Source organism: Lampetra fluviatilis, chromosome 48 (assembly GCF_964198595.1).
Source record: "Lampetra fluviatilis chromosome 48, kcLamFluv1.1, whole genome shotgun sequence".
Lineage (NCBI taxonomy): Eukaryota > Metazoa > Chordata > Hyperoartia > Petromyzontiformes > Petromyzontidae > Lampetra > Lampetra fluviatilis.
The window spans coordinates 2,268,904-2,340,992 of record NC_136322.1 but is presented as its reverse complement, the minus strand read 5'-3'; the positions used below and the strand labels follow the sequence as shown (position 1 = coordinate 2,340,992).

Genomic DNA, 72,089 nt, shown 5'->3' with positions numbered 1-72,089 from the left:
CCTCGCGGACGGTTAAATACGGCGTCGAGATCGGTATCTTCTGGGTGTAGTTAAAGATTAATTCGTTGTTGGTGTCCCGAGCTCCGTTGATATGCTGTAGGTTGCCGTGTTAACGACTCGTGTTGTTACATCGTTTTGTTGCGAAATCGCCATTGTTATTGTGTATACTGTATGGAGTTTCGCTCGTGATTGTCACTTGTAACTGTAAGAAACTTTGATCATCATTGTTGCCAAGGTACAGACCGTATGGAGCTTTGCTTGGAATTGTTAACAGTGTAGGGACTATCTTAATTTTAGAACTTTCGTGACTGCAGGAATTATTATTTGGTTCTTTCGGTTAAGTCACGTCTAAAGACAAAATAACAAACTAAATTAAATAATAGAATACGACGTTTCGATTGCAACACAAGCAATCATCATCAGGTATAATGAAATAGCGACATAATATCTAACCAGAAAACTATAGACAGACATATTAGCAGACAGATATCACAAGATACATACATAGCGAGAGCAACACAGGTGACAGAGAGGGGTGATCGTCTCTGTGGGGTGGCCTTAAATAGACAGAGGGGGGGCGGAGGCAGAGAGAGGGAGGGGGGTTAGAAAAAATTAGCATATCAATGAGTGGTCCAAAAGAAAACGTGGTGCTGCGAGTACGATGGCACAGCAAGCAAGCCTGAAAATCAGGAGAAAGACACACTAAAATTAAATAACCTAGTAAAATATCGAAATGTAATGTAATACAACACAGAGGGTCGGTCAACACACAATTAACGCATAGCCTGGTTGATTACGTATTTCAAAGATTGCTAAGTTAGAATTTAAGTGTGAACATTCTAAAGAGGACACAGGCAGATAAAACAAGTCGCCAGAGAGAGAGAAAAAAGATAAGCTTAAAACTTCCCCGTAGAAGTGGTTCAATCTTAATTTTAGAACTTTCGTGACTGCAGGAATTATTATTTGGTTCTTTCGGTTAAGTCACGTCTAAAGACAAAATAACAAACTAAATTAAATAATAGAATACGACGTTTCGATTGCAACACAAGCAATCATCATCAGGTATAATGAAATAGCGACATAATATCTAACCAGAAAACTATAGACAGACATATTAGCAGACAGATATCACAAGATACATACATAGCGAGAGCAACACAGGTGACAGAGAGGGGTGATCGTCTCTGTGGGGTGGCCTTAAATAGACAGAGGGGGGGCGGAGGCAGAGAGAGGGAGGGGGGTTAGAAAAAATTAGCATATCAATGAGTGGTCCAAAAGAAAACGTGGTGCTGCGAGTACGATGGCACAGCAAGCAAGCCTGAAAATCAGGAGAAAGACACACTAAAATTAAATAACCTAGTAAAATATCGAAATGTAATGTAATACAACACAGAGGGTCGGTCAACACACAATTAACGCATAGCCTGGTTGATTACGTATTTCAAAGATTGCTAAGTTAGAATTTAAGTGTGAACATTCTAAAGAGGACACAGGCAGATAAAACAAGTCGCCAGAGAGAGAGAAAAAAGATAAGCTTAAAAACTTCCCCGTAGAAGTGGTTCAATCTTAATTTTAGAACTTTCGTGACTGCAGGAATTATTATTTGGTTCTTTCGGTTAAGTCACGTCTAAAGACAAAATAACAAACTAAATTAAATAATAGAATACGACGTTTCGATTGCAACACAAGCAATCATCATCAGGTATAATGAAATAGCGACATAATATCTAACCAGAAAACTATAGACAGACATATTAGCAGACAGATATCACAAGATACATACATAGCGAGAGCAACACAGGTGACAGAGAGGGGTGATCGTCTCTGTGGGGTGGCCTTAAATAGACAGAGGGGGGGCGGAGGCAGAGAGAGGGAGGGGGGTTAGAAAAAATTAGCATATCAATGAGTGGTCCAAAAGAAAACGTGGTGCTGCGAGTACGATGGCACAGCAAGCAAGCCTGAAAATCAGGAGAAAGACACACTAAAATTAAATAACCTAGTAAAATATCGAAATGTAATGTAATACAACACAGAGACGTGACTTAACCGAAAGAACCAAATAATAATTCCTGCAGTCACGAAAGTTCTAAAATTAAGATTGAACCACTTCTACGGGGAAGTTTTAAGCTTATCTTTTTTCTCTCTCTCTGGCGACTTGTTTTATCTGCCTGTGTCCTCTTTAGAATGTTCACACTTAAATTCTAACTTAGCAATCTTTGAAATACGTAATCAACCAGGCTATGCGTTAATTGTGTGTTGACCGACCCTCTGTGTTGTATTACATTACATTTCGATATTTTACTAGGTTATTTAATTTTAGTGTGTCTTTCTCCTGATTTTCAGGCTTGCTTGCTGTGCCATCGTACTCGCAGCACCACGTTTTCTTTTGGACCACTCATTGATATGCTAATTTTTTCTAACCCCCCTCCCTCTCTCTGCCTCCGCCCCCCCTCTGTCTATTTAAGGCCACCCCACAGAGACGATCACCCCTCTCTGTCACCTGTGTTGCTCTCGCTATGTATGTATCTTGTGATATCTGTCTGCTAATATGTCTGTCTATAGTTTTCTGGTTAGATATTATGTCGCTATTTCATTATACCTGATGATGATTGCTTGTGTTGCAATCGAAACGTCGTATTCTATTATTTAATTTAGTTTGTTATTTTGTCTTTAGACGTGACTTAACCGAAAGAACCAAATAATAATTCCTGCAGTCACGAAAGTTCTAAAATTAAGATTGAACCACTTCTACGGGGAAGTTTTAAGCTTATCTTTTTTCTCTCTCTCTGGCGACTTGTTTTATCTGCCTGTGTCCTCTTTAGAATGTTCACACTTAAATTCTAACTTAGCAATCTTTGAAATACGTAATCAACCAGGCTATGCGTTAATTGTGTGTTGACCGACCCTCTGTGTTGTATTACATTACATTTCGATATTTTACTAGGTTATTTAATTTTAGTGTGTCTTTCTCCTGATTTTCAGGCTTGCTTGCTGTGCCATCGTACTCGCAGCACCACGTTTTCTTTTGGACCACTCATTGATATGCTAATTTTTTCTAACCCCCCTCCCTCTCTCTGCCTCCGCCCCCCCTCTGTCTATTTAAGGCCACCCCACAGAGACGATCACCCCTCTCTGTCACCTGTGTTGCTCTCGCTATGTATGTATCTTGTGATATCTGTCTGCTAATATGTCTGTCTATAGTTTTCTGGTTAGATATTATGTCGCTATTTCATTATACCTGATGATGATTGCTTGTGTTGCAATCGAAACGTCGTATTCTATTATTTAATTTAGTTTGTTATTTTGTCTTTAGACGTGACTTAACCGAAAGAACCAAATAATAATTCCTGCAGTCACGAAAGTTCTAAAATTAAGATTGAACCACTTCTACGGGGAAGTTTTAAGCTTATCTTTTTTCTCTCTCTCTGGCGACTTGTTTTATCTGCCTGTGTCCTCTTTAGAATGTTCACACTTAAATTCTAACTTAGCAATCTTTGAAATACGTAATCAACCAGGCTATGCGTTAATTGTGTGTTGACCGACCCTCTGTGTTGTATTACATTACATTTCGATATTTTACTAGGTTATTTAATTTTAGTGTGTCTTTCTCCTGATTTTCAGGCTTGCTTGCTGTGCCATCGTACTCGCAGCACCACGTTTTCTTTTGGACCACTCATTGATATGCTAATTTTTTCTAACCCCCCTCCCTCTCTCTGCCTCCGCCCCCCCTCTGTCTATTTAAGGCCACCCCACAGAGACGATCACCCCTCTCTGTCACCTGTGTTGCTCTCGCTATGTATGTATCTTGTGATATCTGTCTGCTAATATGTCTGTCTATAGTTTTCTGGTTAGATATTATGTCGCTATTTCATTATACCTGATGATGATTGCTTGTGTTGCAATCGAAACGTCGTATTCTATTATTTAATTTAGTTTGTTATTTTGTCTTTAGACGTGACTTAACCGAAAGAACCAAATAATAAGTGTAGGGACTGTTGGGTACTTGCTTGTGATTATTTACTATGTACGGATTGTCTGGAGTATTGATTGTGTGTGTTGCCATGTGGGGACTGGATGGAGCATTGCGCCAAACGATTTACTGTACGAACTTCGTATACTGCATATACTGTATTAATCAATTCGGCGATTCTTGGGGTTTGTGTATAGTTTTTTTGCTCTCAAAATTCGAATGCCCTGAGTCCCATGGTTGATGTTGAAGGGGATTTTGAAATGACAGGTTCGGTTTGTTTCAAACTCACTGGTTGGTTCCTGTCCGTTGTTGCACAGATGATGTCTTTTGTGCGGGAATGCTCCTTGTGTTCTACATGGATCGGGGGTGCGTTTCCGTTAATTGCCGTCAAATTGCATTGCTCTCTCCACTCGGTTGGTACAGCTGCATGCTGCAATGCGAGTCTCGGAGATGATGTGTACGGATACGGGATGTGAGGTGTATTGTTGTGACCATTGAATATTCAGGATCGTCACAAATTGTGCGTACCTGTTCGGCATTGGATCAGTTCTGTGGGGGATCATAATTCAAATTGTATGTGTTGTGATGGTGTTAAATTGCGATGGTGACATGCTGCCAGGGATTTGGAATTGTGCTGCTGGCTGTCACCTATCTTGGGGCGCAGGTCCTGACCAGGATGGCCCAGTGAGTGTTGCGTGTCTAACATGAACGTTGTGGTCCCGTCATGCTATGGCTGACGGCTTGACCTGACAGCCCGGAGATTGAAACACTCCGTGGTATGTCTAGCCTAGTGGGCTGTGCGCTCACAGGGCTCGGAGAGTGTGGTCCCGTCTTGCTGTGGCTGACGGCTTGACCTGACAGCCCGGAGATTGAAACACTCCGTGGCATGTCTAGCCTAGTGGGCTGTGCGCTCACATGGCTCGGAGAGTGTGGTCCCGTCATGCAATGGCTGACGGCTTGACCTGACAGCCCGGAGATCGAGACACTCTGTGGCTTGTCTAGCCTTGTGGGCTGTGCGCTCACATGGCTCGGGGAGTGTGGTCCCGTCATGCTATGGCTGACAACTTGACCTGACGGCTCGGAGGTTGAGACCCTCCGAGGCGCGTTGAAACAGTGGGCTGGAGATTCGTAAGGTTCAGGTGGAGTTGTCCTGTTACGTTGAGACTGTATCCCTCAGTTGTTAGGGTGCATGTTGTGCAGTGGGTGAATGATGGGTCGTCTCAGCTCGGTCGGTACAGCTATTTGCTGCGATGCGAGTCTTGGAGAGAGACTGGGTCGTCTCAGCTCGGTCGGTACAGCTATATGCTGCGATGCAAGTCTTGGAGAGAGACTGGGTCGTCTCAGCTCGGTCGGTACAGCTATATGCTGCGATGCGAGTCTTGGAGAGAGACTGGGTTAAAATCCCACCGATATGGCCGATGTGTGCTACTGGTTGTGACGCCGCGTCGGAAAGGCGGTGGGGTGGTAACATGGAAATTCCCCCCCTGATATGGCCGACGCGTGCTACTGGTTGTGACGCCACGTCGGAAAGGCGGGGGGGGGTGCTAACGGGTGACTCATTGCATGCGTGATTCTAACGGGGGGGGGGGGGGGGGGGCTGTGCTGGAGCGTAAGTGGGTTAGCCAGTTTTCATGTATATTTGTTGTTAATTCCCCGTTTTCTATGCGCTTCCCTCTTACCCTCGTCGATTCTGTATATATTACGTGATTGTATTTCTTATCGGTCGCCGGTCATTTATTGATGTTGCTGGTTCGGAGGCACACCTTTTCGATGTTTCACAGTTGTGTTACAGCCGGGGACGGCTGTGTGTTTATACAGGGGGGGGGGGGTGATGTAGTGACAGAACGGTCACTACTGTGTTGGCCTGTACGAAGGCTGGGGGCCCCAAGGGGGTGCCTGGCGGGTCACGTGGTGGAGGGATCCGGACCTTCCCAGAGGTGGGGGAAGTGAGGCGAGTCCTGGGAAGGGAGGCGTGGCCTGAAGAGAGCCAGCCACGCCGGGGCGGAGCCAGCCACGCCAAACCAGATATAAGCGTGGTGTGAACGCAGAGCAAGGCTGTTGTACTGTACTCCAAAGTGAAGACATCACGAGTCGTCAAGTCCCGAGTCGTCGTCCTGGGCCAGGCAGGCCGTTGCCTGCCTGGTCCAGTCTGTGTCGTGTTCCAGAGTGTTAGTGAGTTGAGGAAGGTGGTCACCACCTCATGTACAGCGTTATGTTATTTACCGTTTAATAAATAGTGTTGCCTCCAAGCTGCGTGTGTGTGCACCTAATTCGAACCTACTACATTTGGTGTAGAAGTGGTCATCGAACTTTTGCTGATTAATTTGAAGAAGCTGTACCCTTCGCTGCCATGGTGTAAAAGCTGGCAGCGAAGTGCAAGACCCAACCGGAGGTGCGGATGGACGGTGTGGGTTGCACCTGGCCTCTCCCTGCGACGACCCCGGAGTCCGGGGCCCCTGTGGTGTGCCCCGGGGGATGGGCGACTGCAGCCTGCATGGGAGGAGGCTGCGGGACCGGGCTGGTCGCCATCGACGGCGAGTTGGAGCGACGTCGCTCGTCAACTCGACCAGCTGCTGGTGGCAAGAGAGTGGCCGGGTGTTGGTGAGTGATGGCGAAATTGCAAGATGACGCAGCTGTGGCGTTCGCGCCGTTTCGGCGGTGCCGGCGTTCCTGCATTTCACTGCGGCGGTGTTCCCGCCAGTTTCACAGCGCCGGCGTTCCCGCCATTTGCACCATGCCGCCGGTTCCCGCCACTTCAACGTGCCGGCGTTTCCCGCCATTTTTTTTCACGTGCCAGCATTCCCGCGGCGGCGGCGTTCCCGCCATTTCAACGTGTGGGCGTTCCCGCCTTTTGCGCCTTGTGTGCTGCGCCGGCCTGGCGGCGCGCCGCTGCAGCCCTGTGATTACGGGCCTCCCTCCCCACATTGAAGTAAGAAGAGCGGGGGAGGGCATCGGTGGTGAGAGCGAGAGGGGCCCGTGATTGAAGAGAGGGTTTCGACGTTGGAGACACTGCTGGGAGGGACTTTTTCAGTTTGACTCTCCGGTTTTGTGTTCCTCGCGGACGGTTAAATACGGCGTCGAGATCGGTATCTTCTGGGTGTAGTTAATGATTAATTCGTTGTTGGTGTCCCGAGCTCCGTTGATATGCTGTAGGTTGCCGTGTTAACGACTCGTGTTGTTACATCGTTTTGTTGCGAAATCGCCATTGTTATTGTGTATACTGTATGGAGTTTCGCTCGTGATTGTCACTTGTAACTGTAAGAAACTTTGATCGTCATTGTTGCCAAGGTACAGACCGTATGGAGCTTTGCTTGGAATTGTTAACAGTGTAGGGACTGTTGGGTACTTGCTTGTGATTATTTACTATGTACGGATTGTCTGGAGTATTGATTGTGTGTGTTGCCATGTGGGGACTGGATGGAGCATTGCGCCAAACGATTTACTGTACGAACTTCGTATACTGCATATACTGTATTAATCAATTCGGCGATTCTTGGGGTTTGTGTATAGTTTTTTTGCTCTCAAAATTCGAATGCCCTGAGTCCCATGGTTGATGTTGAAGGGGATTTTGAAATGACAGGTTCGGTTTGTTTCAAACTCACTGGTTGGTTCCTGTCCGTTGTTGCACAGATGATGTCTTTTGTGCGGGAATGCTCCTTGTGTTCTACATGGATCGGGGGTGCGTTTCCGTTAATTGCCGTCAAATTGCATTGCTCTCTCCACTCGGTTGGTACAGCTGCATGCTGCAATGCGAGTCTCGGAGATGATGTGTACGGATACGGGATGTGAGGTGTATTGTTGTGACCATTGAATATTCAGGATCGTCACAAATTGTGTGTACCTGTTCGGCATTGGATCAGTTCTGTGGGGGATCATAATTCAAATTGTATGTGTTGTGATGGTGTTAAATTGCGATGGTGACATGCTGCCAGGGATTTGGAATTGTGCTGCTGGCTGTCACCTATCTTGGGGCGCAGGTCCTGACCAGGATGGCCCAGTGAGTGTTGCGTGTCTAACATGAACGTTGTGGTCCCGTCATGCTATGGCTGACGGCTTGACCTGACAGCCCGGAGATTGAAACACTCCGTGGTATGTCTAGCCTAGTGGGCTGTGCGCTCACAGGGCTCGGAGAGTGTGGTCCCGTCATGCTGTGGCTGACGGCTTGACCTGACAGCCCGGAGATTGAAACACTCCGTGGCATGTCTAGCCTAGTGGGCTGTGCGCTCACATGGCTCGGAGAGTGTGGTCCCGTCATGCAATGGCTGACGGCTTGACCTGACAGCCCGGAGATCGAGACACTCTGTGGCTTGTCTAGCCTTGTGGGCTGTGCGCTCACATGGCTCGGGGAGTGTGGTCCCGTCATGCTATGGCTGACAACTTGACCTGACGGCTCGGAGGTTGAGACCCTCCGAGGCGCGTTGAAACAGTGGGCTGGAGATTCGTAAGGTTCAGGTGGAGTTGTCCTGTTACGTTGAGACTGTATCCCTCAGTTGTTAGGGTGCATGTTGTGCAGTGGGTGAACGATGGGTCGTCTCAGCTCGGTCGGTACAGCTATTTGCTGCGATGCGAGTCTTGGAGAGAGACTGGGTCGTCTCAGCTCGGTCGGTACAGCTATATGCTGCGATGCGAGTCTTGGAGAGAGACTGGGTCATCTCAGCTCGGTCGGTACAGCTATATGCTGCGATGCGAGTCTTGGAGAGAGACTGGGTTAAAATCCCACCGATATGGCCGACGTGTGCTACTGGTTGTGACGCCGCGTCGGAAAGGCGGTGGGGTGGTAACATGGAAATTCCCCCCCCCGATATAGCCGACGTGTGCTACTGGTTGTGACGCCGCGTCGGAAAGGCGGTGGGGTGGTAACATGGAAATTCCCCCCCTGATATGGCCGACGCGTGCTACTGGTTGTGACGCCACGTCGGAAAGGCGGGGGGGGTGCTAACGGGTGACTCATTGCATGCGTGATTCTAACGGGGGGGGGGGGGGGGGGGCTGTGCTGGAGCGTAAGTGGGTTAGCCAGTTTTCATGTATATTTGTTGTTAATTCCCCGTTTTCTATGCGGTTCCCTCTTACCCTCGTCGATTCTGTATATATTACGTGATTGTATTTCTTATCGGTCGCCGGTCATTTATTGATGTTGCTGGTTCGGAGGCACACCTTTTCGATGTTTCACAGTTGTGTTACAGCCGGGGACGGCTGTGTGTTTATACAGGGGGGGGGGGGTGATGTAGTGACAGAACGGTCACTACTGTGTTGGCCTGTACGAAGGCTGGGGGCCCCAAGGGGGTGCCTGGCGGGTCACGTGGTGGAGGGATCCGGACCTTCCCAGAGGTGGGGGAAGTGAGGCGTGTCCTGGGAAGGGAGGCGTGGCCTGAAGAGAGCCAGCCACGCCGGGGCGGAGCCAGCCACGCCAAACCAGATATAAGCGTGGTGTGAACGCAGAGCAAGGCTGTTGTACTGTACTCCAAAGTGAAGACATCACGAGTCGTCAAGTCCCGAGTCGTCGTCCTGGGCCAGGCAGGCCGTTGCCTGCCTGGTCCAGTCTGTGTCGTGTTCCAGAGTGTTAGTGAGTTGAGGAAGGTGGTCACCACCTCATGTACAGCGTTATGTTATTTACCGTTTAATAAATAGTGTTGCCTCCAAGCTGCGTGTGTGTGCACCTAATTCGAACCTACTACACATGTGTGAAAATATGTCCACAGCAAACGCAAAGTCACTAAGCCAGTTCTTGTCGCTTAGCTCAGGGAATTCGTCAGATTTCCCCATCAACTCCAAAAATGCGATGATATCTTCTTTCAGCTCCCACACTCGTTGTAACACTTTCCCCAAACTTAACCAGCGGACACGAGAGTGGTACAGCAAGTCCTGATGATCCGCATCAGTTTCATCCAGGAAGGTAATAAACTGACGGTGCTCAAGTCCCCTTGCTCGTGTGGTGGTCAAGAATGACACAGGTCACACAACCTAGGGGAGGGGTACGTACCGGTTTGGACCGGTTCGTACCGGCAGGGACGAGAGGCGGTTGGAACCGCTCTGAGGGGAGGGGGCTGGCGAGAGCCAGGGCCCGAGACACCCCCACCCCTCAGGGAGCGGATATATAAGACAGCTCCCGGAAGAGCGGGAGTCAGTCTATCTCATCTGGAGTTGAAGGAGGTGCCGCCGGAGATCCGGGACCCCAAGCCTCGAGGATGCCGCCCCGCCGGGACTGAGTGGCTGAGGGGGCCGTTAAGCGCCCCTGGGCGGAGTAGCTATAGACTAGGGAAGGAGAGTAGTAGGGAATAGAGTGGAGGCCATACCTCCCTAGGTTGTGTGGTTGGGCTGTTCCCCCAGTGAGTGAGGAGGACTAGTGGTTATTGGAAATAAAGCGTGTGGCCTCTAAAAGAAGTATCGTCTCATTCAAGATACTACACTCGTATAAAGTTCACAAGTTTTACGACTGGATTAAGCTGCAATACAAACTTACACAGGGATTCCTGTTGGATGATGCAGTGAAGGAAAATAAGATCCTGGACAGGGTTTTCCTCTTTCACTTTATCCTGGATTTTTTTCAGCAGCCCAACATTTTTTCCAGTTAATTTGTCGATCCATCCGTTGTGACTTTGACAAGTTTATGCTGTCATTCTTTCGATGACAGCATATACCTGGTTATACAAGTCCTCTGCCCACGTTTTTCCTTTCAGGGACTCTATGGTCAAAACCTCCTCTGTTATCGCAAAAATGTCAATGCCTTGGATAAAAATGAGGAGCTGAGCAGTGTATTTTACGTCCGTACTTTCATCCAGTGCTAGTGAATATAATTCAAAGGAATCCGACTTTTTGTTTAATTGACTGGCTATATTTTTTTTATCAATCAGTTCCACACGGCGAGTCACAGTCCTGCGTGATAAGCTGACTTTTTCAAATTTGCTTTTGATCTCCGGACACAAGATGTCTGCTGTCTGTACAATGCATTCTTTTACAAACTTGCCTTCGGAAAAAGTGGTAATGAGTGGTAATGTTGGTGAGAAGAAGGTTTTAAAGAAAATTTAAATTGAAGTGAAGAAGGAAATTATTGAAAAGTTTGTATAATTATTCATTTTCTAAACTTTAATTATGTGTTCTGTGCTTAAAACTCTTAAAAAACGGTGGGGTCTAGAACTCGGAGTTAAGTGTTGTTTGTTTTGTTGAATTACACAAAGCGTAACAATTATGTATATAACTTTTGTTATATAAAATTCCTAGTAAGATATTAATTTTGTGAGTGTAGTCATACCCCTCCCCCTCATTCAAGCCGTAATTTAGAGAGCGAAAGCGCCGAGTATGTAAATCGCTAACATAAGAACCCGTTAATCTCTTCTCACATCATTCATACGATGATGCGGTGAAGTAAACGTTGATACGACATTACGGTGAATGCTTCCAAAAACAATACTGTACCCAAATATTACTGTTAACTTACTTTCAATAGAAACATGAATTGCTCATACGAATATTCTCTCTCTCAGAATCGACCGACTGATGTAGCAGACGAAACAATCATCTTGTTGTTCGATTCTAAACCTTGATGCGGCAATGTTAGTTTTCTCTGTTATTCAAGGTTTTCTCAATGTTATTCAATGTTGTTACATTTAGTTTACTATTACACTGGATTCTATGGCGTAATTAACTATTTTTGTGCTTAATCATCTTTAAAAAACAATATTTATATACAGTTCGTCGGAGTCTGGAACGGATTAATTGTATTTACATACAATCCAATGGGGAAAATTAGGTTCGAGTCACGACCAAATCGGGTTGGACAAGTTCGGCGGGCCGGATTAAAAAGCCCAACGGGCCGTATACGGCCCGCGGGCCGTGGTTTGCCCATGTCTGGTGTAGTGTATATTGGTGTAGTGTTGTGTATAGTAGTGCAATATATAGTAATGTAATGCTTCCATATAACCCAATGTGTTCACTTATCAACCATTCCCCTGTTAATGATGGGCTGTTGTAGGTATAGTAGATATAAATACATTAATTGATTAACCATGTTTCTTTTAACATGTGTTTATAATGTTGTTAGTTTCTTTATGTATTCATGTCCATTGTTTAAATAGTATAAAGTACGTTTTTTGAGGGGAAAGGGGGAAACTTTCGATGCTATAAGAACGAATTAAACATTGAACGCGTATCTCCTTTACTCGCTTAACGACCAAATCACTTAACGAGCAAATCACTTAACGACCGGTTTCGTCGGTGAACAGCACAAAGTCAATGCACTGTTAGGACATTTATAGCTGGGGCTGAGCAGCTACAACATGGGACCTTTTTGGCAGTATCAAAGTATGAAAATATAAGAATAGTTTTTACCCTGCCCTGATAGGTTCAGTATTGCAGGCAAGAGGGGTACTTAGGCCACTCCCGGCCATCGCAGTATCTGACGTGGTGTTGGTGGTTCGTGCCTTGCATTCGCCATGCATTTTCAAGGAGGGCAGCGTTCACTGTCGATGAACCTCACAGAGCTCCACATTTCTGTGACATGTGGGCATTTGACATCTGCAGTACCGCCGAGTACAAAGGCCACGGGTCTGAGGCTGCACGCTGCTTCTGAGTTTAGCTCAGGGGTTTGAGGCTGTAAGCTGCTCTGGCATGAGGCCAGGAAGAGTTACGAGAGTTAATCCTTTCTTACTTGCTTAGGCTGACTTTCGGGGTTGACGCGAGCAGGCCGATCATTTTGGTGTGGTGTTTGAGTTGCATTAAATAGCCGCCCCCCAAAAAAATGTCCGTCGTATGAGTCGGTGGTTCTTTATCTTCCGACAGACGGTGCCGAGGAGCGGCCGCACGCCGAGAGCTTGGCTGGAGCTGGACGGCTTTCACGAGTGGGTTTCGGAAAAGAGGCCCTGAGGGACTCTGACCCAGAACCTCACAGGAACCCCCCCGATGTACCATTCACCCGATCCAGATTTACGTATGGTGTTCCGAGGTTTATTTTCTATCCGGGTGATTAAAAAGCGCATTAGCTTCCCCGTCACCGTCCCATCCATACGTAGAAAAGCGACCCTTTGGGGGCACACTCAATGCTTAAACTTGGGGGAGGGAACCAATACGTAGCCCCAGCCGGCAAGAAGCAGCCACAGAGAAAGTCGGAGACCTCCTTGACCAAGGATGGGAGAGGTGCTGCCGTTTGATCGGTTACAGAGCAACATTGAAAATCCTTACACATCCCAATTTCTGCAGATACTTACAGACAATAATTTACATTGATTTGTAAGGCGCCTTCACGAATGTCTCAAGGAAAGTCCAAGAGAGAGAGAGACGGAGAAGCTCAACAGAACAAACTGACTTAAGAAGATGGTGTTTTGAGAAGAGACTTAAAAGTGTTCACACTGTCGGATGAAAGCATTTCCAGCAGTCCAGAATTCCACCACCGTGGCGCAAACGCAGCGAGTGACCGCTCACCACCTAGGAACGCAGATCAGGGGACGCCACAACAAAAGCACCCGACAGAAAAACCTGGATGGACCCCCCCCCCCCCCCCCCCATAATAGACTGGTTGGAAGAGCTACAGCTTAAATAAAGATGAGCTGAGGGTTACCACATGCTGGGCGGGAAATGCGTCGGGAAGAGATCAGCAAACCAGGAAGCTCATGCGACTTTTTAGAATCCTTTATATTAAGTTCGCGTGCTTGCTTGCTTGCGTGCTTGCTTGCTTGCTTAGGACCGTGCAAATCTTTCGGTCGTTTTTTAACCCACTTCCCGTGACCCAAACGAGCTGACATTTTCCACACAGACTCGTTGTGCCCGACAATTATTGTTCGTGAAAAAAAATTCCCAAAATTTTACACTTTTTAGGCAAAAAATAATTATTTTACATATATTCAAATAGAACGTATTCATGGCTTTGGCTGAACGTCAGAGTGTAAGAGCCCAGAGCGTAACCCCTCCACAGGCCGTGGCGGAGTAGCGCAGTTGGTAGCGCCCTCGCTTCCCATGCCAAAGGTCGCGGGATCGATCCCCGCGTCCTCCACAGGCGAATATATTTTTAAATCCTTTATATTAAGTTCGCATGCTTGCTTGCTTGCGTGCTTGCTTGCTTGCGTGCTTGCTTACGACCGTGCAAATATTTCGGTCGTTTTTTAACCCACTTCCCGTGATCCAATCGAGCTGACATTTTCCGCACAGACACGTTGTGACAGACAATTAATGTTCGTGAAAAAAAATTCCCAAAATTTTACACTTTTTAGGCAAAAAAAAAATATTTTACATATATTAAAATAGAACTCATTCTTGGCTTTGGCTGAACGTCACAGTATGAGAGCCCAGAGCGTAACCCCTCCACAGGCCGTGGCGGAGTAGCGCAGTTGGTAGCGCCCTCGCTTCCCATGCCAAAGGTCGAAGGATCGATCCCCGCATCCTCCACAGGCGAATATATTTTTTAAATCCTTTATATTAAGTTCGCATGCTTGCTTGCTTGCGTGCTTGCTTGCTTGCGTGCTTGCTTACGACCGTGCAAATATTTCGGTCGTTTTTTAACCCACTTACCGTGATCCAATCGAGCTGACATTTTCCGCACAGACACGTTGTGACAGACAATTAATGTTCGTGAAAAAAAATTCCCAAAATTTTACACTTTTTAGGCAAAAAAAAAATATTTTACATATATTAAAATAGAACTCATTCTTGGCTTTGGCTGAACGTCACAGTATGAGAGCCCAGAGCGTAACCCCTCCACAGGCCGTGGCGGAGTAGCGCAGTTGGTAGCGCCCTCGCTTCCCATGCCAAAGGTCGCAGGATCGATCCCCGCATCCTCCACAGGCGAATATATTTTTTAAATCCTTTATATTAAGTTCGCTGCCACGCATATAAAGGATTTATAGTGAAAAACTTTGTTTTTACGGGTTTACTTGTTACTCGTATCAAGGTATGAATAATAAGAAGAGGTGTTTACCCTTTCTGGCGGTAATAAAACAGGAGGTGTTTTAAGATATTCAAACACCAAATAGTATTACATTAACCACACACACTTGTGGTGAACATGCAAACAAAACATGTTATGATGATATATGCATTGTCTTTGAAACTGATTGGGCTACACATCCTAACACCTGTTTTATTGCCAAATGGTAAAACCTATTCTTATTTTTCACACTTTGATACTGGCAAAAGGTGTCCATTGATATTGCTGCTGCTCACCCCGACCTATAAATGCTCTGATAAGTGCGTTTTCTTTGTACTGTTAACTTTTTGGTGTTGTTCTCTGGTCTGACACTGATGAGACTAGGCCACAAAGAAGGCTGTCCCTGGTATAGGCCAATTAGTTTCAAAGATAATGCATATATTATATACTGTGTAACCAAAACACTTTTTTTTGTTCCTGAGTAGTAAGTGTTATTTCCGAAATGCTTTTGACTCAAAAGTACAGACAATGGCTGTTATTCCCCATAAAACTTTGCTTTTGTGACCAGGACAGTGATATTTTTGATGTACATATTTTCAATGAGAAAACACGTGCATTTGTACTATGAGACCTCCTTTACCAGTGGCAAAATATAGTAATAGGTTTTTACCCTTTCAACTGGTACAAAAACTGACACCTTTATACAAGGCATCATGTTTGCAATAACCACAACACAAGCAGTCAAAATGCAAACAAAAAGAAACAACTCTGATGATTTGTACCAGTTGAAAGGGTAAAAACCTATTACTATATTTTGCCACTTGTAAAGGAGGTCTCAGTGTAAATGCATACCCCGAGCTCTCAATACTCTGATAGTGCGCTGACTTTGAGTTGTACGCCTATTGGCGTCATCTGATCCAACACCAATGGAGACTAGGATGTAAGAAAAGCTGTCTCGGGTGTGGACCAATCTACTTCAAGGACAGTGCATATCATTATCATCATCAGAGTTGTTTATTTTTGTTTGCATTTTGACTGGTTGTGTTGTGGTTATTGCAAACATGATGCCTTGTATAAAGGTGTCAGTTTTTGTACCAGTTGAAAGGGTAAAAACCTATTGCTATGTGCATTTGTGTCTTTCATTAACATAAAGTCCTGATCACAAAAACAAAGTTTGTGGGGAATAATAGCCATGTTCTATACTTTTTAGGCATAAGCAATAAAAAAATACCACTTAGTACCCAGGAAAAAAAATGTGTTACGTAATTATCAGAGCATATTTTTTGCATGTTCACCACAATGTGTGTGATTGATGCAGTAACTTGATTCCTTGCAAACAGTATCTGTTTCTTATTTTTAAAATCAGGAAACTCCAGAGCTGAAACCTTCCCACTAAGAGATTACACCGCAGAAACGTTTCCCAGTACGGCAAGCTCTGAGGTCTGGGCCTAAAGTCAACACTGCTAAGACTCATGCAGAGTTTAAATCCACGCATGGACACCTTAAACAACAAACAGAAGGGCAAAATTAATTGGGGAATCCTCCCGATTGTCTGTCATCTATCCCTGGGCACAAGGCAAACTATCGACAGGCGTTTTGCTCATGCCCGGACGTCGAAAAAGTAATAATAAAAGATTCCGGGCTTCTTTAGTGACATCAGGTAATGGAGAAGCCTTTGAGAGAGGAACGGTAGGAGGTAAAGGAGAGAGCCTACTTAATGCACAACATCCCAGAAACGGAATATTGTCCACTGCCGGGAAATACAATGGGCAGTGCTTCCTGCTGATAGGGGTCTGAACATGCCAATAAAACAAACACTGATCGTCATGACCAATCCGAACCACTTTATTGCAGAGTGCTGATTCCGAACGATTCCCCAGGCTGTGGGTCTGGGAAACCGCGATTACACAACAACACCAATCACTGTGAAGAATACGATTAAGGTAAAATTATCGATCGTCATCATGATCGCCATCATCGTCATCGTCATCATTGTCATCAATCACGGCCAAACGACACCAGCCCACTGATCACGACGTTTAATGGAGAGCGTCGTGGGGGGTGATTTAACACCTCGACGGTATCACCGATCGGAGATATACGGAAGAGAGTCAGGCGTGGCGTTGGGGGGGAGTGTGTATTTGCCCATGTTACGTGGCCATTGTTGGATCCGTGAATCGAGGTTTCATTTGTATCGATTCAGCTCAAAGTTGATCGGGCAGCCATCATGAATGTGTCGATTTATTTATTTAAAGGGGCACCACGGTGGCTAGAAAATGTTAACTACTTCGTCTGGTATGCAGGAGGTCGGGGGTTCGATCCCGACCACTGATGCCAGCTGTATATTTGGGAATGTGCGTGTCTCTCTCTCTCTCCCCATGGTCACGTGGATCTCTTCTCCGGGTCCTCGTGTTTTCCCCTCCACATTTAGAACACGCATTGAGATTATTTAGATTATATTTTTCCCGACATAAATGTCCAAATGGTAAGCTCACTTTGTTCAGCAGCTATTATATGTGGCCAGTTCACATCTGAAAAAATAAGTTATTACATCATTGGCCGTTGCCTGGTAGGATGGTTTAGTTGTATTTGTATGTGTTTTGGTGATTAGTTTAACTTTCTTGTACTTTGCACGACTACCGTGTTTGTGTGTTGTACTGGACATGTGTGACATAACAGCTTTATAGCTCATCGAATTCCGCCTCCTGCAGTCTAAATGCAATGTTCTGATTCTACACTGGCAATTGATTGAATGGCGAGCGATTACTCGGGATTACGACTAACTCGGGATCGAGTAAGTCGTGCGACACGCATCCTCCGCTTTCATTTGCTTGCCGGCTTTACGTCCGGCAAGATCGGTGAATCCGTCACACTCCGCTTTTTAACTGGGTTGGGTGTAATTTGGGGGTGGGGACGACCGCGACAGCGACGACGATGACAACTCGGCCTCAGGGCCACGTGCACACATGAATGTCGGCGCTGTACACCAGGCCGTCGGGGCACGCCTTGTCAGACGTCGCTCCATTGGCGCAGTGGTAGAAGCGATGGGAGTCGCTTGCGTGGGGGTAGAGGCCGTCGCTCTGCCCTGCGCAGAACGAATCGCCAGCTGCCGCCAGAGTCCCCGACGGCCGTCCGGTCCCGACGGACGCGGCCATGATGGCGTCGACGTCCGCGTCAGTGGGTACCGCGTCAGTGGGTACCGAATCCTCCTCCCGCGACGTTTCCCCGGAGGTGGGGCTCTCCTGCTTGCTGCTGCTGCCGCTGGCGGTGGGGGTGGAGGTAGCACCGCTCTCCTTCGAGGCCAAGGTGTCGTACAGCCTCGGCAGGGTGCACTGGCCAATGGTGCCTGGCAGGTCGGGGGGCGGAGGGGGGTAAGGGGGTGGCGAGGGTTCAGTGGGCGAAACGTCGTCGCGTTTGTGGGGGGAGCTCTGCTCTGCTAAGCTTGCCGGGGACACCTGGGGACGTAATTGGGAATCGACTCCGAACGGAATCGGAGGTGAAAGGCCGACGAGGCAAGGTATTTAACCAACACAGTGGGCAGTGTATAGTGCATTGTGTAGTCTATAGCGGCATAGTGTTTAGTGTAGCTTATAGTAGTGTAGTATATAGTATTGAAGTGGATATTGTAGTATATAGTAATGTGGTTTATAGTAGTGTAGAGTATAGTAGTCTAGTGTATAGTGTAGTGTATAGTGTAATGTATAATAGTGTAGTATATAGTAGTATATAGTAGTGTAGAGTAGTGTATATTTGTACCTGATGATGATTGCTTGTGTTGCCATCGAAACGTATGATATTATTTAATTTATTTTTCTTTCTACGTGACTTTAACGAAAGAACCAAAGAATAGTGTATAGTAGCTTATAGTAGTTTAGTGTATAATACTGTATTTTATAGTAGAATAGTGTAGTGTATAGTAGGGTAGAGGTGTGTATAGTAGCGGAGTGTATAATAGTTTAGTGTATACTGTAGTACATAGTGTAGTGTATAGTAATGTAGCATATAGTGTAGTATATAGTATTGTGGTGTATAGTAGTGTAGTTTTTAGTAGTGTATAGTATATAGTAGTGTAGTGTATAGTAGTGTATTGTATAGTAGTGAAGTGTATAGTAGTATAGTGTATAGTGATATGTATAGTAATGCAGTGTATAGTGTAAAATAATGTATAGTGTAAAATAGTGTAGTGTATAGTAGTGTAGTGTATCGTCGTGTATTATATTGTGTAGTGTATAGTAGTGTATAGTAGTGTATAGTGCAGTGTAAAATAGTGCATAGCAGTGCAGTGTATAGTAGTGTATAGTGTAGTGTAAATTAGTGTATGGTATAGTAGTGTAGTGTATAGTAGTGTATAGTAATGTAGTGTACAGTGTAAAATATAGTAGTGTATAGTGTAGTGTAAAGTAGTGTAGTGTATAGGAGTGTAGTGTATAGTGTAGTGTAACATAGTGTATATTGCAGTGTAAAGTGTAGTGTACAGTAGTGTATAGTAGTGTAGTGTATAGTGTAGTTTGTAGTGTATAGTGTAGTCTAAAATAGTTCAGTGTAGTCTGTATAGTATTGTAGTGTACAGTAGTGTAGTGTAAAGTAGTGTATAGCAGTGTAGTGTATAGTAGTGTATAGTGTTGTGTAAATTAGTGTCGTGTGTAGTAGTGTAGTGCATGCAGTGTATAGTCTAGTTTAAAGTAGAGTGTAGTGTATAGTATATAGTGTATTGTATAGGGTAGTGTATAGTGTAGTGTATAGTGTATAGTAGTGCATTGTATAGTGTAATGTAAAGCAGTGTAGTGTATAGTGTAGTGTAAAGTAGTGTAGTGTATAGTAGTGTATAGTAATGTAGTGTACAGTGTAGTGTATAGTAGTGTATAGTGTAGTGTAAAGTAGTGTCGTGTGTAATAGTGTTGTGTATGCAGTGTATAGTCTAGTGTAAAGTAGAGTGTAGTGTATAGTATATAGTGTAGTGTATAGTGTAGTGTATAGTAGTGTATTGTATAGTGTAATATAAAGTAGTGTAGTGTATAGTGTGGTGTATAGTAGTGCATAGTAATATAGTGTATCGTGTAATCGTGTACTGTGTTGTGTATAGTCGTGTTTCAAGTCAGTTGCCACCGTAGTAGCGGCGGAGGAGCATTAACACAAGCGACGAACTGGAAATCAATGAGACTGACTCGTTGCAGATATTCTTTGCTTGTTGCAAAACGAAGAGATGATGACTTCGACGACTTTAGATACTGCTTTCAACCTATAAGGCTTCAAAAGGACTCGTCCCACATTACTTTCAGGAACTAATTACATTTATATATACCCTCAAGGTCCATTAAGATCTTCAGATCTCTCAAATGCTCGGCATTGCCAGGGTCTCGGGTTGAGTTATTTTACCGATCAGTGTTTTTGTTAGCGCGGCAGCCACAGGCTATGGAACGCCTTGCCACTCAAAATCAGGCATTCAGAGTCGGTAGATCGATTTACAACTGCTTTGAAAACCAATCTCTTTAAAGTGGCCTTCACTCTCTAGTATATCCGGTTGGACCCTGGTTCTGTTTTTGTTTTACGCGCTTTTCGTGCATTGGTGCATTGGGATCCTAGAATGGAATGGCGCATTGAACATTTGAATTATTTTTTATTGCTCACCGGTGTCAGTGGTGAGGATTTTCTTGACGAGCTTGAGGAGTGGGTAGGCTTCACCTTTGCACTCATTGCCCGTGAAGTCATCCATGTCCAGAGACCACATCATGGCACCTCCCAGACCCTTCGACTTGAGCCAGCACACCTGGGAGGGACGGGGAGGGAGTCAGAGCCACTCTCCCCTCTCTCACCACCACCGCTACCACGTGTAGCAGCAGCATAGACACCACGACCACAACCACTACCGCGTGCAGTAGCAGCATAACCACTACCACGTGTAGCAGCAGCATAGCCACAACCATTGCTACCACGTGTAGCAGCAGCAATGCCACCACCACCACGTGTAGCAACAGCATAGTCACCACCACGACATGTGTGGTGGTCAGGTTTGACACACACGCGCCACAACCAGGGGGAGGGGTAGGAACCGGTCTGAACCGGTCGGGCCAACGGCGGTTGGGACCCCTCTGAGGGGAGGGGGCTGGCAGGAGCTACGATCCCCCAGAACCCCGCCCCTCAGGGAGAAAGAGTATATAAGGCGGCTCCCTGAGAGCGCGAGTTAGTCCGTCTCAAGCCAAAGCCAGAAGCCGCCTGGAGATCAAGAAGACCCTGGACCCCAAGCCGCCGATGTCCTTCTAAGGGCCGGGGCTCAGTGCGGTGCCAGTGGTCGTGGGGCTAGGACCCTGTGGTTCCCTCGGCCTGATGCCCTTGTAAGGGCCAGGTCCGGACGGGCCAGTGGTCGGGGACCCACCGGTGCCAGCGGTGGGTCAGCCTCCCCTAGGGTTAGATAGCCGGAGGGCTCAAGTAGGGGAAGAGTGGGTAAGATAGCCCGGAGGCTGCACCTCCCCAGGTTGTGGGTGAAAGGGGCCATTACCCCTTTGTGTTAAGGGATTAGTATAACTGTTGGTGAATAAAACGTGTTGCCTCTAAGAAGACTCCGTCTCCTTCCAAGAACGTTACACATGTAACAGCATAGCCATCACCACTGCGACCACGTGTAGCAGCAGCATAGCCACCACCACCGCCACGACCACCGCCACCACAAATACCAATACAACTGCCATTCGTCACTAAGTGACGGTGACGTCACCACGGCGCCTGTGCCAGGCCAGGTGCATTTTGAGGCCACGTGAAGTATTGAAGGCTCGCTGCTGACGAAAGGTCTCGGGACAGACCCAGCAGGTGCCATAGGTGGGCTGACTGAGTTGACCGGTAGATGCACCACCACCGACTATGCCAATTTGCTGCATTTTAGCCAACAGCGATCCACTCATTGTTGTGAGCGTCGCTCCTCTGCCCTCCGTTGCTATTGGAGGGCGACTTCCTCCAACTGCACAGTAGCATCCTTCACGATCATCCTCCATACAGGGCAATCTTGACACTGCTGGTACCAGTCATCGGTAAGTCCACACAGCTCCACATCCTCCCGTACCGATCAGTCCATCCCTTCTATAGCTCGTGCCGTGCCTAATTAGCCCCCTTTATGCGGTCAATCAGAAGCTTCTTGGGAATACTGTGGTTGGGCATGCAGGCGATATGGCCCGACCAAGCAGCCAGGCATGATGGCCTACTACGAGGTGAGAGGCTAACACACTCACACACAAAGACAAAGATCCCCGTGTCGCTTGTAACAGACTGTAGGGGCAAGTGCTATTAGCGAGCAGCACCTATGAAGGCGGAACAGTACACGAAGGGGTGGGTGGCCGGCACCACGCCCGGTCTGCCTTTGTTTCCCCAGTGGCGATGTTTACACACTGGCTCCTGAGGTAGATTCCATCTCCTCAACAACCCGCACCCACAACTCATCCTTGCTGTGCCACACGGCTCTTCGAATCTCCAAGCGAAGACTGCCGTAAGCCTCCTCATTATCCAATGTTAGATGTTGTAGACGACAGGAGTGGGCCTGTCGTTTTCTCTCAACCAGCCAGAACACCTCCTCCTCCAGCCAGGATCTTTGGGGAGGTCTGAACCGCATACCCAATGCAACCATTGCAGCTGTATAAGCCACAGTCCTGAACCTCAGCCATTTCCCCTCAACAACACAAGAAGTTGGGACGATGCCAACCCCAGATACAAGCGATGTTGACATTTCTGCTTGCAACTTTCCTGAGCTAGCTGAGACCAAGGCCACCGCCACCACCACCGTCACCGCGACCACTGCCACCAACGCCACCACCGACACAACCACCACCACCACCGACACAACCACCACACCCACCACCACCTCTGCTACTACCCACCACCACTGCCACAACCACCACCACTATGCGCACCTTCTGCCTGTAGCTGGGGATGTCGTCGTAGCCAACCCACTGGCCTCTGCGGTAGGTGAAGCCGTAGGCGTAGGGAACCTTCTGATCGTTGAGCCACACGCGGTTGAAGCCAAGGCGGAGCTGAGGGCACATCTGGCACGGCACACAATGGAAGATGTTCAACCCATTTCCAACCCCGCCACCGCCAAGGCGGAGCTGCGGGCACACCTGGCACGGCACACAATGGAAGATGTTCAACCCATTTCCAACCCCGCCACCGCCAAGGTGGAGCTGAGGGCACACCTGGCACGGCACACAATGGAAGATGTTCAACCCATTTCCAACCCCGCCACCGCCGCATTATAGCCTGAACAACGATGTTACCCCCTACCTGTAAACGTGCATTGAGGTTATTGCAGAATCCCTCTTAGCGAGCAACCCTGTTAACGACTAAACGCTTAACGACAGGTGTATAGTGGTGTAAATTAGTGTAGTGTATGGTAGTATATCGTAGTGTAGTGTATACTAGTGTAGTGTATAGTAGTGTATAGTGGTTTAGTGTATAGTGGTATAGTGTATAGTGGTATAGTGTATAGTGGTATAGTGTATAGTAGCGTAGTGTATAGTGGTGTAGTGTATAGTAGTGTAGTGTATAGTAATGTAGTGTATAGTAGTGTAGTGTATAGTAGTGTATAGTAGTGTAGTGTATAGTGGTGTATAGTAGTGTAGTGTATAGTAGTGTATAGTGGTGTATAGTAGTGTAATGTATAGTAGTGTAGTGTATAGTAGTGTAGTATGGTAGTGTAATGTATAATGTGTATGTGTGGGTGAGTAGGTATGTGAGTGAGTATGTCGGTGAGTGGCTGTGAGTGTGTGTGAGTGAGTGGGTGTGTGAGTGTGAGTGGGTGATTGTATGGGTGAGTATAAGTTAGTGAGTGAGTGTGTGAGTGAGTGTATGTGAGTGAGTCGGTGAGTGGGTGGGTGAGTGTATGTGAGTGAGTGGGTGGGTGAGTGTATGTGTGGGTGGGTGAGTGAGTGTAAATGAGTGGGTGAATGTATGAGTGAGTGTATTATTGAGGGTGTGTAAATGGGTGTGTAAGTGAGTTGGAGAGTATACGTGTGAGTGAGTATGTGTGAGTGGATGAGTGGGTGAGTGAGGGAGTGGGTATGTGAGTTTGTACGTGAGCGGGTGTGTGAGTGAGTGGTTATGTGAGTTTGTATGTGAGTGGGTGTCTGATTGAGTGGGCGAGTGAGTGTGAGTGAATGGGGGAGTGGGTATGTGAGTGGGCCTGTGAGCGGGTTTGTGATTGGGTGAGTGGGTGTGTGATTGAGTGAGTGTGTGAGTGAGTGGGTGAGTGTATGTGAGTAGATGTGTGATTGAGTATTTGAGTGAGTAGGTGAGCGGTAGTGTAGTGGTTAGCGCTACGCTGCGCTATGAACCTGGCGACCTGGGTTCGATTCTCTGTCAATGCCAACATCAGTGACGATTATCCGAATCGGTCCTGGGCCTCCCTTAGGTCGACTCAGCCTCAAATGAGTACCTGTGTAAACATCGCCACTGGGGAAACAAAGGCAGACCGGGTGTGGTGCCGGCCACCCACCCCTTCGTGTACCGTTCCGGCCTTCATAGGTGCTGCTCGCTAATAGCACTTGCCCCTACAGTCTGTTAGAAGTGTAATAAGGGACTTGACCACGATCTCTGGCACAGTGTCCTTTATTTGGTCCGTACTGTATTACCCACACGGCTGTCTCCTCTTTGCTCTTTCCCCACCGTGCTGACTCCGATGTCTCTCTCTTCTCCACCTGCAGCCCCTCTGTTGGCCTCTGTCGCTCCTGTAGCCCCCACAGCAGCTCCGCTGCTGTTACTCACTCTCAGCCCCCTTGGCTGTAATCGCTGCTGCTCTTCTCGCTCTTGCTTACTCCGCAGCGCTGACAGCCTCGTGCTGTCTCCCTCTCTCTCTCTTCGTCGCTCCTGCGACTCTCTGCAGCCACACCGCTGCCTCTAACACATAGCCTTCCTGGCTGTACTCTCCGCAGCTTCTCACCACCCTTTCGCTCCCTGCTATTCTCCGGGGTTGGCTCCCGCTGGCCGACGGTGCCCCCTCGTCACGTTCGCCCGCGCGGCCCCACTCTTTTCCATTCACACCCCGACTGACTTCTCTTTCCGGTTTACCCACTTAAGGACCCCAACCTTTCACCCACGTCACCTGGCTCCGCCTCCCCATGACGTCACATCCGGAAGGTCGCTTACGCCCGCATTACACCACCCTCCCCCGTAGAAAAAACCCAGCCGACCTCGGCTGAAAAATACCAAAGCGTAATGCGGTGAACCGACCTTCCGCACTAAAGGACACCAAGCATGCAATATAACAACAGAACAATAACAACAAGTAACATCAACGGACGTACAGAAGCATGCAATAAATACAAGGGTAAGAACAAGAACAACAACACAACATACAATCAACGAAACGTAAGTGATTTAGAGCGTGTGCGGGTCGCCGGACCGTCCCGGACGGTCGGCGGCCCGCTCGCAGAACGGGAACGCGATGGAACTCGATGAATGACAGGGGGTAATTCTCCTGTTGCGGTTGGAAGTCCACCAGCGTCCCGTGTTCCTGAAGAATCAGTCTTGGCCGTGTCGTTCGAATGTGCCTGCGGCGGGGTCAGAAGGGCTGCTGGGCTCGAAGGTCTCGCAGAGCTGGCAGGCGCCCTCCGAGCAGGGCACCTCGTCCCCCTTGGTGTCACGGCCGACCTGTCTGGAACAGGTACGACAGGCGCTCTAGCAAGATCAGTGGACGCAGGCAGGGGAGAGTCGGCGGCAACAGACCCCGGCAAGGCAACATTGGGAGATGACGCATCACGTAGGGGAGCAACATATGGTTTCAACCGCGACGTATGAACAAACCATCGGCGAGAACCAATCTGAACGCGCGCCGACTGTGGATTGGGAACCTCAATGAGGCGCACAGGACCATGCCAAGGTTTGTGCAATTTAGGAGAGGTCCCCGGCCGCACCTGCGGGCAATGGAGCCAGGCCAGTTCTCCAACCTTCCAGGGGCACTCCCCCTCGGACCGCCGAGCATACCGCTCGTTCCGGGCCTGGGCTTTGGCCGTAGCTACGCGGGCATTTTCCCGCGCCTCAGTGACCCGGCGAACCGTGTCCTGAATGTATTCAGGGAGTGGTTTACGAGGTCCCTTCACCCCAGTACCCAATTGCACATCCACTGGAGGCACGTTTTCCCGACCATACATAAGGTAAAACGGCGAATACCCTGTAGCCGCATGAGGCGTCATCCTGTACGCCGAAAGCACTCCGGGGATGTGCAGATCCCAATCTGATTGCTGTTCACTCACAGTATGGCAAAGCATGGCAGACAATGTCCTGTTCAGCCGCTCGACCATACCATCCGTCTGCGGATGGTATGGGGATGTCCGTATTTTCTTAGTCCCAAGGCCCGCGCATACTTCCGCCAATAATTTAGAAGAGAAATTTCGGCCCTGGTCCGTGAGGAGTCTCTCAGGCGCCCCCTTATCCATAATGTACCCAAACAAAAATGCGTCGGTGATGGCTGCGGCCGACTGATCGGGCAACGGCCAGGCCATCGGCCAACGGGAGAGATACTCAACCCCTACCAGCAAATATTTATTTCCCCTCGCCGATGGTGGGAAGGGTCCCAATATGTCCAGTGCCACCAATTCATTGACTCGAGACACCTGAATCGACTGGAGAGGCGGCACGTAAGGATGTTTAGGCGGCTTACGTCGGGCGCACTCAGGGCACGCGCGCACGTGCCCTACGACATCTGTCGCCATGCCGTGCCAAAAATAATGACGTTGCAACGTCAACAAAGTCTTCTGCACCCCTAAATGTAAGAGTGTCTCACAATGGAGAGTCCTAATCAACTCGAATCGCAAGGACGTCGGTACCACCACACGCCAGCTTTCCTGGACCCCTTCTCGCCACATAAGCAGACCATCTCGGAGAGCGGTTCGCGGCCCCACAGCCGAACTCGGACTCACATTGTCCCTCGTAGACCGCTTTCGCATGGACAACAACGACTCATCCATCATCTGTTCCCGAATCCAGACAGACCGTGGCAGATTCAAAACCCCGTCAGTCGGTCCCGGTTCCATCGGAGTATCCGACTTCTCGACGGCCAACGTAAGCGGCTGAGGGGGGTTCAGAATCGGCGAACACCTATGTGTCCCCGACTCACATTTGCAAGGGGCTCGCCGCGGTAATCTGGAAAGTGCGTCACCGTTCGCATGGCGCACTCCCTTCCGATGTTGAATTTGGAAGGAAAATTCCTGTAGCGTGTCCAACCAACGTGCCCACTGTCCGGAAGGCTGGTCCATTTTAAGTGCATATTGCAAGGCCGCATGATCCGTTCGCACAACAAAGGAACGACCGTAAAGGTACGGTCGAAATTGCCGTAGGAAAAAAACAACCGCCAAAAGTTCTCTACGAGTAACACAGTAGCGAGTTTCCGCAGGAGACAAGACTCGGCTACCATACGCCACGACGCGCTCTACACCCCCTTTAGACTGTGATAACACCGCCCCAATACCTGTGTCACTCGCGTCCGTATCAAGAATGAATGGGCGATCAAAATCGGGATAATCCAATGTTGGGGCCGTTGCCAATAGATCACGCAGACTCCGAAAGGCCGCCTCTTCCGGCTGTCCCCAAACAAACTTCTGTCCTTTACCCGTAAGGAGATGCAAGGGCCTCGCAATCGTCGCAAACCCCGGCACAAATCTTCGATAATACGAGGCAAATCCCAAAAACCGCCGAACATCCCCCACGGTGGCCGGAGTCGGCCAATCCCGGACGCACGCCGTCTTTTCTGGATCCGTGGACACCCCCTCAGCACTCACAATGTGCCCCAGATAACGGACGGACCGTTGCAGTAGGTGGCATTTTTTTGGTTTAAATTTTAAATTCGCAGAGCGCATCCTCGTGAACACTGTCTCCAGCCGTGTTAAATGTTCCTCAAATGTGCGGCTGAAGACAATGATATCGTCCAAATATATAAGACACGTCTCCCACTGCAACCCCGTCAAAACGAGCTCCATCAATCTTTGAAATGTGGCAGGGGCCGCATTCAATCCCATCGGGAGGCAGTTAAATTGAAATAACCCCTGCGGCGTACGGAAAGCGGTTTTCTCCCGTGAGGACTCGTCAAGGGGGAGCTGCCAAAATCCCGAAGAGAGGTCCAGTGTGGAAAAGAACTTAGCCCCCGACAATGCGTCAAGGGAGTCGTCCATACGCGGCAGGGGGTACGCATCTGCCACCGATATCTTATTCAATTTCCGGAAATCAACACAAAATCGCAAGTTGCCATCCTTTTTCTTAACCAAGACCACCGGAGCGCCCCATGGGCTGTTAGATGGCGATATGATGTCCGCAGCCAACATGCCTTCTACTGCCCCCCGAATGTGTTCTCGCTCCGCAGGACTCATCCGATGCGAATTTAATCGAATAGGGGCAGCATCGCCCGTCTCAATGTGATGGGAAAGCAACGATGTGCGGCCCAAATCCAAATCATCGGAGCTGAACACATCCGAATATGTCAACAACAATTTACGCAGCGCATCACGTTGCTCCACGGACAGGGAAGAATTTTCGTCACATAAGTTAGCAATCCAACGATTATCCGAACCCCTCGGCTCGGAAACACCAGCGACCACTCCCCGGCTATGCGGACAATCGTGCGTCGCAAACGCCGTAGTGGCATGTGCCACAACCGTACCGGCCGGAACACGGATGTTTTCCACCCCCGCGTTAAGCACCTGTAAAAACGGTAATTGATCCGGCCGGACAATGGTCTGTGCCCCAACTAACGCCAATCCTGTTGTTATCGTGGCGGATGGCGACAACAAGACCCCTACTGCTCCCAGCCGATTAGGCAGGGGCTTCCGATACCGCAAGGGTATAAGCATCTGTGAACCAGGTGGGATGTCCACAGATGCGGCGGACAGCGCCTGCACCTGTACGGCCGAAGCAGGTCGCCCCCAGGGCGACGGCAGAAACGATATTTGACGGCCACCCGGCAATTCAATACAATTCTCATTGATTTTGATCAAAATGGGCATTCTAGCCAAAAAATCGGTGCCTAATAAGCAAGGAACCGCCAAAGATCTTGATATCAACACAACACCCGAAGCCGACACATCCCCAATAGATATCTTAGCATCCACCTGGCCCACGATACCCATACTACCCCCGTTCGCAGCGACGCACGACCCATAAACCGGGCGCACAGACCCCGGCGGGATGCCCAACAGATGGAAAATGACATCCGATATAATAGTCGCAGACGCTCCAGAGTCGACCAAAATACGCACATCCACCCCTTGTATAGACCCCGGTACAGTGGACGAACCCGTAGCGGCCGCGACGACTCTCCGCGCCAATTTGCGCCACTGCGTCACCGAGCGACAAGGCCCCGTCGATGGCCTATCATGAATAACAACAATAGGGTCGCGCAACGAAGGTGATGGGTGAGGTGCAAAGCCTTGCCGGGTGTCTGGTGTGTGCCGACATGCCTGTTTCGGAGGGTCTTTGGGCGTCTTGTCCGGTACAGAAACCTCCTGCTGCGGCGGACCCGGGAAGCGGGCCCAGCAATCCTTGGCGTAATGGCCCCTACGGCCGCAGCGGAAGCAGTCGGCATCGTTGCGCCGCAGCGCAGGTCTTGCATCCCGACGGCCCCGTTCCGATGGCGTAGCGCGCAGACCCGGGCCTCCGCGTCCCGACCATGGAGAGGAGGCGGCCGTCAGCTCCCGAGGACCCCGCTCATCCGGCACATAGACCGCCTTTGTGGGGTCCCACCCCGTCGCACCTCCTTCCTTGACGGGCCCACCCGTCCATGCCGCCACTTGCTTCCAGCGACGGAGATTAAACTGCGCATCCAGACACTTTGCTGCCGCTCGGGAAGTGAGCTTCTCATGCCCACACACAGGCATGGGGATCCCCAGATCCCGAGACAGCTCCAGCATTTTGCCCAATATGAGAGGCTCGAGCAGGTCCTGTGGCGTCTCCGGATAAGCTGCCATGGCCAGCTCCAGCACCGCACCTCTGAACGCCACGGGCGATTCCTCGGGTGCCCGCTGTCGTTGAGCGAATCGCCGATGCGCATCGTCAGGTGGCTCATAAGCGTCGGCCATTTCTTCAAAAACTCCGCATAAGGTCTTCTTTTTGTCGGCCGTTATGGAACGGAAAAATCGAACAGATTCATCGTCCAGTAGAGTCGGTAACACTTCCAAGGCCTCAGCATCGGTCCATCTTGCGGAACGTACCGCCGCCAAGAATCGGCAGGCGAAAGCGCTCCAATCGCCCCCGATGGAGAATTCCTTAACTGTGGTGAGGTGGCGACTCCGACTTCTCTTCACGTTCTCTTCAATTGTTGGTTGTTCTGGAGGCAAATTCAAAAAGGCGTCGGCCCGCGGCGTGTCCAAGATGGCGGTTTGGCGCCGCGGGACGCGCAAGATGGCGGCTTCTTGCCGCGTGGCCAATGGCGGCGGCAGGGCAGGCAACGTGGCGGCCCGTGGAGCACCTTCAGCTTCCTCCGTCGTCCTTGGCGTGACGAGTTGACATAGCTGCGCCAGGACATCCTTGAGTGCCTCCAGTTGCACCGCCATCTGTTGCCATCTCTGATCAGCATCCGATGATGTTGCCGGCCCCGCCATCGCGCCGACATCTTCCACACCCGTCCCCATGCTCGCTTCAGCAGAGCTCTCCTCCACCACCCCAGCAGGATCCATGGTTGGAGGGAATTCGTCGTCGTCGGACGATGAAGCTGATGCTGGCGGCGGAGTAATCTTCTTCCTCACTTGCTTCGACATGCCGTTTCACTTCTGACACCAGTGTAATAAGGGACTTGACCACGATCTCTGGCTCAGTGTCCTTTATTTGGTCCGTACTGTATTACCCACACGGCTGTCTCCTCTTTGCTCTTTCCCCACCGTGCTGACTCCGATGTCTCTCTCTTCTCCACCTGCAGCCCCTCTGTTGGCCTCTGTCGCTCCTGTAGCCCCCACAGCAGCTCCGCTGCTGTTACTCACTCTCAGCCCCCTTGGCTGTAATCGCTGCAGCTCTTCTCGCTCTTGCTTACTCCGCAGCGCTGACAGCCTCGTGCTGTCTCCCTCTCTCTCTCTTCGTCGCTCCTGCGACTCTCTGCAGCCACACCGCTGCCTCTAACACATAGCCTTCCTGGCTGTACTCTCCGCAGCTTCTCACCACCCTTTCGCTCCCTGCTATTCTCCGGGGTTGGCTCCCGCTGGCCGACGGTGCCCCCTCGTCACGTTCGCCCGCGCGGCCCCACTCTTTTCCATTCACACCCCGACTGACTTCTCTTTCCGGTTTACCCACTTAAGGACCCCAACCTTTCACCCACGTCACCTGGCTCCGCCTCCCCGTGACGTCACATCCGGAAGGTCGCTTACGCCCGCATTACACAAGCGACACGGGGATCTTTGTCTTTGTGTGTGAGTGTGTTAGCCTCTCACCTCGTAGGAGGCCATTATGCCTGGCTGCTTGGTGTAGCGTCCGGGAAAGCCGACTCCGCTGATGGGCGCTCCGATGCCAGTGGAAGCGGTGCTGAGGGTGAAGGAGCGGCCGTACAAGGGCAGCCCAACCACCAACTTCTGCGGAGGGACTCCACCCCTCAGCCATATCTTCACCGACGATTCCTGGGGAGGAGAGGGCCAAGGGCGGTTAAGGAGGGGATTGGAGGGGGGACTTGGTGGGATTTCGGGGTCACGACTGACGCTTTGCGTGCGTTCATAATAAAGGTTTTTGGGTTAGATCGCGTTATTTATAAATGTGTCGTAACCCTCCACCACCCGACACGGCCAAACAGTAAAACATGTGTCACGTTGACTAAAGACAAATAGTTCATTACTTTGTTGTGTTGAAGAGTGAATCCACAGCATTTACAATTTTTTGAGTACGACGTTTCGCTGGTAATTACATCCAGCATCATCGGGCAATTCCCCAGAATGGTGAATCCCTCACTTGCTCCCGGTCTTAAATAGAGCAGCAGGGTGACGTCATCATTTAACTCCTTCAGGTGCAGTGATGCTTGTTGTACGTAGGTGTGTGGGTGGGTGCTAAGATCCCGGCTCGGACCCGAGTTCAATTCCCGCTCAATGTTGGAGTGGATTTACTCTCCAACACACAACCGATGTGCTGTACTAGTACACTACACTGTACACTACACTATTATACACTGCACTATACGCTACACTATACACTTACACTATAATCGTAAACGCTGTAATGGGTTTACTCTCCAACACACAGCTGGTTAGTGCTGTGCTAGTATACCACACTATACACTATTATACACTACACTATACACTACACTATAATCTACACTACACACTTCACTATCCACTACACTGCTATACACTGTCATACAGTACACTACTATACACTACACCATACGCTACACTACTATACACTGCACTATACACTACACTATACACTTCACTATCCACTACACTGCTATACACTACTATACAGTACACTACTATACACTACACCATACACTACACTACTATACACTTCACTATACACTACACTATACACTACACTATACACTTCACCATCCACTACACTATACACTTCACTATCCACTACACTACTATACACTACTATACAGTACACTACTATACACTACACTATACACTTCAATATCGACTACACTGATATACACTACTATACAGTACACTACTATACAGTACACTACTATACACTACACCATACACTACACTGCTATACACTACTATACACTACACGATACACTACAACATACACCACTAGTGCTGCACTGGTCACGAATTGGCCACGCGCTTTTGTTCACGTGTTTTATTGCCAGAAATGGTAAAACCTATTCTCATTTTTGTAGATTTCCCGTAGCTCAGCATGGCGGATCGCCATCATGAGGTAAGGCCCTCTGTCTGTGTGTTGCCTCTGGGGCAATTAAAACCCAGGAGTTGTGTTTAAGATGTTCGAACACCAAAATAGACAAAGATCCCCAGTATAGTCTTAACAGACTGTAGGGGCAAGTGCTGTTAGCGAGTAGCACCTATGAAGGCCGGCACAGCACACGAGGGGGTGGGTGGCCAGAACCCCGCTCGGCCGCCTTTGTCTCTCCAGTGGCGATGTTTACGCACAGCACCAGGTACTCATTTGAGACTGAGTCGACCTAGGGGATTCCCAGGACCAGTTTAGATAATTGTAACTGGTGTTGACCGTGAGTGGGAATCGAACTTGTGTTGCCAGGTTCGTAACCAACATAGACACGCACACATATGCACGCAAACCTTTTACAAACCAAGTACGCATTAACCCTCACACGTACCCTGCGGCGAGTATGCGAGGGGGTACAGGAGACTCGACCCCGACCCGGGCGCCTGCTGCAGTCAAATTGGAGTCTGCGTGTCTCTCTCATGGTTAGGAGATGTTAACTACCTCGCCTGGTCTACAGGAGGTCATGGATTCGATCCCGACCCTGACGAGATGTTAACTCCCTCGCCTGGTGTGCAGGAGGTCATGGATTCGATCCCAACCCTGACGAGATGTTAACTACCTCGCCTGATGTGCAGGAGGACGGGGGTTCGATCGCGACCCTGACGCCTGCTGTTGCTGCTGTGTATTTGGAGTCTGCGTTGTCTCTCTCTCCACTTAGTGAGATGTTAACTAGCTCGCCTGGTGTGCAAGGAGGTTGTGGATTCGATCCCGACCCTGACGCCTGCTGCTGCTGTATATTTTGAGTCTGCGGTGTCTCTCTCTCCCCGTGGTTGCGTGGATTTTTCTCCCCATTTAGACTCAACGTCTCCACACGTGTCGACTATTTTGGTTGCTTCTATAAATGTCCACGTGATGATGATGGACCACCACTTGATTGAGCTGCTTATCATTTATGGGTTTCGAAATGTCTATGTATCTCTATGTGTCTCTGTGTGTTTCTATGTGTCTCTATGTATCGCTATGGATCTCTATATGTATCTGCGTTTCTATGCGCCTCTGTTTCTCTATGTATCTCTGTGGGTCTTCATGTTTATCTATGTATATCTATGTATCGTTATGGGTCTCTGTGTCTCTATGTTTCTCTATGCATCTCTGTGGGTCTCCGTGCATATCTGTGTATATCTACCGGTCTCCATGTATCTCTATGTGCCTCAATGTATTTCTATGGGTCTCTATGCGACATTAATGTCCACGTGAAGACGATGATGATGATGAGCCACCACTCGGTTGAGCCGCTACCATTTGCGATGTCCAGGTCAGGGCTTCTGACAAGAGAGCGAAACGGAAGCTTAGTTGGGGGCCTTCCTGTGACAATAAACAATAGTTTCATGAAAAATAAGAATGGGGTTATACCCCTTTCTAGCAATGAAACAGGAGTTGTGCTAAAATGTCCAGAAACCACATAGATTACACCTTTATCAAGGAATTAAGTCTCTCTGCATGAAGCACACACAGTACTTGCGGTGAACATGCAAACAAACATGGCTGTCATAGTATATATCCGCATTGTTTTTGAAACTGCTTGGCCTACACCAGAGGCAACAGCCGCCTGTCTTCATGGCCCAGTCTCACCACCAAGTGTCAGACCAGAGGACAATCCCCAAGAGGCGAACAGTACAAGGACAATGGCCACATGTGTGATTAGAGCCACTTCGAGCTCGGGAGTGAGCAGCAGCTCTATCAAGTACTTTCCGAGGCTTTGCACTTCTGTTGTGTCAGTGCATTGTTGTAAAACAAAAAGCACGAACAAACAAAAAAAACACAAAAAACACTAAAAACCGAAAAAAACACAAAAAAACTAAAAATAAAAACTAAAAAATCCGACAAAACCCCCACTAAAAACCGAAAAAAACTCCAAAACCACAAAAAACCGGAAAAAAACTAACAACGACAAAAAAAACGAAAAAAAAACGTGTGGCACCTACGAGGAGCATCTCTGGTCAAAATTACAATAGATTAAAATATAAAGAGCTTTCTAGCTTTTCGGATTCCTACTCGCTCAGCGGGGCCGCAACCCGGTGGAAAAGGGAAATCGTTTTTTACGCCGAGCCGGGGCTCCCGATTCATTCCAACGGTGAGGAGAGCCGTGGAACGATTCACAGGATCGCCGTAAACGTTTCAGCAAGGGGGAATGACCCCCCCACACCGCCGTCGCCTCTGGGCTCACCACTGTGTCCGTCTGGTTGATGGACTTGGAGGCGAACAGGGGGCTGTGGTGACTCGTCTTCCCGTTCTGCTTCTGCAGGTCGTACGACATGAGGTTGATGAAGTCCAGGCCCCTGCACGCCGTGGAAAAAGCAGCCGCATCATTCCGTCTCTCTCTGTAGCTCTCTGTTTGTGTCTCTGTCTCGATCTCTCTCTCTGTTTCTCTCTGTCTCTCTCTCGGGGTAAGCATTTACATTATGAGACCTCCTTTGCCAGTAGCACTTTGACTCCAAGTGTTGTGGTTATTGCAAACATGATCCCTTGTATAAAGGTGTCAGTTTTGTTGCCAGATAAAAAGGTAAAAACCTATTACTATATCTTGCTACTGTCAAAGGAGGTCTCATAATGTAAATGCTTACCCCGAGCTCTCAATACTCTGAGAGTGCGCTGTTTTTGAGTTTTGCACCTTTTGGCATCATCTGGTCCAACACCATGTTAGACTAGGCTCTAAGAAAAGCCATCTCGGGTGTGGACCAATCAATTTCAAGGACAGTGCATATCATTATCTGAGTTGTCTCTATTTGTTTGCATTTTGACTGCAAGTGTTGTGGTTATTGCAAACATGATCCCTTGTATAAAGGTGGCAGTACTGTTGCCAGATAAAAGGGTAAAAACCTATTACTAAATGTATGGGTCTCTGTGTTCGTCTGTGGGTCTCTGTGTGATGAGTCTGTGGGTTTCTCTGTGAGTCTATGGGTCCTTTTGTGATGAGTCTTATGAGTTTCTGTGTGATTAGTCTATCGGCCTCTCTGTGATGAGTCTTTGGGTCTCCGTGTGAGTTTATATATGCGTGTACATTGAACTTCTTTTGCACCGAATTCAGCCAACCATGCTTATCGGAAGTGCAGGGGGGAAATAACAAACTATTTGCAACAACGTATTAATAATAAAAATAGATGATGAGACCTCCCTTGCCAGTATTAAATTACGATAATCGATGTTTCCCCTTTCTGGCAATAAAACAGGTGTTAAGATGTTAAAACACCAAACTGAAACCTTTGCAACGCATCATGTCTGCATTAACCACATATACTTGTGATGAACATGCAAAGAAAACACATGTTCTGACAGTATGTGCATTGTCTTTGAAACTGATTGGTCCACACCAGAGGCGGCTCTCTTTAGAGCCTCGTCTCAAACAGTGTTAGACCAGAGGACGCCAAAAGGCGAACAGCACAAACACAACGCACTATCAGGACATTGAGAGCTCGGGGTGAGCAGCTACATCAGGATCATGAGACTCGTGACTACTGGGCCTCCCCTAGGTCGACTCAGCCTCAAATAAGTCCCCTGGTGTGGTCGTGTGTAGTAAGCATCACTAGTGGGGGGAGACAAAGGTGGTCGGGCGTGGCGCTGGCCACCTACCCCCTCTTTGTGTGCCACAGTGCCAGCCTTCATAAACGCTGCTGCTACTCGTGACTACTAATAGCAATTGCCCTTAGAGTCTTGTCGATGTCACACGCGGGATTTTTGTCTGTGTGTGTGTATTGGTGATGCTTGCTACCACCAGTTGTCCGAATACTCTGTTATAGGCTACACGGGTGATCTTTGTCTCTGTGTGTGTATAGGTAGCTCGCTACTAATAGCATTTGCCCCTACAGTCTGTCCCAAGCTACACGGGGGACCTTTATCTTTGTGTGTGTATAGGTGGTCGCTACCAACACTTGCCCCTACAGTCTGTTAGAGGCTACATGGGGGATATTTGTCTCTGTGTGTATATAGGTGCTACTGGCTATGAAAGCACTTGCCCCTGCAGTCTGTGCCAGGCTACACGGGGGGACCTTTGTCTCTGGGCTAGCGACTCACGGATGGATCAAGTTGATTTCGTAGGCGGCGGCCACCGTAGATTTGCCAGCGGCCACGGCCGCGGAAATCAAGAGGCGGGGATTCCGCGTGATCTGGGCGTTGCGCACGAAAGCGACCTTCGTCTCCTATAGACGCCACACAGACACACACGCGGCGTGGTTAGCATCATCGTCGTCATCATCATCACCTCCATCCGCATCATCATCATCATCATCACCTCCATTATCATCATCGTCATCATCACCTCCATTATCATCATCGTCATCATCACCTCCATCAACATCATCATCGTCATCATCACCTCCATCAGCATAAGAATCACCACCACTATCATCATCGTCATCATCATCTCCATCAACATCATCATCATCACCTCTATCAGCATCAGCATCATCACCTCCATCAGCATTATCATCGTCATCATCGCCTCTATCAGCATCATCATCTCCAGCAGTATCATAATCATCACCCCCATCATCATTGTCATCATCACCTCCATCAGCACCATCATCTCAATCACCCTGATCATCTCCATCATCATCACCTCCATCAGGAGCCTCACCACCAACTCCATCAGGAGCCCCACCACCACCTCCACCAGGAGCCCCACCACCACCTCTATCAGGAGCCCCACCACCACCTCCACCAGGAGCCCCACCACCACCTCCATCAGGAGCCTGACCACCACCTCCATCAGGATCACCACCATCACCTCCATCAGGAGCCCCAACACCACCTCCACCAGGAGCCCCACCACCACCTCAACCAGGAGCGCACTGGCGAGGAGATGTTAACTACCTTGCCTGGTATGCAGGAGGTCGTGGGTTCGATCCCGACCCTGATTCCTCTCTCCCCATGGTCACTGCTTGGATTTTTCTCCGGGGTCCTCCAGTTTTTCGCTCCACATTTAGAAATCAACGTCACCACGCGTTTAGACTGTTTGGCTGCTGCTATGAATGTCCACGTGATGGGAGCATAAGCCACTAACATGTTTGAGCAGCACTCATTTGTGGTGGCCAGATTAGGTCTTCTGAAAAAGAGCTACATAGCTTTAGTTGGGTCTTACCCGGTAAAATAAAAATTGTTTAACCATTTGTTCGTTTTTCCTAGACTTTGCACTGCTGTGACATTACAACAGTGGGACCATCTGTGACTAAGTGGTGAAATGAAAACAAAAGAAGGAGCTTAAACGCAGTAGAACTCTCGATTATCACAGGCAGGACGGTCGCGGATAAAAATCGTGGACAATGAAAAACTATGACAATTTCCCGTGGAATCTCTGTGCCTACTAATATAGGCGCATATTAGTAGTGACCTTTCGCCAGTAATTACAACAACCAGCAGCAGCATCATGAGGCAGACAGCCACAGAGTTGTGGAGAAATCGTCCTCCTGCTTCGGTCTTAAATAGATGGGGCAGGGATGAAAGAAACGAAAGAGTTTATAGGAGGAGCCCCCCCCCCCACCGCTCCCCGTGTCACCTGGATGAGAAGGGTAAAGAGGTGCTTGTCGGTGGCTGGGCTGCCACGGTGCGCCGGGTACTCCCAGTCGTAGTCGATGCCGTCAAACTTGTACTTGCGAAGGAACGCGATGGCAGACTTAATGAATTCCTTCCGGTTATCGGCGCAGGACACCATGCGGGAGAACCTACGCTCAGTCACATGATCGCCCGCTCAGCTCGCCCGCTCGTCCGCTCGCTCGCTCAGCTTGCCCGGTCGCTCGCTCAGCTCATCCGGTCGCTCTCTCGCTCGCTCGCCTGCTCAGCTCGCCCGCTCTGCTCGTTCGCCAGGTCGTGTCGCTCACTCACTTGCTCACCCAGTCGCTCACTCACTCGCCCACCTGCTCGCTCGCTCTCCACTCGCTCACCTGGTCATTCACTCAACTGCTCGCTATGTCACTCGCTCACTCACTCAGCCAGTCGTTCCCCCTCTCAACTAACTCGCTCACCAATCGGCCGTTCGTTCACCTGCTCGCTCACCCGGTTGTTTATCAGCTCGCTAGCTAGGTACGTCGCTCACGAACAGGCTATCACTAACACTGCGCCCCTTGGTCCTCTATGCATCTCTTTTGGTGTTGTTCTCTGTTCTGATACTGGTAGTGAGACTAGGCCATGAAGAAGGCTGCTGTCTCTGGTGTAGGCCAATCGGTTTGAAAGACAATGCACATATTATTATTATGTTAACTACCTCACCTGATATATAGGAGGTCAGGGGTTCGATCCCGACCCTGACAATGCCTGTTGTATATTTGGAGTCTGCGTTTCTCTCTCTCTCCCATGGTCACTGTGTGGATTTTGTCTCCGGGTACTCTGTGTTTTTTTTCTCCTCTACATTTAGAATCAACGTCTCTATGCGTTTAGACTATTCAGCTGCTGCTATATATGTCCACGTGGTGACGACGACGATGATGATAAGCCACCACTTGTTTGAGCTGCTATTATTTGTGATGGCCAGGTCGCGGCTTCTGACGGCCTGGTAACCTTTAAGTTTGGGTCTTGATGAATATGGGTCTTTATGATTCTCTACGCGTCTCTGAATCTCTGTGGGTCTCTACGGATCTATGTCTCTCTATAAGTCTCCGTGGGTCGATGGCTCGTCATGAGTCTGTAGACATATGCCTTTAGAGTATTTGGCTGCTGTTATAAATTTCCACGTGATGAAAATGCTAATGATATCAGTCAATGCTTTGTTGAGCTTCTATCATTTGTGATAGCCAGGTCAGGACTTCTGACAAAAGATCTACACAGTAGCTCAGTTGGGCCTTATCTGGTAAATAAAGTAGTTTAGTTTTAGTATGGGTCTCTTTGAGTATGAGTCTCTGGGTCTTTGTGGGTCTCTATGATTCTATATGAGTTTCTTGATCTCTGTGGGTCTCTGTGGGTATCTATGTTTCTATCTGAGTCTCTGGGTCTCTGTGGGTCTCTGTGGGTCTCTAGTTCTATATGAGTCTTTGGGTCTATGTAGGTCTCTATGGTTCTAAATGAGTCTCTGGGTCTCTGTGGGTCTCTATGGTTCTATATAAGTCTCTGAGTCTGTGTTTCTATCTTCTTTTTCTTTCTTTCTTATATATAAAAGTCTCCGCGCGCACTTGCGAGGGATTTGACAGCCAGCACGCCCTAAGCCCCGCGGTGGGAATAGGCAATTCCTTTTTTACGTCAATCACCTTTAAATTAGTTGAATTAGCGATTTAGTGCGATGTCGCTATATTTATCTATTTATTGCGCGACATCGGCTGTACTAACTCACGCCAATTGCGTGGGGGGGGGGGGGGCCTGCAAGTGATGCGCGTTCGGTCGAGCTCACGGGCGACATTTTCATCTATGCGTTTAGCATGCAATAAATATACACAACGCTGCGGCTATTTCTTCACAATGTGATGTCCTCTTCGCCCCCCCCCCCCCGCAACACGATGCGCGCAGTTACTGCTATAAAGTCAGTAGATATTAACATTATTACAGCGCTTAGATAGCATTATTGTATTATTATTGTTTACTATTAGTAAAACAATACGTTGGCAGATGTTACAATAATAATTATTGTGTGCACAATTTTTTTTTTTCATTATTAGGTTGCTAAATATTTTATTATTTAGCTGTGCTTTTATGATGCTTGCGACAGTCTACTGCCAGTCTGTGATGTCGCCTGCTGCCTGCTGATTAATTAACGTCAGTGCACTGGCACTCTATTAGCTACACTGCTATTTTTCCTTTTGACCATTACGAGTGTATGCCAGTCTATAATATGTTGCCTGCTTCTTTATCTCATTCAGTGTACTGCCAGTCTTTCATGTCGACTGTATTCTGCTTTTTCAGCTGCTGTCCGTATTGCCAGCTTTTAATGTCGACTGTGCAATGCTTATGTCATTGAGTCGTCGTACTGGCAGTCTATAATCTAGACTGTAGCCTGCTTCTCAACTTACCTGTGCGTACTGCTGCTCTTTAATTTACACTTATTTATGCTTATTTCTCCAATGCATTTCTATTGTTTCGATTGCTCACGTCACGCTATTTACTCATACGTAGTACTGCGATACTGATAGCTGTACCATCATCGGGGATTGCTGTGCACGTCGATGTGTGTGTGTGAGTCGATGTGTGTGTGTTTGAGTCCATATGTGTGTGCGTGTAGGTCCATGCTTGTGTTTAAGTCCATGTGTGTGTCTGGCTTTTTCGAACGGACAACGCCCGATGTGTCAGTCCATTTGTGTGTGTGTATCAGTCGCTCTGTGTGTGTGTTAGTCCATGTGTGTGTGTTTGTCCATGTGTGTGCATGGCTCAATGTGCGCTTGTGTGTCTATGTGTGTCAGTTGATGTGTGTGTGTACGCCGATGTGTATGTGTGTGTCAGTCCATATGTGTATGTGTTAGTCCACATGTTGGTGTAAGTCCATACATGTGTGTGTGTCACTCGATGTGTGTGTAAGTCAATGCGTGTGTCACAGTCCATATGTGTATGTGTGTGTTGGGCAATGTGTGTGTCAGTCTATGTATGTGTATAAGTCGATGTGTGTGTGTCTTAGTCGATATGTGTGTGTAAGTACATATGTATGTTTACGTCAATGTGTGTGTGAGTCCATGTGTATGTGTGTGTCAGTCGATATGTCTGTGTGTGTCAGTCCATGGGCGTGTGTGTTAGTCGCTTTGTCTGCGTGGCTCCATGTGAGTCGGTGTAAGTCCATTTCTTTGCGTGTCTGTAGGTACATGTGTGCGTGTGAATGAATGTGTGTGCTTTATTGACCTGGTCAAGGCCTATGATACCATCAGTAGGCCTGGCCTCTGGGTTGTTCGTCATGCTTGCAGAGTCCTTCACCCTCTGCTCACGATCATTAAGGACCTTCGTGATGGTGAGCGGCCCCGCGTCAAACTACATGGCCGTCAGTCAGAGCCATTCCCTCTACACCTTGGGGTGTGACAGGGATGTCCTCTGGCTCCCACATTATTTAACATATCTTTTGACCACGTAGTTCGTGAGGCCTTCAATGGCTGTACCGGAGGAATTACCATATGGTACAGATACAATAGGAGGCTGATCGATGCCCGGGTGTGGTCAAGGGATGGCTCCCTATTGCTCAACCATGTTATGTATGCCGATGCTCTGGTGATTACTGCTCACTCAGAGGAGGAGTTAGAGGCACTGCTGCTGAACCTGGAGATTGCACTAAGAGGTGGGGCCTTACCATCAGCCCCACCAAAACTAAGCATCTGCCTGGGTATTTTGTACCATCGGACAATCCACCCCCACTATTCACAATTGGTGAACAGGCAGTTGCGCAGAGATTGGAGAGATTCCCATACCTGGCCAGTGTGCTCATGGCCGGCTCCGGTTTAACAGCAGAGGTCTCATTCTAAATCAGTCGAGCGCCATTATCTTTTCATTGGCTGTGTTACGCTGTCTGGAAGCTACCTGGTCTCTCGTTCCGTAGGAAGCTCCAGGTCTTCTCGGCCACGGTCATTCCCTCTCTTCTCTAGGCTTGAGAAACGTGCACCCCTCTAATGGAACATCTTTGCCGGTAAGAAACATTTAGGCTGGCCTGCTAACGATCCATCCTGGGTTTAACCATATGTGTGTGTGTGCGTCTAAGTCGATGTGTTTCTATGTGTGTGGGTCGATGTCTGTGTGTAAGTCAATGTGTGTGTCTGCCTTTTTCGCCCGGGCAACACTGGGTACTTACCGCTAGTGGTTCTATATGAGTCTCTGAGTCTCTTTGGGTCTCTATGGTTCTATATGAGTCTCTGAGTCTCTGTGTCTCTATGGGTCTATATGAGTCTCTGGAACTCTGTGGTTCTCTATGATTCTATATGAGTATCTGGGTCTCTGCGAGTCTCTGTGGGTCTCGACGAGTCTCTGCGGGTCTCTATAGTAATATATGGGGCTTCGTCCACGGTATACCACAGGTATAATTGTGTAAAGGAATAGTATGACGACGTGACGTCATGAGCGCTGTGAGGCGCGATGACGTCATGTCATGGGGGATACTTTAGGCGGGACCCCGTGATGAAAGTGGGGTCGTTGTGGGAGACCGGGATGCAGAGCATCTAAAAGGAGGTCTCTCCTGCTCGTGACAGGACGGTGTTGGCTGATCCCCCGTCCGGTTTTACGAGTAGGAGAGCCAAAGATATAGCCAGGGGTAGGGCTCTAAGAAGGCTGTAAGAGCCAGCTAAGGTTACGTGTGGTGCTGCTCTCCTCGGTCGGGCTGTGTTGGCTGAACCCCAGTCCCGACTCGAGTGAGAGAGCCCAAGAGATAGCCGAGGCTAGGACCAGCTAGAGCCCGAGGTCCGAGTGAAGGACCGAGTGTAGGGCCACCTATCTCTGGTGTAAACCGTTATCGCTTTTGTTAATAAACTGGCGCAAGCCCTTACTAAAAGTTGTGTCTTGTAATGAATAAAAAAAACCCAGGAAAAACTCATCACTGAAAGAATAAAAAATTATCAATTGTGTCATGTTTCAGGCCCATATATGGTGTAATTTGGCCATGGATTTGCCCATATAATGTAAAACTGTAACGGGAATCGACGTATTGTTTGATGATCCAACGCTCAATTTAAAATGGCAATCAAATGATTTCTAACGATAAAGAGCACCGATCGAGCACCGATTGAGTGGTGTTCAAGCTATGGGATTTTGAGTATGTCTCTGTGATCAAGCATGGCTCGAGCATGGATCAAGCTGATATATGTGGAATACCTGTGTGTATGTGATTGAGCATAGATCGAGCGTGGATCAAGCTGCGATATTTTTAATACATGTGTGTATGTGATCGAGCGTGGATCGAGCATGGATCAAGCTGCGATATTTTGAATGCAAATATATTTTTAGGTTTTTTCCGGTAAAGTCACGTAGGTAAAACATCAAAATTAATGAAAATAAAATAAAATAAAACAAAAACACGACGTTTTGGAGGCAACACAAGTCTCCGTCATCAGGTGGGACCGTGACGGTGATGTTTTACCTACGTGACTTTACCGAAAAAACCTAAAAATATGATTCCTTGCAGTCACGAAAGCTTCAAATCTAGAATTTGAATGCAAATGTTTACATCGTTAAAGCGATTCCTGTCGCGTGATTTCCGGATCGAAACCAACGATTCGTGGATCGCACCACGAATAGACAATTCGTGGATTTAAAAAGCCACCACGTGATGATGATTGGCTTCCCTATGCGTGAACAAAACTTATCATTCATTCTGTCATTTTATCGTTTTACAGCCGCCCCTGATAGAGATCCATGGATAAGTAGGTAGGAGGTGAAGGGGGTGGGTTGGAGAGAGTGAAGGGGGAGTGAAGGGATGAAGAAGAGGGTTCGAGGATTGGGTTGGGAGTGGGTGGAGTTCGTGCGTTCACCCACTTCTCCACGCCGAAGTTCCACCCTCCGATGGCGAGGAGGAACTTGAGATCATGGTTCCTGCAACAAAGAAGATCGGCAAACAGCAAACAACAGAAGTGTCAGTGTCAGTAGCAGAATTATGATTGGGGGAATTATGATAATCATTTTTGCTGCCGAAGATTGTGGTAATCATGCTACTGCTGATGCCACTGATGATGCTGATGAATGATGATTTGCAATGATTGATGTTCCTCCCTCCCTCCTCCTGCCCTCTCTCTCTCCAATCCCTCCCTCTACTCCATCTCCTACCTCCCTACCCTCCCTCCCTCTCCTCCCTCCCTCCCTCCCCACCCTCCCTCCCTCTCCTCCATCTCCAAGCTCCTTCTCCTCCCTTCCTTCCTCTCCTCGCTCCCTTCCTACATCTCCTCCCTCTCCTCCTGTCCTCCCTCTCCTCCCTCTCCTCCCTTCTTCCCTGCCCCTCTCTTCACTCCCGATCTTCCTGCCTCATTTTCTCCCTTTCCTCCGCTCCCTTCCTCCCACCCTCCCTCTCCTCCCTCGCTCCTTGCCCCTCCCTCCCAACCCTCCCTCCACTCTCTCCATCCTTCCCCATCCTCCCTACCCTCCTTTACTCCCTCTCCTCCACTCCCTCCCTTCTTCCCTCCCTCCTTTATTTCCTCCCTCCCTCTCCCCCTCCCTCCTTTCCCCTCACTCCCAAACCTCCCACCACTCCCTCCACTCCCTCCCTCCTTCCCTCTCCTTCCTCTCCTCCCTCCCTCCCTCCCTCGCTCCCTTTCCTCCCTCTCCTCCCTCCCCACACCTCCCCTCCCGCCCACCCTCCACTCACTTCAGCTTGAGCTTTTGCATGGTGTCGAACGTCTGCAGGTCGTTCTGCTGAGTGGTGATCACTTGAAATTTCTCGTCGAATCCGGCGAAGGCGTAGATGATGTGCGTGCACAGGGTGGCGTCGACATTGTCCATGGTGAAGCGGCCAATGCCTAGGCGGTACTGGGACCAGTTGGTGAAGTAGCAGACGCGCTTGTACTCGGTCGCGGTGCCTTGGAGGGTAGGGGGGAGGGGGGCAGTAGGGGGAGGGGGGGGGGGTCCGTTAGCCCTCGATAATGGTCATCGTCATCATCATGGTCACCGCCATCGTCATGGATACAGTCATCGTCATGGTCACAGTCATCATTACCGCTACCATCACTCTGATCGTCGTCATCACCACAGTCATCGTCATGGTCACCGCCGTCGTCATTGTTACAGTCATCGTCACAGTCATTGTCATGGTAACCGTCATCGTCACTGTGATCGTCACAGTCATCGTCATGGTCACAGTCATCATCACCGCTACCATCACTGTGATCGTCGTCATCGCCACAGTCATCATCATGGTCACCGCCATCGTCATTGTTACAGTCATTGTCACAGTCATTGTCATGCTAAGTCATCGTCATCGCCGCATGGCTCTCCAAACCTCCGAGCGAAAGCTGCATTAACCTCATTTTCTAACTTGGAATGTTGTGAACGATGGAAGTCGGCCTTTCGCTTTCTCTGAACCAGCTGGAATAACTCCTCCATAAGCCAGGGTCTCTGGGGAGGTCTGCACGACATACCCAGGATCTCTGTGGAGGTCTGGACTGCATACCGAGCGTCTCTGTGGAGATCTGCACTCATAAACAATGCAACCATTGCAGCTGCATGAGCCACAGTCCTAAACCTCATCCATTTCCCCTCGGAATAACGGAAAGTGGGGGTGGGGGGGCGATGCCAACTCCAGGTGCAAGCGATGATTAAATTATCGCTTACAACTTTCAATAGCTAGCTGAGACCAGGCCACTGTGGGTTTGAATGGGGTCCTGGGTGTACTTTCACGACCGGAGTGGTAGAATGTCAAGCACATCTTACAGATGACAAGTCGATGGTCAGAGGGCAGATCAGCTCCATGATAGGTTCTGATGTCAAGGAAATGGGCCCGCATGCGCTGTTCCGTCACTATATAGTTCAGCGGATATTCTTACTTGGACCCATCCATGAAATGTGGATGCGCCGATGTCGGAACAGCGTGTTGGTAATTACAAGCCTATGGGCTGCACAGAAGTCTAGCAGCCTCCTACCGTTAGGAGCGCCACTGTGGCTCGGAGATGTTTACTACCTCGCATGGTATAGAGGAGGTCGTGGGTTCGATCCCGACTCTAACGGCTGCTGTGTATTTGCAGTTTCTATGTCTCTCTCTCTTCCCCCGTGGTCGCGTGGATTTTTCTCCATATAGAATATTTGTCTGCTGCTATAAATATCTACATGGTCAGCCACTTCGTTCAGCTGTTATTTAGGCAGGTCGCTTGTGAAAAAATGATCGTGTTTGAGATAACAAAGAGTGGTGGGGTTGTTGTTGTTGAAAGCGGTGGTGTTGTTATGGTGACAAGGGGACAAGTGGGAGTGGTTAAGGAGGGGTAGGAGTAGTGATCGGGGTTGGGGTAGTGGTAGGGATAGTGATAGGGGTACTGATAGGAGCAATGATAGGACTAGTGGTAGCCAGTGGACTGGCTCTGGCTCTGGAAACAGGGGGTGACTGTTCTTCTGAACAAAATAATGAAGGGGATGTGGGAGCGTGACGGTGAGGTGTGTGAAGCTGTAATCCCCAGGCTACTGTGAGCTCACTTCTCCATCAATAAGAGGCGAGGAGTGGTGGTTGTTACTTATGCCCGCACCGAAAGACGAACATCAGTTGAGGGATGCAGGCAAGGCCGATTAGCCAGACGCCTTCTATGACCTCCTGTCACAGGTGCTAGCTAAAGTGGCCCCTCGTGATAGTCATCCTGTTGGGTGACTTTAATGCCCGAGTGGGTCATGGCGCTGGCACCTGGTCTGGAGTGATTGGTTAGGTATGGGCCAGACCAGCTCAATAATAACTATCGACTGGCAACACACGATATCTCAACCAAGTGGCTTATAATCATCACGTGGAAATGTATTGAAGCCAAATGGTAAAAGCACATGTTTATTAAATGTGGAGGGAAATAACCGGAGGACCCAGAGAAAATTCTGCACGACCACGGGGAGAGAGATAGAGACGTATACAGCAGGTATCAGGGTCGGGATCGAACCCACGACCTCCTGCATACCAGGCGAGGTAGTTAACATCTCATCAGGATCAGGATTGAACCCACGACCTCCTCCATACCAGGCGAGGTAGTTAACAACTTATCAGGATCAGGATTGAACCCACGACCTCCTCCATACCAGGCGAGGTAGTTAACATCTCATCAGGGTCGGGATCGAACCTACAACCTCCTGCATATCAGGCGATGTAGTTAACATCTCATCAGGATCGGGATTGAATCCGCAATCTCCTGTCCACCAGGAGAGGTAGTTAATATCTCATCAAGGTCGGGATGGAACCAACGACCTCCTGTCCACCAGGCGAGGTAGTTAACTTCTCATCAGGGTCGGACCCGGGAAGATCATAGAGCAGCGACTGTCCATACCTTCGGTGAACACGATGAAGCTTCCAGCCACCAGGCCTGCACGCCACACAAAGACAAAGATCCCCCGTGTAGCCTTAACAGACTGTTGAGGCATGTGTTGTTAGCGAGTAGCAGCAGTGCCTAAGAAGAAGGATGGACATCTCAATGTATATCTCTAAATATTTATGCATCTCTATGTATATCTACTACTTTCTACGTACATCTTTGAGTCTCGGAGTCTCCATATATCTCTGTATTTCTATGACTCTCTTTTAGTCTCTATGCATCTATATGAGTCTCTATGTATATCTCTGAATCTCGATGAGTATCTTCATATGTATGGGTATCTCTATGTACAGTATATGAATGCGTCTCTATCAATCTCTACGTATCTCTATTAGTTGCTATACATTTCTATGAGTCTCTGTATATCTCTGAATTTTCATGTATCTATTTGTATCTTCTCTATGAGTCTATGTGTATCTATGCATCCCTATGAATCTCCACGTGTCTCTATGAGTATCTTTGAGTATGCATCTATATATATGAGACTCTATATGTCTCTATGTAGATCTCTAAGTCTTTATATATACAACTCTATGAATCTCTATGAGTCTCTATGTATCTCTCCATATCTCTATAAGTCTCTATGTACATCTATGATTCTCTACGTAACTTTATGAGTCTCTATGGATATATCTACGTCGCTATGTATCTCTGAGTCCCTATGTATATCTCGGAGTCTCGATGCCTCTCTATGTATCTCAATGCATCTCCATGAGTCTCTATGTATCTCGTTGTATCTCGATGAGTCCATATTTATCTCTAGGAGTCTCTATATACATCTCTGACTCTCTGACTATGTGACACCAGGCATATGTGTGTAGCTGTAGCAGAGTAGCTGTAGCTGTAGCGGAGTAGCTGTAGCTGGCTATGAGACACCAGGCATCTAGGTGAAGCTGTAGCGGAGTAGCTGATGGGGTGATGTCACTCACACAAGAGGAACAGATGCGGAATCGTCCCCATGTCTCCGCAAGTTGCTTCCTGCAAAGGAGAACCGAAATCAATGGTTAGGCGTCCCCTACCCACACCGTATGTGCCTCTGGGCTCTGCGTGGAGACGATGGTGTACACCCCTTCGTCCCACCATTGGCTCACCCACCTACAAACTGGCCCAATATCTGTCTGAGACCTTGCAGTCATTCACTGGTAAGACCACCTCTTCTGTACTTAGCTCACCTGGTATTGTCAATTAAGGACATCCCACTGTCCCCAGGTGATTTGCTCGTTAGTTTCGATGTAGTTTCTTTGTTCACCAAAGTTCCTGTGCCCGATACCATTGCAATCATTTAAGATTTGGTCCAACAATGATTGAATGCTGATGTGCCGGCCCTGTTGTGACACTGCCTCATCAATACATACTTCACATGGAATGAAACATTCTACAAACAAACTGAAGGCACCCCAATGGGTTCTCCCTTATCTCCGGTTGTTGCCAATATTTTCATAGAAAAATTTGAGATGGATGCTATCCAGGCATCCACGCTACGCCCGTCCTTGTGGAAGAGGTACGTGGATGCCACATTTGTCATCTGGCCACATGGCCGACCAGCTCTGAACCAATTCCTCAACCACATCAATTTCATACAGCCAGAGAGACATGGCCAAATTTATTATTGAAGGTAAATCATAGAAAACACAAATTAAGCTCGGGCACGCAAGTTACAACTACTTTGTTTAATCAAACCCTATGTATGTAACACATTCCTACGGAGGGAGTTGGTAGGAACGTTGGGTTGCTCAGGCAATGGCCAGGGTCAATGGCGGCGTAGTGTATTCCGCAAATATGCCTGACTGTGAGGGTGGGCACAAGCCGGCGTGAATAGGTTAAACGTTGAGTTTTATAAGGGCACCACGGGGTGACCAGGTCCTCCCCACCCAGCCCCACCCCTCCCACCCCCTACCCAGCCCCACCCTCCCTCCCAACCCAGCCCCTCTCCACCCTCCCCAACCAAACACTCCCCACCCTCCCCTCCCCACCCAGCCCCTCCCTGCACGACGGACACAATAATCCCCTGTGGGCTGGTGTAACCAGAGAGAAAACAAAAAACTGCAGTCACGAAAGCTCCAAAATTAAGATTGAACCACTTCTACGGGGAAGTTTTAAGTTTATCTTTTTCTCTCTCTCTGGGTTTTTTTGTTTTCTCTCTCTGCCTGTGTATTTAGTGTACTTTTTCTGTCTCCACTCGTTTATTGTCGTTCTTATGTACTGCTCTGTCTGTGTGTCTCCGTTCCTCGTGTTTTGTGTTTTGTCTCTCTTTGGAATTTTCACACTTAAATTCTAACTTAGCAATCTTTGAAATACGTAATCGACCAGGCTATGCGTTAATTGTGTGTTGACCGACTCTCTGTGTTGCATTACATTACATTTCGATATTTTGCTAGGTTTTTAAATTTAATGTGTCTCTCTCCCGTTCTCCTAATTTTCAAGCTTGCATGTCAATGGGTAGGACGACGGGTGGTAACCCGTCGTCCTACCCATTGACATGCTAATTTTTTTCTCTAACCCCCTCCCTCTCTCTGCCCCCGCCCCCTCTCTCTATTTAAGGCACAGAGACTTTCTCTCTCTGTGTGCCTATGTGTTGCTCTCTCTCTATGTATCTTGGTGATATCTGTCTGCTTATATGTCTGTCTATAGTTTTCTGGTTAGATTTTTGTTGCTATTTCATTTATACCTGATGATGATTGCTTGTGTTGCAATCGAAACGTCGTATGCTATTATTTAATTTGTTATTTTATCTTTATACGTGACTTTACCGAAAGAACCAAAAAGTAATTCCTGCAGTCACGAAAGCTCCAAAATTAAGATTATGCACTTTTTTAACGATTGAGAGACAAAGGGGTGCAAGGCTGCAGTAAAGCTTTAACAACCACAGCATTGGAGTAGTTGGCTGCCGCTATAAATGTCGACATGATTAGAATGATGATAAGCCACTTTGCTGAGCTGCTATCCTTTGTGATGGCCAAGTCGCTTCTGAAAAAGAAGTTACACAGCTCAGTGGGGCCTTACCTGGTAAGACGAGTCTTTGGGTCCCTGTGTGATGAGTCTATTGGTCTCTGTGTGATGATTCTGTGGGTATTTATGTAATGAGTATGAGGGTCTCTGTGTGATGAGTCGATGGGTCTCTGTGTGATGAGTCTTTGGGTCCCTGTGTGATGAGATTATAAGTCTCTGTATGATGAGTCTATGGGTCTCTGTGTGATGAGTCTATAGGTCTCTCTGTGATGATTCTGTGGGTGTATATGTGATTAGTCTATGGGTCTCTGTATGATGAGTCTGGGTCTCTGTGTGATGAGTCTATGGGTCTCTGTGTGATGAGTCTTTGGGTCTCTGTGTGATGAGTCTATGGGTCTCTGTGTGAAGAGTCGATGGGTATCTGTGTGATGAGTCTATGAATCTCTGTGTGATGAGTCTATGGGTCTCTGTGTGAGTCTATGGGTATGTGTGTGAGTCTATTGGTCTCTGTGTGATGAGTCTATGGATTCCTATGTGACGAGTCTGTGGGTCTCTGTGTGATAAGTCTATGGGTCTCTGTGTGATGAGTTTGTAGGTATTTGTGTGATGAGTCTATGGGTATCTGTGTGGCGAGTCTATGGGTTTGTCTATGATGAGTATATGGGTTTTTGTATGATAAGTCTTTGGGTCTCTGTGTGATGAGTGTCTGGGTCTCTGTGTGATGAGTCTATGGGTCTCAAATACACCCAAAACATAATAGTCTATGTTTTGGGTGTATTTATATTTTCAGTGATTTGTTGACCTTTCCTATACTTTGCACTCCCATCGTGTAAAACGTCGTAGACGGGAAACCGCCCATAACCTACAGAAGTTGATTTTCCACCCCGATATATTTAACAAACTAAATCGGAGCCTATCGTCGAACAATCGACAGAGTAGCTGTTAAATCACGTATCATCCGCAATTTAAGACGTAATTACCTAGGCTCCTAAAAGCCACACACTATTTGAAATCAAAGGCACTGCCACTAATAACGTGCTCACGATTACACGCGCGGTGGTGTCTGCCTGTGTCTACAATTACATTGACACGAATGAGGTTAAACGCACAGAAAGACAAAGATCCCCCGCGTAGCCTCTAACAGACTGTTGGGGAAAGTGCTGTTAGCGAGCACCTATGAAGGCCAGCACTGTGGCACACGAGGGGGTGGGTGGCCAGCACCACGCCTTTGTCTCCCCAGGGGTGATGTTTGACACAGCGCACCAGGCACTGAGTCGACCCAGGGGAGGCTGAGTTGACCTAGGGGAGGCCCAGAACCGGTTCAGATCATCGCTATCACTGCTGCTGTTGGTGGTGGCCTTGAGCGAGAATCGAACACGGGTGGTCGCCGGGTTCGTCGAAGCGCAGCTCAGCAGAGCGCTAACCGCTGCACCACCACTCCCCACGGGTTACGAACATACACACTTGTGGTCAAACTGGATCTCGGCTCCACAGATGACGATGATTATTGTAATCATCATTATTTTAATCTATCCACTTAATCTCTCACGAACGTCGAACGCTCAGAAATGTCACTTGCCAAGCACCTCGCGGAACTCAAATGCTGATGAGCGACAGCTCCGTGACATAGAGTGGCCCCGCGTGGGTGGATGGCGGATGGGTGATTGGGTGGTCGAGTGGCTGTGTGGATGAGTGGATGGGTGAATGGGTGATAGGGTGGATGGGTGGTTGGGTGAATGGATGGATGAGTGGCTGGGTGGATGGGTGGTAGGGTGGATGGGTGGTTGGGTGAATGGATGGATAATTGGCTGGGTGGTTGGTTAGATGGGTGGTTGGGTGGATGATTGTATAAGTGGTTCGGCGGATGGGTGGATGGGTGGGTGGATGGGTGGTTGGCTAGATGGTTGGTTGGTTAGATGGGTGGTTGTGTAGTCTATGGGTGGGTAGATGGGTGGATGGGTGGCTGAGTGTATGGGTGACTGAGTGGCTGGGTGGATGGGTGTGTATCTGTGTGTACGTGTATGTCTGGGGAGTGGTAGCGTAGCGGTTAGCGCTGTGCTACGAACCCGGCCACCCGAGTTCGATTCCCGCTCACGGCCAACCACCAGTGACGATTATCTGGAACGCTCCTGGGCCTCCCCTAAGTCAACTCAGCCTGTCGGGCGGTGTGTCGAAAACATCGCCACTGGGGAGACAAAGGCAGCCAGGCGTGGTGCTGGCCACCCACCCCCTCGTGTGCCACAGTGCCGACCTTCATAGGTGCTGCTCACTAGCAGCATCTTTGTCGTTTGCGTGGTCAACCTCATTCGTGCCAATGTAATTGTACACACACACCGCCACCGCGCGTGTGATTATGAGCACGTAGCGGCAGTGCCTTTGATGTCAATAAGTGTGGCTTTTAGGAGCTTACGTAATTACATCTTCAATTACGGACAACGTCTTCTTGGTTCTTTCGGTAAAGTCACGTAGAAGGAAAATAATAAAATAATAAAAATAAAACATTTCGGCCACAACGCAAGCAGCCGTCTTCAGGTGGAGAACAGGTCTGTCGAGAAGGCAGACCTGTTCTCCACCTGAAGACGGCTGCTTGCGTTGTGGCCGAAACGTCGTGAGAATTATTTTATTACGTTTTATTTTTATTATTTTATTATTTTCCTTCTACGTGATGACTTTACCGAAAGAACCAAGAAGATGAATCCCTGCAGTCACGAAAGCTTCAAATCGAAAAATTACGGACAACGTATTAGATAAGTGATTTGACGGGGCTGAGTCTATTGTTCGACGACACGCTCCGATTTAGTTTGTTAAATATATCGGGGAGGAAAATCAAACGTCTGTAGGTTACGGGCGGTCTGACGTTTACGACGTTTTATATCAGAATCAGTCATTTAGACGCCAGGAGGTATCTGATGAGCTGTGAAGCTCTTTAGTCACAGATGGTCGAGTAAGCGGCACGCGGTTAGAACGTTACAACAGTAACCAATACGAACACAGGATGGGAGTGCAAAGTATAGGTAAGGTATCATGGGACCTCCTTTGCCAGTACCAAAATATACTAATAGGGTTTTTCCCCTTTTTTCGACCAGATGACTTTTGGCGTCATCTGGTCGAACACCATATGAGACTAGGCTCCAAAGAAAGCTGTCTCTGGTGTGGACCAATCAGTTTCAAAGACAATGCATAAATTATCAGAGTATTGTTTTTTGTTTGCATTTGACTGCAAGTATTGTGGTTAATGTAAGCATGATTCCTTGCAAAAGGTGTCAGTTTTGTTGCCATAAAAAAGGGGAAAAACCCTATTAGTATAGGTAAGGTAAACAAACCAATTACAATATAAATAAACCTAAACCAGAGACTCACACAGATACCCATAGACTCATCATACAGAGGCCCAGAGACACATCACACAGAGATCAGTAAACTCATCACACAGAGACCCACAGACTCATCACACAGAGACCAGTAGACTCATCACACAGAGATCCACAGACTCACCACACAGAGACCCATACTCATCGCACAGAGACCCACAGACTCATCACACAGATACCCTTAGACTCATCACACAATACACACAAACACACATACATTCAGACATACAACTAAACCATCCCACATCCTATCAGACAAAGCCTACTAATGTAATGATCAACGTATGTTTCTGAAGTGAACTGGCCAACCACAAATTATAGCTCAACAAACGTTGGGTTTAAATTTGGACATTGATAACAGCAGCAGCAGCAACATTACTATTACACTAATAATCATCCATAAATGATATGTATTTTGGGTTAAATCTCTGTAAATATAGATGTTGTGTCGTTAAACCCACCAACGCTCGACACCACAGCTAATTAGTTAAGGGTTTGTGGCCAAGGAAGTTACTTAGTTTAGCACTAACCGGTTGTGTGTTGGAGATTTAAACCCACAGCAAAATGCACAATTATTTCCACCACACAGATAACCCGTGTGAAAAATAAGAATAGGTTCATACCCTTTCTGGCAATAAAACAGGAGTTGTGTAAAGATGGTCAAACACCAAATAGATAAAACCTTTAGCAAGGAATGCAGTCTCTGCATTAACCACACATTATTTGTGATGAACATGCAAACACACATGGCTCTGATAGTAATATTACATGTATTGCTTTTCAAACGGATTGCCCTATAACAGAGTACTCGTCTCACCACTCGCGTCAGACCAGAGAACAACGCCCAAAGGCGAACGGTACAAGGGAAATGCCACACGTATCAGAGCCACATCCATCTCCGGGTGAGCAGCAGCTACATCATGGGATTCCTTTTTGCCAATGTAAACGTATGAATAATAAGAATGAATGTTTTCCCCTTTCTGGCAGTAATACAACAAGAGTTGTGTTAAGATGTTCAAACACCAAATGGATTGTAGCTTTTGCAAGGCATTAAGTCTCTGCATTAACCACACAGTACTTGCGGTGAAGATGCAAACTTACATGGCTCTCATACTCCCCCCTCTCTTACCTATATAGCCTCTTGTCACAGCAGCCCTTTTGCTCACTTCAGCAATTGTTTCTTGCTGTGGTTGTCCCACCTGATAATGGACGCTTGTGTTGCGCCCGAAACGTCGTGATTTAATTTATTTTATTTTATACCTACGTGACTTTACCGAAAGAACCAAAGAGTATGGATCCCTGAAGTCACGAAAACTTCAAATCTAGATTACTATCTACGTGACTTTACCGAAAGACCCAACAAATATGAATTCCTGCAGTCACGAAAGCTTTTAAGTCAAGATTTAGTTGCATACCTGTCAACCCATACGGTTTAGTTTAACACGTAGACTTTCGCGACCAATATCATTCCATCCATAACACAGGTTCTTTTTTTAGGTTAGATCGCTGAAATATAGAATTCGCCCCTGCTCTCCAGGTCGCAGGGTCAAATGTTTCCAGAGACCGGGGGGCTATGTGTGGATGTTTGACAGAAGTACCGTGGCTAAGGGCTTCGGATGTCCTTTCTAAAACCATCAACGACAAACCTGTCAACCCCTAATCAGTGCCCTACCTTATTGCAGACCAATTCAGACCTTATTAGTGACCCCGTGCCCTTTATAAATCTCAACGTTCATCCTACAAAGTCCCATCACAAGGGAGAAACACAAACAAATAAACATTTTTTTTCTTATTTTTTTCCCGTATTGAAACGGCTGTCAACAGTGTGAAACTGAAAATTCAATTACTCCCGTACAAAAATACGGTTAAACCGTAGGTATACTTCAGCATTGGAGTCTATGAGAGGCTTTAACATTGGAGTCTATGGGAGATTTTAAGATTGGAGTTTATGGGAGACTTCAACATTGGAGTCTATGGGAGACTTTAACATTGGAGTCTATGGGAAACTTTAATATTGGAGTCTATGGGAAACTTTAACATTGTAGTCTACGGGAGATTTTAACATTGAGGTCTATGGGAGACTTTAACATTGGAGTCTATGGGAGACTGTAACATTGGAGTATATGGGAGATTTTAACATTTGAGTCTATGGGAGCTTTTAACATTGGGGTCTATGGGATATTTTATTTTTGGAGTCTATGGGAGACTTTAACATTGGAGTATATGGGAGACTTCAAAATACCTGGCAATCCCTAATCAGTGCCCTACCTTATTACATACCTATTCAGACCTTATTGGTAACCGCGTGCCCTTTATAAATCTCAACGTTCATCCTGCAACGTTCCATAACAAGGGAGAAACACAAACAAATATATATATATATTTATTACAAGAATACAGGATAAACCGTATGGTCCATAAGACATTTTTTTGGGTTAGATCGCGTAAATATTTGAGAAAATTACCTATAGAAACCCACAGAGACTCACAACAGATGCAGAGAGACTCATACAGACATATAGAGACTGATAGAGAACCCATTAGATACACATAGATACATATAGACTCAGAGACCCATAGAGGCACACAGAGACACGTAGATATATGGACTCATAGAGACCCCACAGAGACACATAGATACATAGAAACTCATAGAGACTCGTAGAGAATCACAGATACCGACAGATACCTCGAGGGACCCACAGGGACATAGATACCCATATATACAGAGACTCAGATACTCATAGAGACTCGCAGAGCCCCACAGAGACACATATATACATAGAGACCCACAGAGACACATACCAGATGCAGAGAGACCCATAGAAACACATAGAAACATAGAGACCCACAGACACATAGAGACCCATAGAGACCCATATAGACATATCAGATACATAGTAATACATAGAGATTCATAGCGACCCATTGAGACACACATATAGAAACAAACCCATAGAGACTCATACATACATAGAGACTCATAGACTCACAGAAACCCATAACGCGTTATAAATACCCACAGAGACACAAAACGACCCATAGAGACCCACAGCCATATACAGATACCCATAGAGACACATAGAGACACAGAGACACAGAGAGAAGGCAGAGACACAGAGACACAGAGACAAGGCAGCTACACAGAGACACGAGTCCACAGTTGCTCCGCTCACCTGTGGACGCTCGGAAGATCTGGGGAGCGCTGCACGTGGTGGGATGGGATGGGGAGAGAGATGGGGAGAGATGGAGGAGGGTAGGTCCTCTGGTCTCTGCCGGAGTAGCCGATGCAACGCCGCCTTTTAAATTCACCCCGGGGGTGTGGGGGGCGGTGTGAAGAGAGGAGGGGAGAGGTTTGGGAACTCGGGGGACCCAATCAGAGGCCTTCCTTCCCTCCCTCCCTCCCTCGAAGACTCCGCAGCCATCCATCAGCACCCCAACAAGACAAAGATGACCCAGGTAGCCTCTAACAGAGTGTTGTGGGCAAGTGTTGCTAGTAACGAGCAACACCTATACACACACAGAGATAAAGATTCCCCGTGCAGCCTCATACAGACTGTCGGGGCAAGTGCTGTTAGTAGCGAGCAGCCAGCAGCACCGATGAAGGCTACCGGCACTGTGGCACACGAGGGGGTGGGTGGCCAGCACCACGCCCGGCCGCCTTTGTCTCCCCAGTGGCGATGTGTACACACCGAACCAGGTACTCATTTGAGGCTGAGTCGACCTAGGGGAGGCCCAGGACCAGTTCAGATAATCGTCACTAGTGCAGACACACAGAGACACACACAGAGACACACACAGAGACACACACACAGTTACACAGAGACACACACACACACAGAGACACACACAGAGACACACACAGTTACACAGAGACACACACAGAGACACACACACACAAACACACGGAGACACACACACAGACACACAGAGATACACATACAAAGATCCCACGTATAGCCTGAACCTACTGTTGGGGCAAGTGCAGAGATGCACACAGAGATACACAGACCAATGCCAATACAGCCGCAAAGTGGCGGTGACGGCGCTTGTGCCAGGCTAGGTGCACTTTGAGGCCACGTTATGTGTCGAAGGCTCGCTGCTGGCAGGTCACGGGACAGACTCTGCAGGTGCCACATGGGTTGACTGCTGTGCCAGGCTAGGTGCAGGAGGAGGAGGTCACGGGACAGACCCTGCATGTGCCACATTAGTTGACTGCTGTGCCAGGCTAGGTGCAGGAGGAGGAGGTCACGGGACAGACCCTGCAGGTGTCTATGGGTTGACTGCTGTGCCAGGCTAAGTGCAGGAGGAGGAGGTCACGGGACAGACCCTACAGGTGCCATCATGAGTTGACTGTTGTGCCAGGCTAGGTGCAGGAGGAGGAGGTCACGGGACAGACCCTGCAGGTGTCTATGGGTTGACTGCTGTGCCAGGCTAGGTGCAGGAGGAGGAGGTCACGGGACAGATCCTGCAGGTGCCACATGAGTTGATTGCTGTGCCAGGCTAGGTGCAGGAAGAGGAGGAGGTCACGGGACAGACCCTGCAGGTGTCTATGGGTTGACTGCTGTGCCAGGCTAGGTGCAGGAGGAGGAGGTCACGGGACAGACCCTGCAGGTGCCACATGAGTTGACTGCTGTGCCAGGCTAGGTGCAGGAGGAGGAGGTCACGGGACAGACCCTGCAGGTGTCTATGGGTTGACTGCTGTGCCAGGCTAGGTGCAGGAGGAGGAGGTCACGGGACAAACCCTGCAGGTGTCTATGGGATGACTGCTGTGCCAGGCTAGGTGCAGGACTTCAGATGTTTACTACTGAACACCGCTGCACCAGATACTCATTTGAGGCTGAGTCGACCTAGGGGAGGCCCAGGTTATGGTTTGTTCAGATAATCGCTATCACTGAGGGGTGGTGGTGGCCGTGAGCCGGGAATCGAACTCGGGTCTCCAGCCGGGTCCGCAGTAGTGCAGCCTAGCGCGTTAACCACTGCGCCACCGCTCCCCATATCACCATCCCCACCCTCCCCCCACCGCCTCCACAGTTAGCGAGCTCCTATTTGTATCTTGGTCGCGACGGGGGATGATGTTTCCCGGCCGCCTTTGTCTCCCCCAAGTAAAATGGCTCAGATCACACAATTCGCCGCGTTACTAACGTCCGCGGTGTGGTGGCGGCGGTGGTGTACTCTTTGTTTTTTTCGGTAAAGTCACGTAGGTATAAAATAAATTAAATCACGACGTTTTGGGCGCAACACAAGCGTCCGTCATCAGGTGGGACAACCACAGCAAGAAACAATTGCTGAAGTGAGAAAAAAGGCTGCTGTAACAAGAGGCTATATAGGTAAGAGAGGGGGGAGGAGCCAGGGAGGAGAGATAGAGAGGGGGGTGTGGGGTAGGGGGAGTTGAGTGCTGCAAGTTAGAGGGATTACAGGGCGAGCAAGGCACGAGCACGACAAAATCCCGTGGGGGGGGGGGGGGAGAAGTGAGCGGGGCTGGGAGAGGCTGAAGAAACTGGAGATGTGGATATTAAGGCAACACCATAAAGCAGTTAAGGTTTTACCTGGTGAATAACATCCTTCCAATGATTGCTCAATTTGTATCCATCTTCTCGGTTGAAGTTATGAAGGTGGTGGTGGTTTAGCTCTGCGCTGTGCTGCCAACCTAACAGAGGCACCAGTTCGATTCCACCACCGACACCAGGTGACGATGATCTGAACCCATTCCTGGGGGCCCCTCTCTCCCCCAAGTCGACTCAGCCTCAAATGAGTTACCCGGTGCAATGCGTAGTAAACGTCGCCACCGGAGAGAGACAAAGGCGGCCGGGCGTGGTGCTGGCCAGTCCCAAACCCCCCTCTCGTGTGCCACAGTGCTGGGCCCTTCAAACGTGCTGCTCACTAGCAGCACTTGCCCCGACAGCCTGCTAACAGGCTACACGGGGGATCTTTGTCTTTGCCGTGGAGTGAGAGGGGGGTCAGAACGAACCCGGCGACCCCCGAGTTTGATTCCCGCTGACGGGCACCACCAGTAACTTTTATTTGAACCGGTACACGTAGCCTCTCCTAGGTCGACTCAGCCTCAAATGAGTTACCCGGTGTAGTGGTGTGGAGTAAACATCGCCACTAGTGAAACACATACACCGATATTTAAGCTTAAACTATTTTTATTTTCACACGTGTGACCAACAAGGTCTGACTTGGTCTGTAATAAGATAGGCACTGATAATGGATTGACAGGTATGCACTCGCCCACTCACTCGGTCATTCACTCACTCACCCACTCATCAACTCACGCACCGATCCACCTACTCACTCATCCACTCACTCACTCATCCACTCACTTACTCACCCACTCATTCACACTTATTCACCCACTCACTTACTCGTCCACACACTCAGTTAATCACGCACTCATCCACTCAATCACCCACTCACTCATCCACTCACTGATGCACCCACTCACTCGCTCAAAGCACTCACTCACCCATTCACTCACCCACCCACTCACTCTCTCAAAGCACTCACCCAATCATCCACTCACTCACTCACTCTACCACTAAATCACTCATCCAACAACAACCACCATTCGCCACTAAGTGGTGGTGACGCCTCCACGGCACTTGTGTCAGGCGATGTGCACTTTAAGGCCACTTGGAGTGCCATGGGTTGACTGAGATGACTGGCCGATGCACCACCTGTGCCCTCTACAGTACCAACTTGCTGTGTTTTAGCCACCTGGCGCTCCGCTCGTTGCTTGAGCGTCGCTCCACTGCCCTCCGTTGTTGCTGGAGGGCGACTGTCTCCAACTGCCAAGTAGCGGCGTCCTTCACGAGCCTACTCCACAGAGGCTGATCTTGACACCGCTGATTCCAGTCATCTGCAAGTCGACTCAGCTCCACATCCTCTTGTAACACATCACTCCATCTCCTCTCTAGCCTATGCCGTGCCCATTTAGCTCCTTCAATCTGGCTGACCAGAAACTCTTTGGGCATGCGGTGGCTGGGCATCCTGGCTACATGACACAGCCAATGCAGCCTTGCCTGCCGGATGAGCTCACCAATGAGGCTCTGTCCAAATCTCTCGAGGATTTGTGAGCTCATCGCACAGTCCATCCTGGTTAAGCCTGGGATGGATCGTAGGCAGGCCAGCCTGAATATTTCTAACCAGAGAAGAGGCTCCATTAGAGAGTTCTACGTTTCAAAAGCATAGAGAAGGGAGGGCATGACCGTGGCTGAAAAGACCTGAAGCTTCGTGTGGAGCAACAGACCAGGTAACTGCTACACAGCGTTACGCAACCGATCAAAAGATAACGCCGCTCGACTGATTCGGAGTGATACCTCTGATGTCAAACCGGAGCTGGTCATAAGCATGCTTCCCAGGTATGCGAAACTCTCTACTTTCCCCACAATTATTCCCGTCACCAATCGGGAGTTGAGAGGGTGGAGTGTTTGGTGACACAAAATACCCAGGCAGGTGCTCAGTTCTGGTGGGGCTGATGGTAAGGCCCCACCTCTAAGTGGAACGCTCCAAGTTCAGCAGCAGCGGCTCAAACTCCTCCTCTGAGTGAGCATCAATCACCAGATCATCAGCATACATAACATGATAAACCAATAGGGAGCCATCCTTCGACCCCACCTTGGCATCAATTAGCCTCCTATTGTATCTGTACCATATGGAGATTCCTCCGTTCCAGCCATTGAAGGTTTCACGAACTATGTGTTTGGAAAAAAAGTGAACAGGGAATGGCTCCAACTCCTGGCCACGTAGCTTGCCCACCATCATGAAGATTCTTAATTATTTTGAGCAGAGAGTGAGTGACTCCGAAAGCACGATGAACAACCTACAGCCCAGCCCTATTGATGGTATCATAGGCCTTAACCAGGTCAAAATACAGATATGTAGGTCCTGTTGGAATTCCCTACACCTCGGCTATCGTAGAAGAACAGATAATATGGCATTTGTACAGGACCGCCCTTTCCTGAAACCACATTGGGGCTCCGCAAGCCTCTCCTCAAGGTTCCTGGCAAGGCGATGTTGAATAATCCTTTCCAGGACCTGTCCCGACACACTGAGGGAGATGCCCCTGTAGTTGTTACAGTCTGTGCGGTCCCCCTTCTTAAAGAGCGGGACCAGTTGAGTGGGTAAGTGGGTGTGCGAGAGGGTGCCTCTCGCACACCCACTTACCCACTCACAAACCCACTCACACACTCAACCACCCACTCACACCCACTCACCCATTTACCTACTCACCCAACCACTCGCACACCCACTCACACACACTCAACTATTCACACACCCACTTACTCACTCACATACTCACTCACACACCCACTCACAAACTCACAGCAGTAGTATATTTACAGGTTAATGAACAGCAGCCGCAGTATTAAGCAGGGCAGCCCAGTCGATTATGACCGCTCGGCTAAATACACGGTTCCCCCTGTGCGCGAATTGCCTATGCACGGGGAACGTTGGCGCTGCAGTTAGCGCGTCGCACTGCGCTAACCAACTCGGCAGCAGAGACCCGAGTTCGATCTTGGCTCACAACCAAACATCAGTGACAGTGAATATTTTAAGCCGGTCCTGGCTCCTCTCTTGGTCGACTTAGCCTTAAATTTGTATCTAGAGCGGTGTGTATACAACATCAGCCCAGGGGTAGAGACTGGCTGTGTTGCTCGCCACATCACCCCCTCGTGTGCCACCATGCCGGCCATCATAACAGCACTTGCCCCAACAGTCTCTTAGAGGCTACATGGGGAACTTTGATTTTGTCTATGTGGGGAGCGGTGGCGCAGTGGATAGACCGCTGCCCTCCCCCCTTTCCCCCTTAATGAACCCAGGCTAACCACATGAGGTCGATCTGAATACGTGGTATAATGCGTGAACGTCAGTTCTGGGGAGAGAGAGACAAAGGCGGCTGGGCGTGGTTCCGAGGGCCTGGGTCATGTGCGGTGTCCGTGTGCGAGTGTGTATATAACACCAGCAACTGGGGGAGACAAAGGCGGCCGGGCGTGGTGCTGGTCTATAGGCGCTGCTCGTCACTAACATCACTTGTCCCCAACAGCCTGCGAAGGCTATACGAGGTGGGGATCTTTGTCTTTGGTATGAGCATGGATCCCACAGACAAGATAATAGGCGCTTAATCATTGACAGGAGCTAATCATTCACAGTCTCTCGAATGAACATCAAAGCCAAAGACAAAGATGTCCCAGATGGTATTCAACATGGCTGTGTGGAAGGCAAGTGCTGAACTAAACTATCCAAAAAAAAGTTTACCATGTAAAAGGCGCCACTGAGCTGTTTAGCTCTTTTTCAGAAGCGACCTCTGGATGTCGCAAATGATAGCTCAAAGAAGTTAGTGGCTAATATTAATCCTGAGCATTTCTTGGACGTCTTTGGGGAAGGAAACCCCCTCAGCTCAACCAGTATCACAGGCTGCTGAGCCTCAAATATTGAAGAAAGTAGCCGCTATTAGTGCGTGGTTTGCTCAAGTGCCATCTGTTCAGGAAGTGCGAAGGGCGATCCGGAGCTAGGAACCAGGTGAAGTGCCGGGAAGATATGACCTTTCAAGTGACATGCTGAAGAAGGGTGGCGTTTGTGTGCAGACTGCCCTATATGACATCATAATAACAGTCTGGACGAGTTCCGCAGGATTGATAGGATGCCCTGGTGGCCCCCCTCTGTAATAAGGGAGACTGCACAAACTGTAACAACAACAGGAACATCTTCCTCCTCAGCGTGCCGAAAAGCTCCTGGCAAGGATTATTCAACATCGCCTTGCAAGGCACACTGAGAGGCTTTCGGAGCCCCATTGTGGTATGAGGCCAGAAGAGGTGTAGAGAGTTTCAACTGGCCCTACAAATCTGCTTCATTGACCTGGTCAAGGATTAGGATACCATTAATAGGCCAAGGCTCTAGGTTATTGTTCGTGCTTTTGAGTCCCAGATCACCTGCTCATGATCATTAAGGACGGACCTTCAATGATGCATGGCAGGGTGTAAGCGCCATTTCACTTCACCTTGGGGTTGCTGCAAGGATGTCCTCTGGCTCCCACATTATTTTAAATCATCTTCAACCACGTAGTTCGAGAGGCTTACCATGACTGTACCAGTGGAACTTCCATCGGGTACAGAGACATAGGAGGCTGATTGATGTCCAGTTGCGGTAAAGGGATGGCTCTCTATTGGTCAAACATGTTACATATGCCGATGATCTGGTGATTACTGCCCACTCTGAGAAGGAGTTGGAGGCACTGCTGCTGAACCTGGAGCGTGCCACTAAGAGATGGACCTTACCATCAACCCCACAAAAAACAAAACACATATCTCGGTATTTTAGGTCATCAAATGCTTAAATCCATCAACTCCCCATGAGTGATGGGACAGTTGTGGAGAGAGAGAAAGAAGTTTCCGTGAATATAAATGTGTCGTTTAAGCCGCCACCACCCAACACACCCAATTCGTAAGATTTGTCACTGAAACAAAACATGGCAAATAGTTACTAGTTCATCACACCGGTTGTGCATTTACAATGCGAGTACCGTAACGTTCGCTGGTAATTACAACCAGCCTCATCAGGTGGACAGCCAGAATTCTGGCTATCGCCTGGTGAGGCTGGCTGTAATTGCAATACTATGATGTAATTTTATAGTAATGCAATAGTATGGATAATATTGGGCATGAAAGCCTACGTGTTAAACCAAAATTCAGACAGTTGGCAGAGTGGGGACCAAAGTTGGTGCGTCTGTAGTGACACCCGACACAGCAGCCTTCAACAGTAGTAGTCTTTATTTTCTAAGGCACGAGGCACGCATGGGTCTGCAAGGATTCCCTTCACTCCAAGCATTCCCAACTCTCTCTCTCGCTTTTCCCCACTTATGAACCCCTAAAGCCCCTGTCCCGAAGGTTCCTTGGCCTCCCGCTTTCCCTCCAGACAATCACCTTCCCATCTTTCACAACGGATTCCAACCGTCCCTCCCTGTCAATCATCCTCCGTTTGCTGCTCTTTCCATGTTTGTATTTCTACCTCCAATCCTCTTACAATTTCTGCCCCGTTAAGCAACCAATCATGAGGCGTGTACTTTACCTTATGACTCTCCTTGTCATCACGCACGCCGTGTCCATAACGTCGGGTGAGACAAAGGCGGTCGGGCGTGGTGCTGGCCACCCATCCCCTCGCGTACCGTTCCGGCCTTCATAGGTGCTCGCTAACAGCACTTGCCTCAACAGTCTGTTAAGGCTATACGGGGGTTCTTTGTCTTTGTTTTTTTGTGAGTGATTGAGTGAGTGAGTGTGAGTGACTTTGAGTGATTGAGTGAGTGATTGAGTGAGTGTGAGTGAGTGAGTTAGTTTGAGTGATTGAGTGAGTGTGAGTGACTGAGTGATTGAGTGAGTGTGAGAGACAAAGGCGGCCGCGTGCACGTGGTGCTGGCCACCCACCCCGTCATAGACGCTGCTACTCGCTAACGGCACTTGCCACAACGGCTTGTGACACAGGCTACCTAGGGGGGTTTTGTCTCTGTGTATAGGCGCTCACTACTAACAGCACTTACCCCAACAGTCTGTTAGAGGCTACACGGGGGATCTTTGTCTCTGTGTGCATAAGTAGCTCGCTCACAGCACTAGCCCCAACACTCTGTTGGAGGCTACTCGGGGGAGCTTTGTCTTTTGTGACTTTGGTGGCCTTTCGGATGGTGGCGACTGATGCGCGTGTACATCACCAAAACGCTACCACGTGGTCTGGATGGCGCGGTGGTCACGTGACATATCTGGCTATTGTGACATCATCTTCCACCACTCGGCGCCATGCGGCCAGGCATCGCCATGTGTGGCCTCCACAGGAAGGAAGAAAAAAAACCGAGACAATAAGCGACGTTTCAGGTAATGGAACTTTCTGCATTGTGCGACGTTTCAGGCAATGGACCTTGTGCATTGTGAGATGTTTCAAGCAATGGACCTTCTTCATTGTGCAACTTTTCAGGCAATGGACATTGTGCATTGTGCGACTTTTCAAGCAATGGATCTTTCTGAAATGTCCGACGTTTGGCAATGGGTCTTGTGCATTGTGTGACGTTACAGACAATGGACCTTTCCACATAATGCGACGTTTTAGAAAATGGACCTTGTGCATTGTGCGACGTGTCAGGAAATGTATCTTTTTGCATTGCCCGACAGCAGCAGGAGCAATATCATCCTGAACGCGATCCCGCGGACTCTAAACTATTATTATTGTACCAAGTTAAAGGCTCCACGACTGAGCAGCTATGGAGCATCTTTTTCAGAAGCGACCTGGCCATCAACAATATGATAGCGGCTCAAGAGAGTGGCTGATATCATCATCGCATGGAAATTACTGACGCATCGAGACCTACAGAGATACATAGAGATAGATATAACCTTCAGAATCGACCTGGCCATCACAAATGATAGCTTGTTCACCGAAGTGGCTGATATCATCATCACCACGTAGAAATGTAGAGAAAGCAGTCAAATACCCGAAACGCGTGATGTTGATTGTAAATGTGGAGGGCAAAAACTGGAGGGCCCGAAGAAAATTCCATACGACCACGGGGCTAGAGAGAGACACGCAAACTCCAAATATTCAGCCACAGGCATCAGAGTCGGGATCGAATGCAAGACCTCTTGCATACCACGAAGCTTCAAATTCCATACTCAACCTTCTCCGACCAACTGACCCAACACACCACACTCACCCACTCACTCACCTACTGACTCATGCACTCAATCACCCACTTAACCACCCACTCACTCACTCACCGACTCAATCATCTACTCACTCACCCACTAATTCACGCACTCACTCAACAACTCACCCACAAACCCACCCACACACTCACTCTCTCACCCACCAACTCACCCAACCACCCACCTACTCATCTACTCACCCACCCACCCAGTCACCCACTCACCAACTCACTAAACCACCCACTCACCAACTCCCTCACAACCCAACTCACCCACGCACCCACTTACTCACTCACCCACTCACTCAATTATCCATCCACCCACTCACTCACTCAACTCACCAACTCACCCACCCACTCACTTATCCACCCACCCACCGACCCACCCACTCACTAACTCACCCACCAACTCACCCACCTACTCACCCACTCACTTATTCACCCACCACCCACCAACTCACTCACAAACTCACCCACCCACCCACCCACTCACTCACTCACCAACTCACCCACCCACCCACTCACTCATCCACTCACCCACTCACCCATCCACTCACTCGTCTCGCCACTGCTGTCCCCACCTACCCAGCAATGTGCCATTCTCCTGTGACGAATAAGCGAACGAGAGACAATTGTTATGAACGACGTTTGGCATAGAGGTGGATTATAGGAGACTTATCAGGGCCTGAGCTGAGCCGATCTCCAGGGTCAACAGACTGGAGATCGGAGACACCAGGCGGTGACCTCTCTGCGTGTGTGCGCACGAGGAGTTGGAGTGACCGGGAGATGCAGGGCAAGGCGATCCTCGTGGAAGCGAGATGCCAATCTCCCTCTTGCTGCGTTGTCAATCCCTCTATGGCTGGTTGTGTAACTGTGTGTGACTGTGTGTGTGACTGTGTGTGTGGAGAGCGGTGGGCAACGCTGTCGTGGGCAGTGCCGTGGGGGGAGGGCCAATTTCAGATTGCCTTTTCCCCTCATGGCGTTTGTAGCCACCACAGCGGCCAAATGGGGGGCTCTGGATGGGTGCGGGGGGCTGGTAACCCCTCCACCTTCAATTAACTACCACTAAACTACGATGCAAAAAACGTATTAAGCTTGTGCCGGAGGCCCCGGGGGACAGGCGTCTATGATGTCTCCTGGCTAAACCTCATTTGGCAGAGCCAGGAGAGTAAATCCTTATCCTCGAGGCTCCTCCAGAAACAGCAAAAAAAACACTGCTTATGGCCACGTGGAATGTTCGAAAGCTCACTGCGGAGTAGATGCTGCCACTCCTCTGTCGGGAGCGTAACCGGTACCGCCTGGATCTCTGTGGTATTCAGGAGGTCTGCTTGACTGGCTCTGGCTCCTGCCACCTTGAAGACATCAACCAGAAGTGAGGAGTGGTGGTCGTGGTTACTTATTCCCCCACTGAAGACGATCATCCGTGGAGGGATGTAGTTAAGGCCGATGAGTCAGATGCCTTCTATGACCTGTCACAGGTGCTAGCTAAAGTGGCCCCTCGGCATAGAGTCATCTTGTTGGGTGACTTCAATGCCCGAGTTGGTCATGATGGTGGCACCTGGTCTGGAGTAATTGAAAGGCATGGGCCAGATCAGCTCAATAACAATGGCAGGAGGCTGCTAGATTTCTGTGCAGCCCATGGGCTTGTAATTACCAACACGCTGTTCAAGCATTGGCGCATCCACACCACATCATGGATCCATGCCGGTACCAAGCAAGAACATCTGCTGGACCATATAGTGATGGTACAGTGGATGCAGGCCCATGTCCTTGACACCAAGCGTGGAGCTGATCTGCCCACTGACCATCGACTTATCTGTAAGATGCGCCTGCCATTCTTCTACTCTGGTGGTGGGTGTACACCGAGGACCCTATTCAAACCCTTAGGTGGCATGGTCTCAGCTAGCTGATGAAAGTTGCAAGCGAGAATTTCATCATCGCTTGCGGCTGGGTTTGGCATCATCCCCCACTCCTCCTGATGTCGAGGGGAAATGGGCGAGGTTTAGGACTGTGGTTCATGCAGCTGTAATGGCTGCTTTGGGTACACGGTCCAGACCTCCCCAAAGACCCTGGCTGACAGACGAAGTGTTAAAGCTTGCTGATAAAAATCTACAGGCCCACTCTCATCGGCTACAGCATCACACGTTGGAGAATGAGGAGGCTTACTGCAGCCTGAGGTGTTGCAAGGATGGTTGGTGGTCGCGGGTTGTTGAGGAGATGGAGTCTGCCCCATTGGCCCGCGATCACAAATCGCTCTTTAACGCTATCAAAAAAATAGCCTGCAGCGCCACACCTATTACCATCATTATGGGAAAGAACTGTGATCCGATCTCCGACCCACAGGAACAGTTTTGCAGATTTGCTGTGGATTTGTGAGGTCACAGAGGAGGGGAAATTCCTCACCCAGGAAAACAACGTGGGACAAAGTGGGGATGACCCTGCCGAGACTGCGGTGCCTCAAATATTGGAAGAAGAAGTCACCCCCTGTGAGTAGCTGGCTGATGTGCCATCTGTGGAGGAAGTACTGAGGGCGATCCAGAGTCCGAGACCAGGAAAGGCACCGGGCAGAGATGATCTCCCAAGCGAAATGCTGAGGGAGGGTGGCATTTGTGCACAAACTGCCCTACATAACATCGTATCAACAGTCTGGACCACTGGATGGGTTCCGCAGGATTGGAAGGATGCCCTGGTGGCCCCCCTCTTTAAGAAGGGGGATCGCACAGACTGTAACAACTACAGGGGAATCTCACTCCTCAGTGTGCCAGTAAAGGTCCTGGCAAGGATTATTCAACATTGCCTTGCTAGGCACGCTGAGGATAGGCTTGCAGAGTCCCGATGTGGTTTCAGCATAGGGTGGTCCTGCACAGATAACATATTTTCTGTCCGTCTGCTACAGCAGAGGTGTAGGGAATTCCAACAAAACCTACATCTCTGCTTTTTGACCTGGTCAAGGCCTATGATACCATCAGTAGGCCTGGGCTCTGGGTTGTTTTTCATGCTTTTGGAGTCCCTGACCCTCTGCTCACGATCATTAAGGACCATGATGGTGAGCGGGCCAGGGTAAAACTACGTGGCCGGGAGTCAGAGCCATTCCCTGTACACCTTGGGGTGCGACATGGATGTCTTTTGGCTCCCACATTATTTAACATCTATTTTCACCACGTAGTTCGTGAAGCCTGCAATAGTGGAATTTTCATCTCGAACAGATACGATTGGAGGCTGATCGATGCCCGGGTGCGGTCAAGGGATGTCTCTCTATTGGTCAACCATGTTACGTATGCCGATGATTTGGTGATTTCTGCTTACTCAGAGGAGGAGTTGGAGGCACTGCTGCTGAACCTGAGCAGCCCCACCAAAACTAAGCACCTGCCTGGGTATTTTGTACCATCAGACACTCCACCCCCACAACTCCCAATTGTTTATGGGGCAGTCGTGGAGAGAGTGGAGAGTTTTCCATACCTGGACGGTGTGCTTATAACCGGCTCCGGTTTGACAGCAGAGGTCTCACTCCAAATGAGTTTAGCGGCATTATCTTTTCATGGGCTGTGTAACACTATGTGCAAGCTACCTGGTCTATCGCTCCACACGAAGCTTCGAGTTTTCTCGGTCACAGTCATCCCCTCCATTCTCTACGCTTGCAAAACGTGGATTTCACCAGGCTGGATTGTGTGAGGAGTTTACAAATCCTTGAAAGATCTGGGCAAAGTCCCATCTTTGAGCTCCTCCAGCAGGCAAAGCTGCGTTGACTGGGTCATGTAGCTCGCATGCCCAGCCGCGCATGCCTGAACAGCTTTTGTTCAGCCAGATAAAGGGGGCTAAACGGGCGCAGCACGGTCTAAAGAAGATATAGAGTGATGTGGTATGAGAGGAGGTGGAGCTGAGTGGACTTTCCGATGACTGGTACCAGCGGTGTCAAGATCAGCCTCTGTGGAGAAGGCTCGTGAAGGACGTTGCTGCTACTGGGCAGTTTGAGGCAGTCACCCTCTAGCAACAACGGAGGGCATAGGAGTGACGCTCACAACAACGAACAGAGCACCAAGTGGCTAAAACATAGCAAATTGGCACAGTAGGGCACACAGGTGGTGCATCGGCCAATGATCTCAGTCAGTCGACCCATGGCACGTGGGTCTGCCCCGTGACCTCTTGCCAGTGGGGATTCACGTGGCCTTAACGTGCAAATAGCCTGGCACAAGCGCCGTGACTGTGTGTAACTGTGTGTGTGACTGGTGGTCAGTACCAGAGTTCAATGTGGACTTGCACAATAAGAGCGATCAATGATGAACCCGTGCTTAGAATTGGGGGCAATACCCCTGCAAATCACGGAGTCTGGGTCGTAATCGGCAAAACAAATTCCTGCAAATCTCCGTTCATAATACGTCAGCAACTGCCGCATCCAGCAACCCAAAACCACACTAATCGGGAGGTATTCTGAATGTAAACTACATATATATATATTATTTTCGAGTGATGAATATGCAGGGACTCCTCTACTTACAGATATTCGACTCACTAACTTTCAGAGATACAAACAAACCTCGTTCGTATGTCCACTGGCCTGTTTGTGACCGAGAACCGTAAGTTCAACCACCGCGCAATAAATGGTGTTGGTGGCATCTACATCTGCAGCACATGAAGAACCAGTGGCATCCACATCTACAGAACACGACATATCAGCGCTATCTACATCTGCAGAACATGAAGAACGAGTGGCATCTACATGTACAGAACACGACGAATCAGCGGTATCTACATCTGCAGAACATGAAGAACCAGTGGCATCTACATCCGCAGAACATGAAAAACCAGTGGCATCTACATCTGCAGAACATGAAGATCCAGTGGTATCTATATCTCCAGAACACGAGGAATCAGTGGCATCTACATCTTCAGAACTTTAAGAACCAGTGGCATCAACATCTGCAGAACATGAAAAACCAGTGGCATCTACATCTGCAGAACATGAAGAACCAGTGACATCTACATCTGCAGAACGTGAAGAACCAGTGGCATCTACATCTTCAGAACATGAAGAGCTATTGCCATCTACATCTGCAGAACATAATGAACCAATGGCGTCTACATTTGCAGAACATGAAGAACCAGAGGCATCTACATCTACAGGCGATCATACAACTTTAAAAGCCATTCCCCGTGGTTAGTATACACGCCGTACAACACGTTCGGAATTGACAGGACTATAGTTGTACTTCTGTCGACAAATCAACTTACGAACAGACCTCTGGAACCTAACTCATTCGTTAGTAGAGGAGTCCCTGTAACTTGTACAGTAAATGTGTAGAATAATAATAATGCAGTGTTGAGTAGGAAGCCGTACACCTGGCTCTGCCAGGTAGAAGGTGGTACATCAAAGTGTGTGGACTAATCTTCATCTGTTTTAAATCCTCAATCTAAATAAACGCGTGACGTTGATTTTAAATGTGGAGGGAAAAACCAAAAGACCAGGAGAAAAATCCACGCGACCACG

The 72,089-nt window shown here is 48.7% G+C and overlaps 1 protein-coding gene across 1 annotated transcript; it reads right to left on the bottom strand.

Moving 5' to 3' along the window:
* Positions 1-17,707: 17,707 nt before the first annotated feature.
* LOC144948143 (chitotriosidase-1-like) lies at positions 17,708-48,556 on the bottom strand. Its single transcript, XM_078877571.1, has 11 exons — positions 48,526-48,556; positions 47,552-47,587; positions 44,911-45,121; positions 44,088-44,144; positions 38,227-38,392; positions 36,747-36,871; positions 34,903-35,014; positions 31,208-31,390; positions 22,718-22,849; positions 20,451-20,589; positions 17,708-18,168 (listed from the first exon to the last, which is right to left on the bottom strand). The coding sequence occupies exons 1-11, from the start codon at positions 48,554-48,556 to the stop codon at positions 17,771-17,773; spliced, it is 1,590 nt and encodes a 529-aa protein (XP_078733697.1). The 3' UTR covers positions 17,708-17,770.
* Positions 48,557-72,089: the final 23,533 nt, after the last annotated feature.

Coding starts and splice junctions, on each gene's coding strand:
- LOC144948143 (XM_078877571.1), bottom strand. CDS start 48,556: ATGGGGACGATTCCGCATCTGTTCCTCTTGT. Junction 44,145..44,910: donor ATGCAAAAGCTCAAGCTGAA/GTGAGTGGAGGG, acceptor TCTTTGTTGCAG/GAACCATGATCTCAAGTTCC. Junction 35,015..36,746: donor GAAATCAACTTGATCCATCC/GTGAGTCGCTAG, acceptor CACGGCGTGCAG/GGGCCTGGACTTCATCAACC.